We start from the raw sequence: 59,065 nt of genomic DNA on the forward strand, positions 1-59,065 counted from the left end.
AAACGAAAATTTGGCTTTTTATGTGATGGCAAGTCTTTCTCACCAGCAAAGGTGGGGTTTCCAATCCTTTCTTTTCGTCTTTGGAAAACTGAAGGCAGCTCAGGGCCTGGGGGCTTGGTCCCTGCCCCATCCCACTGGAAGGGCACCTCCATCCAGGCCTTCCCCACTCCCCGGACCTGGTAGGCTCCCTCCTTGGCCTCATCCAACCCTTCCTCCGGGTCCCATCCTCCTGGAGTCACCCCTCCCCCCTCCAGGCCCGCTGTCCCCAGCTCAGACCCCGGATCCAGGCCGGAGTTTCCTGTTCTCATCACCACACTTTCCATGACACAAGAGGAAGTCAGCAGGGCCGGGGTTGGGTTTTCCAAGCAGCCCAGCAGCCATGGGGCCAGAGGTGGGGGGCAGGGAGGGGGGTGAGCCACCCCCAGGGCCCGGGCCTCAGTACCTCCTCGGCCTCTGCGAGAAAGGAACCTTCCTGCGCTGCCCTGGGCCCACACCAGGTAACCCCCGGATGTGTGTTCGTCTGTCCACTGGTCAGTCAGCCCCTCTGGGCTCTGTGACTCCCCAGCATCCCCAGAAGTTGCCCTCTTGCCAGCGCTAAGGGGCCACGGGGACAGATGCAGGGGGAAGGGGAGGAGTTGAGCACTGGGAGGCAGGGAGGAGGGGACGGAGGCCCAGAAATGTGACTGGTGCCTAGTAGGTCCTCAGTGTTTGTCGAATGAATGAATGAATCTGGGGGATGGTCTGGTGGCCGGAGGAGAGGCCTCTGCTCTGTGAGTGTTTGTTAAATGACTCAGTGACCTGAATCCTTGAGAACCTTGGAGAGGGGGGCCCCGCTGCGGGGAGCAAGCTTTGCTGAAGCACCCCGCCCCCCTCCATATCAGGAAGTGCATCCTTCCCCCAGCTGGGTTCCCGCTCAATCAGATCATTGGTGGGGGTGGGCTGGGGGGAGGAGGGAGAACGTGGGACAGGAGAGGATCGGATTCTGGTTCTGGATGGACAGCTGAGGGGCACGCAGGCGTGGTGGAGGGGCTCTGGCCCGGGCAGACACCTGCGCGTGGACCCCAGCTCTGCCCCCAGATGGCCAGGTGGATACTCAGGGCCTCAGATGACTTGTCTGCAAAATATAGGGTTGGATGATCCTGAGGCCCGTTCTCTTACTGTAGGAGCCCTCTGGGGTTGCGTCCGTCCGTTCTCTGTTCTGGGACCTGAAGGGTCTGACTCTTTTCTCTTGTGTGAGACGGGGTCAAGTGCTGGGCTTTCTGCAAAGGGCGGAGGGCTGAGGACGGGAGATTGTGCAGATAGGGGTGTGCTGGTTCTGTGAGGTGGCTCGGTGTGTGCATTTCCCCCTGTCCCAGGTAGGTGGGGCTGCCCTCAAGGCCCTGTCCAGCCCGCAGGGACAGGTCAGGGCGCCTTTCCCCCAGTCTTTTTTTTTTTTTTCTTTGAGATTTTATTCGTTTATTTGTCAGAGAGAGAGAGAGAGAGAAAGTGCTGTGGGTGAGCTCACAAAGCAGCAGGGGGGACAGTAGGCAGAGGGGGAAGCAGGCTCCCCACTGAGCAGGGAGTCTGATGTGGGGCTCCATCCCAGGACCCGGGGACTGTGACCTGGGCCAAAGGCAGATGCTCAACCGACCCCACATCTCTCCCAGCCCCTCCTGGGAGCCCGGGTGTGTTCTCTGTGCCCTCACACCCCGGTGGTGAAATCTTGGGGCTATGCCTTAAGCAAGTTCCCGAGACTCCTTGTCTGTAAATCGTGATGTTTTGAAGATGAAGCAGAATAAAACGTGTAAAGAGCAAAATGCACTCCTGACGCCTAAGAAGGCTTCTGGGAACCTTACTTATATTCTGGTGAACATTTGGGCAGGGAGTAGAGGGGTTTGGGGGATCTGGAAGCTGGCTTTCCCCTCTGACTAGGTGACCTTGGGCAGGTTGTTTTCCCTTTTGGAGACTTCCTTTGTAAGATGGAGTAGGGAACGAGCCCCGGTTCCCATGATAATGACAGGGAGGATGTGTAAACCCTGGTGCACGCCCCTGAGTGTGAGGGCCCGTCAGCTGAGGTCTACACCAGCCAGCCCCACAACCTCTTCACACTTCCTCACTGGGGCTGTGTGCATGGAGGCCCAGCAGATGCCCTTGAACGGACTGACCGGGGCTTTTACCCCGGCCCCCGCCCCACACTCCCGGACCTGCAGCAGGCCTCCCCACGGCGGGTGTGTAAGAAACACGTCCCCAGCCCCTGGCCCACGGTGGGTGTGAATCACATATGTCAAGGACTTAGTGTTCACGGTTTCTCTTCCGTTGCTCCTGAAAGTAAGACTGGACTTGTTACACCGTGGGGCATGAGTTCGGAGTGAGAAAATAAGGCCACCTAGCAGAGAGAGTAGGACAAGTGTTAGCCAAGTCCATTTTTCAGATGAAGTAATTGAGGATCAGAGAGGCACGGTGAATTCCCCAAGGCACACCGCCCACTGGCAATGAGGTTTGGCCTGGACCCCCAGGTCTCCTGGGCTGTGGGCCATCCTTCCAGGGCACAGCCTCTCTGGCATCTTGGGCTGGGACCTCCCCTGGCCTTGGAGGGTCCCACTGTGTTACAGTAGATTGTGGGGGACCAACAGGCTAGTTGTGTGTCCTTGGCGCACAGCCTCTGCCCTCAGACACTCCCTTCCGATGGAGCATGGAGGAGGAGATAGGTCCAATCCAGCCTCTGGGAAAGTCAAGGAAGGCTTCCTGGAGGGAGTGACATCCAGAATGAGGCCTGAAGGGCAAGTCGGAGTTTGCCAGTTTGGCAAAGGGATGTTTTCCAGGCTGAGGGCAAAGGCTTCTGGGTCATGTTAGCACAATAACTGTGTAACTACAAATGAGAAGAATTGAGAATTTGGGGGGCCTGGAGGGTCAGTCCTGACTCAGTCCCTCACTGGCTCTGTGTCTGGGGTGGACTGTTTCCCCCAGGCCTCAATTTATTTATGAAATAAAGGGGCTGCACCAGATGGTCCCCAAGACTTCTTAATCTGTGAGTTAAGACTGGAGATCTTATTTCAAGGAATCTAAAAAATTGATACAGCCTTTTTTTTGGGAAAGAGTATGCAAAGCCACAACATTGTAAAAACCCCAAACCCTCATACACAGTGTTACTTTTAGAAAGCTCTCCTTTTCTCTCCCCCTGGGGGGAAGGCAATATACATAAGAGGGTTTAGGTCACTTAGGGATAATGAAAACAGGGGAAAACAGGGCAGAGGGCAAGTACATTTCTTCCAAGTCCACTCTGGAGTAGGATGAAGCCATCAGGGAAGAGGACGTAGATCACAGTGTACCCACTCGGAGAAACCGTCCTTCTGCTTGGGAAAAGGCTCACAATGTGCAAACTGCAATCTTACTTTCATAAAGTAAAAATACAAGTGACCTGAACATCTAGACAAAATGTTTCTGTATGGACAGGAAAATGTTTTGTAGGATATTTATCCGAATTATGGTAACGGGAATTAATGGTCGGGGACGGGATTCGGTAGAGGTGGGGGAAAGGCTGGGCTGGGCTTTCGTTTTTATTTTATGCACTTCTGTATTGTTTAGCTGTTTTCAAAGAATGTATATTACGATTTTATGACAAATTAAAAAAATAATGTAAAAGGGATTTGCAGAAAAGTTTTTAAAGAACCAAGTCCCATGTGTGGTTATGTATCACATATCACATTTTAATATCATTTTCTGTTTTTCTTAAGAATAAAAATGTGTGCTTATTGAGAAAAATCAGCAAGTAAATAGAGTATAAAGAAAAAAATAAAACCACCTGAAATTTTACTGTTCAATACGACCACTGTTAATGTACTAGAGCATAGATTTATATTACTCTGTCTGTTTATAATTATAATAAATATACTTTGCTTTAAGATTAGTGTCACAGGGGCGCCTGGGTGGCTCAGTGGGTTAAGCCGCTGCCTTCGGCTCGGGTCATGATCTCGGGGTCCTGGAATCGAGTCCCGCATCTGGGCTCTCTGCTCAGCGGGGAGCCTGCTTCTCTCTCTCTCTCTCTGTGCCTGCCTCTCTATCTACTTGTGATCTCTCTCTGTCAAATAAATAAATAAAATCTTAAAAAAAAAGATTAGTATCACATATATGATGAAAGTTTATATATAAGATATGTATATAGGTATATTTTAAGATATATATATATAAAATATATATATGTACACAAGCATATTATATATTTGTAACCTGCTTTTTTCTCTTACAGTGTATTTTGAATGTCTTCTCATGTCATATACTTATATACCCTGATTTTTAAAAATGTTCTGTAATAGCCGACGCATAAAAGTCCTGATGCTTGTTTAACGAATCCCTGTGGACTGGACATTTGTGTTGTTTACTTTTTTTCTACTATTAAAAATAAATCCATGATGAATATTTCTGCACAAGCATCTTTATTTTTTTCAAAGATTTTATTAATTTATTTGACAGAGAGAGATCACAAGTAGGCAGAGAGGCAGGCAGGTAGGGGGGAAGCAGGCTCCCCACTGAGCAAAGAACCCGATGTGGGGCTCAATCCCAGGACCCCGGGATCACGACCTGAGCTGAAAGCAGAGGTTTTAACCCACTGAGCCACCCAGGCGCCCCGAACAAGCATCTTTAAAAAATATCCTTCCTTCCTTCCTTTAAGTAGAATTATTTGAATCAAAGATTATAGCCATTTTATTTTATTTATTTAACTTTATTTAAATTCCATTAATTCACATATCGCACTTTATTAGTTTCAAAGCTGGAAGTTAGTGGTTCATCAGTTGCATACAATGCCCAGTGTTCATTACATCACGTGCCCTCCTTAATGCCCATCCCCCACCCGCCTCTCCTCCAGCAACCCTGTGTGTTTCCTAGAGTTAAGAGTCTCTTCCTCTCTGACTTCATCTTGTTTTACTTTTCCCTCCCTTTGATTATGGCCATTTTAAGTACCAAAAGCCTTCATATAAAATTGAGTTAGTGACCCCCTTCACCCCCAGCTTAGTTCTAATAAATGCTCATTGACTGCATTAATTAACAAGAGGCGCACCCAGATAGGTAGACAAGCACTTTCAGGAGTAGGGTTTTCCTGATCTGCATGTGGGTGCTCTGGGTACCTCCTGACGGTCAGTGTAGGAAGGGCCCAGGCACACCCCAGAGGATGAATGTTAAATAATATTGGCACATTTTTGATGATTTACTGAATGTTCAGAGCGCTCCTATGATGAGTCCTGTGTATCTAATGATCTGAGCCCATCCGGTGGGAGGTTGGGAGGGCTGGCCATGTTGTAGGGATGAGGAGAGTGAAGCTCTGAGGGATGAGGGGTCAGGCCCAGGTGCAGTCAGCCTTGGCCTGCAGGAAGAGACAGGCCAACACAGGCCTCTGGAGAGAGACTGGCTCTGGCCTGGCACAGAGGGTGGGAGGGTACAGCCTAGTGTTCTCTGTCCAGTGTGTACCCACATGGAGCCCTTACCTGGATGTCCATCTGAGCAGTCCCAGAACTGTCCTGAGTTCTTTAAGCTCTGCTGAGGTCAGGGCCAAGTTGAGTTGGCCTCATGAGATGGATAGAAGCAAGTATTTACTGATTCTGTGTGTGGTGATAACGATGATGGTGACAGTGATGATGATGATGGTGGTAATGGTGTTGATAACAATGATGACAATGGTGAAGATGATGAAGGTCGTAATGTTGGTGATGCTGGTGATGACGGTGATGGAATTGGTGATGTTGGTGATGATGGTGATAGAGTTGGTGATGCTGGTGATGATGATGGTAATGACGGTGATGAGGTGGGTGATGATGATGGTGATAATGTTGGTAATGTTGGTGATGATGGTGAAGATGTTGGTGATGATGGTGATGATGATGATGATGGGGGTGATGATGATGGTGATGACGATGAAGATGTTGGTGATGATGGCGATGGAGCTGTGATGTTGGTCATGATGGTGAAGATGTTGGTGATGATGATGGTGATGATGATGAAGATGTTGGTGATGATGGGGATGGTGTTGGTGATGTTGGTCATGATGGTGATGATGGTGGGAATGATGGTTACCACCTGCTAAGGGCCCTCACGGTGCTAGGAGCTCTGAGTAACCCATTATCTTGGTTCTTCCCAGTGTGACTATACAGCCATCACTGAACCGGAGGATAATTTGAGGTGGCCCACAGATGACCATTTTTATCTTAATAATTATGTGTTTAACATATGTCACTTGAATATATTAGAAGGTAGATAATTACCATACCAAATGCATGATTTTTGAGAGCAATATAAACTTTCATTTTTACGTTATTTAGCAAACACTGCTGAGTTGAGTTAAAGGGAAAATACTAATACTTGGTGCTGGGATAAGGTCAATATGAAGGTGGAATTTAAGTAGTTGACATTTAGGACCACTAGAGGCAGAGACCACTGTTATCCCCATTTTGCAGAAGTCAGAGTGGAGAGAGTTTCACTGGCTGGAGGTCACACAATATGCAAATACTGGAGCTGGGTCTTGGCCCCTGATGCCAAATTCAGAAAATATTTTATTTAAATAAAGGAGACACACAGAAAAGGGCATGTATAGCTTCCGTGACTTCACAAATCAGACAAAGCCATGTAACCAGCCCCCAGAAGCCCCCCTCCTGGGCATCCTCGCAGCCTCTCACCACCAGCTCACCAGGTAGCCACCAGCCGGACTTCCATCATTGCAGATTGCTTTTGCCCATTCTTGAACTTTGTCTAACTTTGTCTAACACAGTTTGTACTTTTTCTTGCCTCTGGTGTTATTTTAGGCAACACCGTGCCAGAAGATTCATCCGTGTTATGGCATAGGGCGGGGGCTGGGTCTTCTTCCTTGCCATATAATATTCCACGGCCTGCTGCGGTCACAATTTTACCCCTTCTCCCGCGACGGTCACTGGGGTTGTGCAAAGTGTGAAGCTGTCCTGCCCCACCCAGATACCTGCACACCACACAGTATACAGGACTTTCTCCAAGGAGCCAGAGACCAAGCAGGGTGTGAAACACACAAACCCACAATTATAGAACCGGTGCTTTCCGCAGTGCAAGCTGGCCTTGAGGTGGCCAGCGTGGTGAGTGGTTGGGACCATCATACTGCTTGTCTTGTGGCATTGTACTTTATAAAGCGCTTTTCCCAGCAGCGCCGCTCAGCCCTGTCTGGTGGCGGGTGTTTTGTCCCCGGGCTATAAATGAGGAAGGGGAGGCCAAACGAAGTGACTCCACCAGCACGTGGGGAAAAGGAAACAGAGCCCAGACCTGAGCTCAGATCTCCTGCCCCTATATCCTTGGCTATCTGTACCTCCTTCCAGAGGCCTGGTACATCTCAGTAGGGGGGTGCTTACGAGGCCATGGAGACCCCTGTGGCCTGCAGGGGAGAGGGTTCCAACTGCTTTCTGAGAAGGACCTAAAACTAAACCGAGCCCCTGGCTTTTTGGAGTGAGAAGCTACCTTCCTTTGAGCCTGACTTCATTTCATTTGCAAAATGGGGGGGGTGTCCGTGCCCCCTCCCCAGGAGGGCTGTGGTCACCAGGACCGACAACGCCTACCTGCCGCCCTCACTGAGTAGAGCCGTGAACTTTCACATTCGTTGTTGTCGGATCTCATAACCACCCTAGGAGGAAGGCAGCGCACGTCGCATTTGCCCTGTATTTGAGAGGGGTAAAGTGACTGGCCCATAGTCACAGGGTCCCGGAAGGAGCCAACAGGGACTCAGGGCCCAGGGGGATACTCCCTTCTCTGCTATATTGGGCCTTGTCCTCTAGGGGAGCCCTGCTTTTAGGACCTAGCCCACACCAAGGCTTGGGGCCTGAAACACAGTGACGTGGGGCCCCAGCGAGGTTGGGGGGATGCCTCGGGACACAGCATAAGAAGGATCCGGCCAGGTGAGAGCCCAAGGCTCCTGCATCCCACCACCTGCAGGATGGGGCCCGGGTGGAAAGCCTGGGGCATGAGGGTCAACAGAGAACCCCAAGACAGATTGAGTCTAGGGTGGCCTGCCTGATGGGGATAGGGCTTCTAGAGCCCCTTTTTTATTACCTAGAAAGCTCTGCCTGCTGAGTACACTCAGTAAGATGAGAAAAAGAAAAGTATTTTCTGGATTGTCATGAGGATTAAATGAGGCAAGGCCCAGACCGGCTCCTGGCCCTGAGTACTCCCCCACCTGGCCCAGCCCGCTAAGGAGGGCAGCTCAGGGCGGGCATGCGCACGGCTGCCCTCTGTGCCCCCGTGAGGTTGGACTGATCGATGTGAGGGGCGGGCCTAGGCGCCTGACTAGCTAGACAGGCTCTGGGGAGGAAGGGCTGGGCTCAGTGCTGGGGCAGTGCACCCAGGGGTGAGGTCTGGGCGGTGCGTGGGAAGGAGTGTGGGGGGCGGAAGGAAGCTGGAGCTGGTCCTGCCCCCACTTCTCCCCTCTGAAAGTCCCCACTTTCAGCCAGGCCTGGGGCCAAGGCTTCATCCCCCAGGAAGCCCTCCTTGGTTTCCCTTCTGCAGCGAGGCGTGGCCTGCCTCATCCCCCTCTATCTTCTCTTCTCCTCTGGGCTCCCTTCCGACTTCCCCTCTCTGATGAAGGGGTTGGAAAGAAAAGCCAAACGTCTACAATTCTGTGAGCCCGAGAGCTCACCCCTTCCCAGGCTCTGCTAAACGCAGGGTCAGTGTGGCCGCAGGATGGACTGCGGGGTTCTGGGTCAAATCTGGATCCTGGCTGGTAGAGAGAAGGGCAGATTTAAAACACGAATGAGGATTTTTCTCAAGGGGTCCTTTGTCAGCTGCGTGTCCTCCCGTGCCTGGTGCCTGGGTCCCTGAAGAGGGAGACTGTAGGCTGGGGGTGGGAGTTGGGAAGGGGGGTGTCAGGGAGCAGAGGGGCTTCCCCATCATGTCGAGGTCCAGAATAGGGTAGGGCACAGGGCTGCCATCTCTGCAGGTGGGGTCTTTCAGCCCGAGCTTTTGGGGATCGGGTTACCCACTGATTTCTAGATGTAAGTGAATCTAAAGGGGGGTTCTTGGTGGCCAATTGAGGAACCCCCTTTTTCTGCCCCAGGATTTGGGGGTCCTGGGAGGGGGATGAACCAGTCTGGGCAGTCAGGGCTCAGAGCTGGAGATGAAGCTCTCAGCTTTGCACCTCACAGAGAGCTTCCCAGCCTCCAGCCTGGGGGGGGAGGGGTGCGCCCCAGGCTGGGGAGATTGTCTAGGGTGCCCCGAGCCCAGGCTGGGCGGGGGTCCTGACCACGGGGTCCACGTTTGCGCTTCAGGGTTCCACGAGCTGCCCAATGTCATGGGTGTTATTCGTGTGTAGTTTTTTGGTTTTTTTTTCCTGGGGAAAGGACCATCCCTTGAGCCTTTGTGCCCCCCTTGCACCTCATGGGGTCCCAGTGCCTCTGGTGCAGGACCAGGCGCGCACTATGGAAGTGTGGTTTTGTGCTCTGTTGGTTTGCAGGGTTTTGCTGCAGACCATGTGCCTTCTCCCCACTTGGCAAACCACTGCGGGGGGGGCTCAGACTTCGTGCTTTTTGTCTCTATTGCCGGGCTCTGTGGGCATCGATTGTTCTGCCCCAGATTACGGCTCAGCTCGCTTACACTTCCGTCCCCTCCCTGAATCCGGCCCCGAAGAGCCTTTAGCACTGTTTTGGGCCTGGAAGTGAAATGAACCCGGGTGCACAGAGAAGGAAACTGAGGCCCCTACAGTCAGGTGGCCAGCACAGGTGGCCCCCCCCTGTCTGGAATGGTGGCTGGGACTTCCTCTTCTGAGTCCCGGGTCCTTTCGTTCCAACATTTCCCAACCTCTCTGCCTTCCACGTCGCCATGGCAACAAGAGACCTGGGGCCGAGGGAGTTCGTATTTACTAGTACTTTCCACCCATTTGCTGCTCACCACAGCTCTGCAAGCAGCCCGGGATCTTGTCTCTGCTTTGTGGTCCCTGCCCAGTGTGGATGGATCCATAACCAGGCTTCAGTCCTGTTGTCTGGCCCGTGAGCCCCTGAGAGTCCCACAAAACCCAGCTGCTGCCTTGCATTTTTGTGACCTCCTCCTGCACCAGCACGGGCTTCTCACACGCCCAAGGCAGCCCACTTGTTTCAAGTAAAATTCTACCTTCAGTGCCTCAGCAGCGTGCAGACTGAGCAGGTCCGCTGCTGAGCTCAGCGCTCCTGGTCGACAAACAACCTTCCCCTACTTTGTCCGATGCCCTGTGGGATCTGGGGGAGCTCGGGGATCGGGGATCGGGAGCTCGAATCATACAACAGAGCTTTGCCTGGTAGAGATGGGAGTGCCAAACCCCATAGGGGGAGAAGGGGCTCATGACCCTTCCCATTGTGGCCCTTTTGGAAGTTAAAAGGTGGGGAGGGGTTGTTGTTTTTTGGTTTTGTTTTTTTGCTTCTCTGCAACCTGTGGGTTTGGCCAGGCTTGGAATGACTGGGCTGAGCTTTGGAGGGGTCCCGGGGGCCAGGTAGGGACAGTCACTCCCAGGTGCTCAGGGGAACAACGCTAAGGGACAGAAATGGAATCATCTCTTATCGGCTCCATGGACCCTGATACATACAATCCTTTCCTACTCGCTCCCGTGGTAAAAAAAACTCACAGACGTCTCATGGGGAACTGGGAGATAAAAAAGGGACCCTTCCCAGTCCCAGTTAGCGGGCCTCATCTCCTGGGTGTGTTTACAGCTGTGCTGTGTTCCAGGGTCGATGGGAGGACGGGGTCCAGCCCCCGCCTCGGGCCCAGCAACCCCTGTGACCTGTCCTCCTAACACTCAGCGCCACCCCCTCAGCTCCTGTCTGTCTGACTCAGTTTCCTTCCCCAGTTGGTGTCAGGGAGCCTGCTTTTCTTTTTAATTACCTTTGTGTGTGTGTGTGTGTGTGTGTATGTGATAAGAAAAATTAAGACCTATTCAGTAGACACATGGAATGCACGGAAAACAAATTTAAATCACCTCCCTGAACCCCATCACCCAGAGACACAGGCTTAAATCTGACCTCCCCAGCACCGTCAGTTAAACTTAACGTATTTCAGCATCAGCTCTTTGTTTTACAAGCATTTTTATTATTGTAAAGTTTGCACGCTCACTGAGGAAAATTGGGGAAGCATGGAAAACGGAGATTTTCTTGTTTCTTTAGCAAAGAAAGGAAACTCAAAATCCCGCGACCCTGACGTGATCGCTACATTTGGAATTGCTCCTCGTCAGCTTTTCGAACATTTTTTAGAGCGTATGCCAAAATCGCATGTTTCCGCAGTTGCAAGGGTGTTATATAAAGGATTCTGGGTCCTGGTCCGTCCTGCAGTAGTGTGAATAACCATTTCCCATGTTAATAAAAATAGCGACTTGTACGCTCTATTGTGTGCTGATGTTGCCCAGCCCTTTGCAGGCAGCGGCTCGCTTAGTGTTCTCGTGACCTTTTGAGACAGGGGCTGTTGTTCATTTCAGAGGAGGAAACTGAGGTGACCTTGTCTGAGGCTGGAGAGCTAGCTAGCTCTCCTGCCCCGAGGTCCGTGTTCTCAATCACTCCATTATGTCTCCTCCTCTGATTTTTTTTTTTTTTTAAGATTTATTTACTTGACAGAGAGAGAGATCACAAGTAGGCAGAGAGGCAGGCAGAGAGAGAGGGAGGGAAGCAGGCTCCCTGCTGAGCAGAGAGCCCAATGCGATGGGGGGCTCAATCCCAGGACCCTGGGATCATGACCTGAGCTGAAGGCAGAGGCTTTAACCCACTGAGCCACCCAGGCGCCCTGTTCCTCTGAATTTTTAATAAGGTTTCTAGTTCCATAGAAAAGCAGCACATGATCATCATTAACAATTCAGAAATTTCTGAACAACATAAAAATATGCAGGACCCCATTGCACTGTGATGTTTATTTCTGACCTCTGTCAGCGTTTTGTGCGTATATCATCCCCGTACGTTTAGAGTCTATATTATCCTAGCTGACTAGTTTTGAATGTTTTTTTTTAAGATAATAGCATTTATTCTTCCAAATTCAAAACGAAGCTAGTGTCTTTTTAACCTGAAATTCTTTTTTTTAAAATTTTTTATTTATTTCTTATTTGAATGTTTTTTTTAAAAAAATCTTGTATATTAAGTAGTTCCCGAGTCATCAGATCCTCTCAGAAAAAGCTGATTTTTATTGGTGATTGATCAGTTCATTGAGTGGGGGTTCATTCAGTGGGTGTAATCATTTCCCAGGGGCTGGGCTTTTAGGTGGGGTTCTTTTTCTGAATTTTTATAGCGCCCAGAGATAATTAACTTGCTGCATAAAACTGTGCTGTATTTCCTTTTTTTTTTTTTTTTTTTTCTAGGATATATTTCCAGGAACTCAATTACCAGGCCGAGGGGTTTTGTTGCTCTTAGTTTCTATGCCCAATTATTTTACAAATGGTTGGTAACTCTGTTCTTGAATTAGCAGTGTTCACTTTACTCCTGAATAGATGGATATAAACTATGTCTTTTGTTTAATTGGCATTCCTTTTATTCCTAATGAAGTTGAATTTTTAAATGTGCTTTTTAGCCGCTTGTATATTTTCTTTTGTGAATTGTCCAAGCGCTTTGCAATCAAACTTTTTTTTTTTTTTTAAAGATTTTATTTATTTACCTGACAGACAGAGATCACCAGTAGGCAGAGAGGCAGGCAGAGAGAGAGGAAGGGAAGCAGGCTCCCCGCTGGGCAGAGAGCCCCATGCGGGGCCCGATCCCAGGACCCTGGGACCATGACCTGAACTGAAGGCAGAGGCTTTAACCCACTGAGCCACCCAGGCACTCTTGCAATCAAACTTTTAAGGAGGATAGGAATGATCTGTATCTATGGCGTCCAATAGGGTAGCCACTAGCCAAATGTGGTTATTGAGACTTGAGATGTGGCCAGCTTGACTGAGAAACTGAATTTTCAATTTAACTTAGTCTAAACATAGATTTAATTTAGTTTAAGGATTTAATTTAAATCTAAATTTATAACTATAAATTTAAATGACCACTTGTGGCTGTTGGCTCCCATATTGGATAGCACAGGTCTAAACCTTTCCCCAATTATATTCTGCAGTCTCAGTGGGTGTTTTGTATTGGTTTGTATGTGCTCTTTATATAATACAGCCCTTAATCTTACATTACAGCTATTAATCTCTTATTGTATTTGTTGCAGATAATTTCCCCAGGTTGCTACTTGACCTTTACTTTTGTGTTCATGTTGTTTACAGAGTATCAAAATTAGGTAACCAGATCTCGTGATCTTCTCTTTTGTGGTTTCTCCCATCGCTTTAGGCTTAGAAAGTCCTCCCCCTCACAAAGGTTTGATAAATTCTCTCATCAAGTTTATTCGAGTCTTTCTGTGATTTTTTTTCCCCTTTAGTTCTTTAATCCACCCAGAATAATTTTGCTGTGTGTTATGTGGTATGGCATGGCTTAGTCATCTCTGCACCCAGGGTAGAATATATGTTCAATACATTTTATCTCAGATGGGACGCTTTGGTGCCTGTGGGTTAGGTTGGGTGGGGGGTAGTAGGTAAGCCGGGTGAAATTGAATAGTGAATAAAATACCACTACTTAAAACATCGATATGTTTTTAAATTTTGATGTTTGTGAAAGTATTAATGAATAAGAAAATGCCTCTGATACAGTGTTATTTTCCAGGAAAGATAAAAATCATACCTACAATGGACTATCAACTCCGTTTTATTTATTTATTTTTTAAAGATTTTATTTATTTGACAGACAGAGATCACAAGTAGGCAGAGAAGCAGGCGGGGGGCGGGGGAAGCAGGCTCCCTGCTGAGTGGAGAAGCTGATGTGGGGCTTTATCCCAGGACCCTGGGATCATGACCTGAGCTGAAGGCAGAGGCTTTAACCCACTGAGCCACCCAGGTGCCCCATCAACTCAGTTTTAAGAAGGTGGTGAAAATATTGGAAGAAATGCTCCAAAATATTAATAGTAATTACTGGTGGTCGGTATTTTTTTTTCTTCCTGCTTCTTAGCATTTCTATACCAAGTACTGACTCCAGTATATGAACGATCAGAAATGTTAAGTGTTAAATACACCACAGTTACAACGTACTGGTACTGACTCCCACAGCCATGGGGCCACGCTCTGGTCCAGGACCAGAGGGCTGTGGTGGGGAAAGGTCCTTCTTTTGGCTTTTGGTTTGGGCAAGCCGAGACTGAGTTCCTTCTTAACATTCACAGCATGTGAGTGTCTCCCGCAATTGACATAACCCGGGGCTGTTTTCTCATCTCTAAAATAAAACTAATAGTGATTTTGTGTGTGTGGAGCGGAGGGGGGTGGGGGAGGTTTGTGAGTACAGTTTTGCTGTTAATTTCTTTCTCTCTCTATCTCTCTCTCTCTCACACATACACACACACAGTATACATATGTACAAAGTCACAGGTATCACTGAAAAAAAGAGCCTCAACATAAATTTATTCTACAAAATGGGATCATAATCTACTTCTTACTGTAAAATTGTGACTTTTCACGGCAGGACACAGGGATTATGTCATTCTTTGTAACACCTGCCCATCACCCGCGATACAAATGTGCCATGATTTCTCTTATCCTTCTCTTTGTCAACATGTATCTGGTTCCTTGTTACAAGGAGAGCACAGAAAACATGCCTTTAGGCAGGTGCATTTAGTTATCTTTTAGGATGTGTTTCCAGAGGTGGTATTGCTTTGTGACCAGAAGCATTTACAGTTTTGGAAGGCAATGCCAAATGGTTCTTCTAAGACAGCTGAACAGGTGGACAGGATCACTGTCCAGATAGGAACTCTCCATGCCTCCGATGTCCTCAATTCTGGGTGCTGTTGGTAGTTTTAACTTTGATCACTATGATGAGTGTAAAACATCTTATTGTGTTTTAAATTTTAATTTCTTTAATTATCAGGGAAGGTGAACCCTTTCTCATATGCTTTGTGGACATTTATATTTCTTCATTGGTTATTTACTTATTCTTTGCCTGGTTTTCTTCCCCGTTGTCTATCTCATCCTTATTGATTCATAGAAGCTCTTTTCGTGAATGGATGTGAATTCTTTGTCTATTACACATGTTGCAAGTATTCTGTCCCAGCCTGCCCTTTTGTTTCCGACAATTTCTTTTTATGGTGTCTTTCACTATTCATAAGTTTTAAATTTGTATGTGATCAGAATTCTTCTTCTTTCTCTTTATGGTGTCTGGTTTTTATATCAGGCTTAGAAAGAACTTTTTCACACTGAAAATACAGAAATTTTCCTCTATATTTCCTTTTAGTACTTTTGCTGTTTGGTTTTTATTACACAGACACCTTTAACTCCCCTGCCTGGTTTTTGAGTATGAGTGTGAGATGTGGCCCATTTTAATTATTTAAAATTATCTTTAAAGTTTTTACATTTTAATTTTTTTCTCCCAAAAAGGAAGCATTTGCTTCAACACTGCTCTTTGAAAACTGCACGTTTTCCCCCTTCTGATTAGAAACACTACCACACTATTGAATTTCCTTATAAATTTGGGTAAATTTGGGTGGGTTTTTTTTTTTTTTGGATTCTTTCTTATTTCCCGTAAATTAACCTATTCCCCAAAATGATACACACAGTTTCAGTTCCTACAAATCTGTAGACATAACTATTCTCTTGATAGGTGGAAGGACATTATTCTTCTTCTCAAACATTTCTTTATTCTCACTCATTTTCAGATAAATTTGTCAAGTCTCCCACCCTTTAAACCACGAGGTTTAAATCTCAGTGAGTGTACAGATGGATTTGCAGTAGAAATGGTGTGATAACAACGTGGAACTTGCCCAGTGGAGGCTCTGTTGTTAGATTATAAACCGGGCCTCAGTTTCCCCATTTGTAGAGAGAAGACTGGATCAGCTGTGAAGTGTCCTTTAGGTTCCATAATTGAAAGTAACAGTAATACTAGCATTATGGAGCTGAAACACCATGCTGGGTACTAGGGTACAGAGATAGAGGGGACAAAATCCTGACGCTCCAAGGGCTTTTCATGTAAGAAGAGATTCAGCATGTATACGAAATTATGGCCAGATATCCCAATTAATTGTTCTAGATTCATGGACAAAAGTCAATAGAAGAGTAAAAAATAAGTACACGGTTGGAGGGAGCTGTCGTTGTCCACCAGCCAACGACAACATCCTTGGCAATGTTTTGCTCATGGCACAAATGTTCACTATCTTTAGTGAAATTTCAGGTGAAACAATTAGCAATGGTTCCTGTATCTAAATTTCCAGACACCATTTCTGCCCACCATTTTGGGGCATCTCTCTTCTTTTGGTAACCAGCTAGTGGTTGTTTTTCTCTGACTTAGTCAGAATGTGTCCAGGCTTGGCCACTCAGAGCTTTTCAGGGTCGGATAGAAAACTCAGAGCCCCAAATCTTGATCATATTGAACAGGAAAACAAGGTCCAGAGAGGGGAAGGGACCTGCCCAAAGTCCCACAGCGAGTTGGAGCCAGGAGAATCGGGAAGGCTCTGTGGGTGCCTTGTGGTTGATCCTCTTTCCTTCAGGGCCCTGGGGGCTTGAGGGCACAACCCTCCTTCAGTGCAAGGCGGCCACAGCCCTGCCCCCTACCTCCAGGCAGGGGAAGGCAGAGAAGCTGTGAGCCAACGGCTACGGCTACTATGGGAGCAGGGGGGTGTTAGTGGGGGTTGCCCCCCACGGGCCAGCAGATCCCATATGCTCCTGACTCAGGCCTCTTGGGAAGCCCTGACTTTTATCTAGAAAATTCTCCACGGGCTCTGGGGTGCGGGCTGCCGATCCCGGAGGGGATCCTGACCTGGGCACTGGGCACGTCTCTCTCTGGGCAGAAGGGCCGCCGGAGCTGGTGGTTCTGGATTCCCCGCTGGCGTCTGAGCCTCCGCAGCTGGCTTTCTGAGTCCTTCAGCTTCTCTGCCCAGGTTGGTTCCATGGCCCTAGGAATCCATCCAGCTGCTCTGAGTGTGACCACGGCAGGCTGTGTGTGCTGGGAATGATGGTGGGCAGTGAACCAAGCGGGTGCCAGCATGTTGGTGGCAGCATGTTGGTGACAGCCAGGGATGGGGAGGCTCCCTGAGAAGCTATCTGGATGTGCCGAGTGGCCCATCTCCTGCCAGCACCAAGCTCCCGGGATCTGCCTTTTTGATTCCCGGAGCAGGGAAAGACCACCTGGGCTCAGTCCCCGTCCCCTTCCACCCCAGGAAAGGATGCCCAGGAAGCTTGACAGCCCCAACCCCCAAGTCTGGGCTGAAGAGCCCAGAGTCTCCATCGGGTGGGTGGACGCCTACGGAGAATGAGGCTTGGGCCTAGCTATCCTGAACCCGCGTGGACTGGCCTCACCCGCAAAAGGCAGGAAGCTGAGGCCCAGCCGTCATTGTCACTTCCCTCCTGGGGGACTGCCCCAGGTGAGGCCCACTTCTTCCCAGAAGCTGACTCCCCCTCCCCCTCCACAGTGGGATAGGTGAAGTCTCTGTAACCCGGGGCCCCAGGACTCCAGGTCTGGGTTCTTACTTCTCTCTGTCTTTCAAAACAGCTTTTTTTCCCCTCAGGATGTAGATGCGCTTCCAACTCGGAGAAGCTCATGAACGGAGATGTTGATGTTCAAAGCAGTGCTCTGGCTCATCTTTGTGAATGGCTCCCTCCATTCATTTCATTCATACCTTCATTCACACCCTCGCTGATAAGCGCGCACCAAGCCCCTGGCCTGTGCTGGGCACCCCACCTACCGAGATGGGCAGAACACAGTCAAATTCACCAGTTCTGATCCAACCAGGATGAACACCTTTCCCTTCGTGGCAGAAGTCGGGGGGGGGGGTCAGCTCCCCCGAGGCTGCTGGGGCCAAGCCCAGGTGTTCCTTGGAGCTGGACAGGATCCCACCGGAGGCTCTGATGTAGGAGATGCTCCGGAGACCCGTGGGGGATCCCACTGTCTGTGACCTGGTGCTCACTCTTGCTTCGGACCGACCGTACTCCCCACCACAGGGCCAGACTCAGCATTCCCCCGGGGCCCCGAGTGCTGCCTGGCCCACCTAGCCTGTGACCCGGCTGGCCTGTGGCTGGCCCAGGCCCCCGCGAGGGCTGCGCTGCCCCATGAGTCAGGGTGGCCCCCATTTGCTAAGCGAGCCTCTGGTTCTCACTAAGGTGGGCCACCCTCCTCCCCTCAAGCGGCCACCCCCGCCAGCTCCACAGGAAGTGGTTCTTCGCTCTCTGCTTCCCCCTTTCCAGTCCCACACAGGGGCTTGACGCCACGGGGAGGAGAGGCCGGGCCCGTGGGCCGGAGGCTCTGCCTCGATTGCTCTGGAGGGGTGGGCTGCAGGGGCGACGGGGGGCCCTTGGGAAAGCCTTCGGAGTGTTTAGTGTTTTTTCCCTGAAATGGAGGCACGTTTTGTGTCTTATTTACTAAGAATATTGGTAGATGCTAACTGTAAATTATTCATAGAATACAGAAAAGAATTTTTAGGAGAAGTAGGTTTCCTCCTGGGCTCACTAACAAAGGACCACCACTGTGGTCTTTCTAGACACTTTTCTGTGCAGATGTTCCCACCCTTTGAGACAACAAGGATGGGCTCACACAGCACATGGCTTCGAGCTTCGTGTCACGGCCGCCTCCCCGAGTTAGGACATGGCTTCCGGGAAGTCCTGATGTATGGGTCCTGGGCCCCTGCCACCGACACCCGGACGGTCATTGTTTGGTCTTTCCAGCAGTGCTAGAATGGACACCCTGTACACAGCCACCCAGTGACAGCCTTGTGACAAATCTCTAGCTGTGGGGTTATAGGGTCACAAGGATGCACTTTTTTTTTTTAAATATTTCATTTATTTGACAGAGAGAAATCACAGGTAGGCAGAGAGGCAGGCAGAGAGAGAGAGGAGGAAGCAGGCTCCCTGCAGAGCAGAGAGCCCGATGTGGGGCTCGATCCCAGGACCCTGGGATCATGACCTGAGCTGAAGGCAGAGGCTTTAACCCACTGAGCCACCCAGGCGCTCCCAAGGATGCACATTTTAAAAAGGTCGGGGTGCGGGGTGTGGCTTCCTGTGTCTGGATCAGCGTCTGCTTCAGGTTGGGGGGAAACCAGTTCCCCGGTGTCCCCCAGGCCTGCTTGAGCCCCCTCCTTCCTTCTGCATCCCCCTCACAGGTGCTGGTGTCCCCCGTTTCTGGCTGACTTGTTCTTCCCCTGTGGCCAGAGCTGGTTTGCCTATCCTCTGCCCTGCATGGCCTCTGGTCTCCCTGGCTGTTTGCCTTTGCTGTTTTGGAGGAAGCAGGGGGCAGAGACAGGGCGACCCAGTGAGGGCTCAGCTGGGGGTCGGCATGAGGGCTCCTCCTACCTTCTCCGATGTGTGTTGTTGGGCTTTCTTCACCTGGGCCTCCTGGCCTAGTCACAGGGATGCTGGAACCTTGCTCGGGGTTCATGCGTGGGTTCTGCTGACACCCAGAGCTCTTTGTAACTTGCAAAAGGCAGGACAGATGTGAGGGGGACAAGGAGGCAAGGGGCATCTTGGAGGTTGAATGAGGGCAGTGGGGAGAGCCATGGGAAGCAAGGGGACACGGGAACCTGCTGGAGACACACAGCACAGAACCGCCCTGCCCCAAGTGTGGGTAGTGTGGGGCCAGGGGGAAGGGAAGCCCCTACAGCCGAGGCTGTGGCCCCAGAGGGGAGATCGCTGAGCCTAGATTCATTCATTTATCCAACAAGTTTTCCAACAAAAGTGCCTCCTGTGGGCTAGACACTATTGTTGGGGTTGGGGATACAGCCAAGAACAAAATGGAACAAAGGCACCCCTGCCCTCATTCTTCCAACATTCTCATTTGGGGAGAGAGACAACACACAAAATAAATGGAAACGTTATGTGTCAGTTGGTGATTAATACTGCAGAGGGGAATTGGGAGGGCGCCACACCTAAGACGAGAGAGGGAGTCCTGTGGATCCTGGGGGAAAGAGCTTTCCAGGCAGAGGGATCAGGCAGTGCAAAGGCCCTGAGGCAGCAGTTACCTAGGGTTTGATGGCAGGAAGGCAGTGTGGTAGAAACAGTGTGAGCAGGGGTGGAGCAGGCGTGAGATTGGAGACTTAATGGGGCCTTGGTACAGGATCATTTGGGGAGCCACGCGGCAAATGCCCCGAAGGGAGTAAGGGCAGGAAGCGGGGAGCCAGCTAGGAGGTGAGACATGATGGTGGCTCGGACCAGCCCGGTTGCCATAGCAGTGATGGAAGTGGTCAGAGTTTGGCTACTTGTTGAACGTGGAAGAAGCAGGATGTCTGGGTGGCTCGTGTGTGGGAGGTGAGAGAAAGAAGTAGCCAGGAATGACACTGTGGTTTTTGGCCAGGGTTCCTAGAAGAACGGAGGAGCCCTGTCCCGAGACGGGGCCTCTCTGGGGTTTGCTTTCGGTCCTACGATGCTTGAAATGCCACGAAGCATCCAAGTGGGGTGGCCAAATGGGCAGTGGGAAGTGGGGATATGAGTCTGGGGCCTCAAAGAGGTCCGTGGTGGGGACACACTGGTGTCATCGCTGCAGATGTGGGGGGTGGGGGCGGGGAAAGTGGTCATGTGAAGTCGTGGCCCGGCCTTTCTCGGCCCTGCCAACCAGAGAGGCCGGAGTCCCACCTGGAACCTGCCTTCTTGGCCCATCAGCCGCTCCCCATCTACAACTTCTCCTTTCGCAGACACCTGCTGTCTCTGTGTGGGTTGTGGAGGGCTTTGCTATTTCGGGCTCCCTCCACCCCCACTGAATGGAGAAAAGAGGTTTGGAGGACAATCATGCCAGACCCAGCTTGCTCCAGAACTAGGTCAGTTTGGAGCCCGGGGCCTCCACGCCATGTCTGTCATTGATCCAAGACTTGTGGGTCCGGCTCCCAGCAGGTGCCATCTGGACCGCACACGGCTCTGATCACCTCCCTGGAGCTCAGAAAGCAGGTTCCGAGCATCAGCCATGGGAAGTGGCCTTGTATTCACTGCGTCTTTGTGGCCAGATGGCCAGCCTTGCTCCGTCCGGCACAGGAGCAGGAGAGCTGTGCGCGGTGATCGCTGGGACACGCAAATGGGGTTGCAGAGTCCTTGGTGTCATGTTTCACAGGAAGGACCCAGACTCAGCCAAACTGTCTCTGGCTGAGCCTTTTTCTCTTTTGATCAAGCATGTAGCATATATAGGGTTAGCTCTGAAACAGATGGGTGAACAGACACTGTTAACGATTTTAAAGAAAGCTTAGAGTGGGACGTAACACACACATACACAACTCACACGTGCACACGCACACACATCCATGGTCCCACTGCCCCGCTCGGGAGTGTTTCTATCCCTCCTGGGAGGCTGCTCGGTGCCTTTTGCCCACCGTAGCCCCCTCCCACCAAGAGCACAGCCCTGTCCTGATTTCCATCGCTAACGATGAGCCTTGCCTCTGCTGGAGCGTCCTGCCAGTGGAATCAGCGGAGTTCATCCGTGGTTTTGAGTGCAGCGCTGGTTTGTGCTCACGTGTCGCTGTGTTGCTTTCCGTTGGGTGAACACCGATTTTATTTGGTGTCAATGATTTTGCTCTAAGCAATGCAAAGACCTAGATACTGTGTCGCTTTCTACGTCGTATCCACAGAGCCTGGCATGAGCCCGGCGCAAAGTTTGCCCAACAAACGAATGAATCCTCCTTCTTCCGTGGACATTAGCCAGGTCTGGACTCGAGGTGCATGGTCATCCATGGACGGCCTCATAGCCACGCTGGCTCGTCTACCAAGGACCAGGCAGTTGCTCTGGAAAACCTCTGGGGAGGACCCAGCATCCCCAATCCTTGTCCCTCCCCCTCCTCTGTGGAGGGCATGTCCTCTCGTCCTTCAGGGTCATAGCAGATCACCACCTTGTTACAATCCTGGTTCTGGGGTTGCATGAGCCTCTGATGTGACCCCTTGGTCCCCACCTTGGGGACAGGGGTGGGGACATCCCTACATCAAGTAGGCTGAAGCAGTGCATGGTGCAGGGGTGACATGCCCAAGCCAGGGTGAAGAGACTGGTTGCTAGAGCCTTGCTGTGTGACTGTGGTCACACGACTACCCTCTCTGGGCCTTACTTCCCTCATCCGTGCAGGTAGTCTGGCTCTGTCTCGTTCTGTCCGCTGTTGCCACAGTGGGCTGTGGGAGCAACCAAGTGGGACAAGTGGGGACGTTTCAGAGTGTGCCTTCTCTGTAGACTGCTGGGGTCCAAAGCTTCCGTGCCAGAAACCCTCTCCGGATGGAAAGCTGCCGTTCAGCCTGGCATGCTGCCGATAAGACCGCTCCCCTGGCCCTGCCCTGGCCCTCGTCTTTGATGGTGAAATGTGAAATCAGGAAGCGGCTAGCTCTTGAGTGAAGTTGTATCGAAATGAATCCATCAAGGGAAATGGGATCTTGATTTTTTTTCCGTTCCGTGGTTGCCGTTTCCTGAGTGGAAACGTGAAGGATGACGGGGTGCTTTCATTAGAAAACAAAGTGAGGGGGTGATGAATTAGATCCTCGGTGGGCCGTTACAACCAGACTCTCTCTGTGGGGAGGCGGGCTCCTCCAGCAGACCCCGGATCTTCCACCTCTGTGCTCTGAGGCTGGGTCTGCATGAGCCTATGCATCTGGGGAGCCCTGCACGAAGAGGCCAGATATCCTGTCCACACCGGTAGCAAGTGCACAGCACACACGTGACCACTCCGGAAAGGGGGCATCTAGGGTCTTGGGACATCAGAGGTGGGAACTTGGAGAAGGGAGAGGAGGAAAGACGGAGGGCTCGACCCCCCGCCTCATTTCTTTCTATTGGAGCCAGCTGGAGGTTCAAAGACAAGTACCAACGAGGACAACAACACAACGGCGACAAGCCTCTTGTGTCTGTAGATTGCTTTGCAGTTTGCGAGCTGCTCTCCTAGAGAGTGAGAAGGTGCTCCTCCTACCCATAGGTGTCCTCATGTTAAAGGTGAGGAAACAGACGCAGAGAGGTTCAGTGATGTACAGGGGGTCACACAGCTAAGAACGGCCCAGATCGTCCCATGGGACCCCCGTGACCCTCCTGCTGCCAAGTGAAATGTCCTCATCGATCCCTTAGTCATCGACTCCTTTTCCGCTTCTCGCAGAGCACGTCTGCCTGCTGCCCGATGCTGACTGCGTCCCCAGCTGAGCTCATTAATGACGTATATAAAACGGAGATAGATTCTGGATCCTAGCCCTTTATCTGATGAGACTCTTACAAATCTAGCAAATGAACTGAGGGTTGTTGGAGGGGAGCCGGGCACGGGGATGGGGTAACTGGGTGATGGGCAGCTGGAGGGCACCTGTGATGAGGACTGGGTGTTACATGCAACTGATGAGTCACTGACCTCCAACCCTGAACTAATAATACACTGTATGTTAATTAATTGAGTTTAAATTAGGAAAAGAGAAGAAAGAAGGGGGACGCCTGGGTGGCTCAGTTGGTTGGACGACTGCCTTCGGCTCAGGTCATGATCCCAGAGTTCCTGGATCGAGTCCCACATCAGGCTCCGAGCTCCATGGGGAGTCTGCTTCTCCCTCTGACCTTCTCCTCGCTCATGCTCTCTCTCACTGTCTCTCTCAAATAAATAAATAAAATCTTTAAAAAAAAAGAGAGAGAGAAGAAAGAAGGTAAAATGGAGATATAGTCTGTCTGTCTCACCGGTCATTCCGTGGGGCTCAGCCCCATCCCTCTCCTTGTAGGAAATGGCTTTAGGTCGTCCCCTCCGCCCCCCTTCCCCCCAGACTTCCTGACATGGCTCCCTTGCTTACATGATGCTTCACGCTGAAAATGGAGCAGGCAAGAGAGGTTTTGGACTTGACAGTGAAGTTAGTTAGGCATCCCGTATTTACTGCTGTAGGGCCTTCGCTTTAACTCCCCAGAGGGGATCCTCTGTGGATCAGGCTTCCATCTGGGAATGGATTGCTTTCTAAGTGAGATGTACATCCTGAACCCAAGATTTTCTGCAAACCCAATCTCCAGAGAAGTTCAGTAGAGGGGTGGGGCCCCTCTTTATGCCTCTGCCAATCTGGATCCTGCCTGAGGTGCTGGGCTCTGAATCGGCTGCCTCCCTCCCATCATGTGCTCTGTCCAGTCTTCCCCAGAGCCACTGGAGTGCTCTCTGAACGACAGAAATCTAGTCACACCACCTGTGCCCTCCCCCCACGTAAAACGCTTTACTAAGCAATTCGGCCCCTCCCCCAGCACGCAGGTAATGCTAGGCAGGGGAGACACCAGGGAGTGGGGGGCGCTGCAGTGAATTGGGATGAGGAGTGTGGCTGCACCCCTCCTGAGGAGAACCATTCCTACCCTCTTGCCATAGAAGGGTATAGGCTCCATGTTCCCAGGTCCTGACTTTTTAACAAGGAAATCTGGGTTTTTATATGAAAATTTCCCCCCTACTTTTTTTTGAAGTAGGCTCCTTGCCCAATGTGGAGCCCAACACAGGGCTTGAACTCATGACCCTGGGGATCAAGACCTGAGCTGAGATCAAGAGCTGAATGCCTAACCGACTGAGCCACCCAGGCACCCCTGAAATCTAATTTTCAAATGTTGGTTTATACTTTTCACAAGGTGCCACATGGGCCACCCACAAAACATTTCTGTGGGCCAGATACCCACATGCTGTGACCTTGGCCCTGTGTTATAAGTTCTCAAGATGTTGGTGGCTCTCCCCAAATGCCAAGCGATCCCCAAACGTCCTGATCCATTTGCTGTCACGGTAGGTCGACTTGTCTTCTTGTCCTCATGCTGGATGGGTGACTTTGGGCCAGTTCCTTGACGTCTTGGTGCCTCCATTCTCTCCTCCATAAAGTGAAAGTATCATGGAAGTCATCTCAACAGTTGATGACTGTTGAGTCAATGGGGAAGACTGCATGAGTTGATGAACATGAAGTTGTATTGTGAGTACTAAGTGTCAGCCAATGTTGTCACTGTCGTTAACGTATCATCCTTCTCTTGGTTGTCACCTGCCCTGATACATCTTTGTAAGCTCCTTAAGATCAGACATCCCCACCCTGCTGGATCCCCCTTCCCAGCCCCCAACTCTCCGCATTGATTGTCTGTTGGCCTGTCCATCTCCCCAGGCTGTGAGCCCCCTGAGTGGATGAACTATCTTTCCATAACACAACTTCTGGCAATGCTTGGCCCAGCCAGAAAAGGCCTCCAGAGTGCCTCACTGAATGGATGGTTCTGGAATCAGCGGTGGGCTGGACACCTGATGCCGCTTGATCTTTCCAGCCAGGCCAGATGTGCGTGTGTTCTAGCATCCATTCCTACCAGTAGCTCCTCTCGGGGGCAGGAGGAAGCCAGGAGACAGGAAGTGAAATTGACAGACACTGACCAATTCGGTTTCACTTCGGCTGTGAATGAAAGGAACTGAGCCCCCGGGGGTGGGGGTCAGGGTTGGGAGGGGGAGCGGGCCAGGGCATCATGGTGTGTCATTGAGATTTTTTTGGATGCGTCTTTCAGTTTCAAAAGCGTGAACCAGTCTTACCATGGGTTGAGAACTTGGAGCGTCAGATGACTGTGTCCCAAAAAGGACATTGCTATCTGTGTCTGGTAAAGTACCTGGGAGTTTTCACTGCTCCCAGCTGTGGGGCCTTATAGTGATGTTATGATCCCATACAGTAGTGTTCCCGAACCTCTGAGGCCTGACTAATTCTTTTGCCCTTGAACTGGTGTTTAAAAAAGAAAAAAAAAGCCTCTGTGGTCGCAACCAAGATGTGATGATGATAGACTCTGAGCCCCGAGAGTCTCGCCCAGCCCACTCTGGCACGTTTCGGGGACGCTGTGAAACTCAGCCGAGCTGCCTGTCATCGTGAAAGAAGCAAGCGAGTGGGGGTAAGACATTCAGATCAGCACGAGTTCTGTTTCTCGCTACTCATACAAACAGGCCCTTGCCGGAAGCCGCCTCAGTGGGAACGAGGAGGAGCTCTGTGAGGGCGCTGTCAAGTCTTCGCTGGGAATGATGGAGGTTTTTCCGTTTTCTCATTTTCCATTAGTCTAATACAGTTATGACCTGGGACTTTTTGTGTGTGGTGTCCCGGCTGAATGTTTGTGATATTCAGGAGTTCTGGGTTTCTGGGAGAAGTTGGCTGAGGTGCAGAAACTTGCCCCAAGTTGGTGTCCGTTCATCGTTGCCCATCACCCGCATCGTGTGGGAAGCGTGCGCTCAAGAGACGTGTGCTGTGGCTGAAAGACTGGGATGTGGGATGTGGGGTCTGGTTCTTACTGGACCACTTGGATGGACACGTTCCTCTCCCTCTCAGAGACCGAGTCTGTGTCTTTAATAATGCATTTGTGGCATGGGACCAGTGGGAAGAAACTCAGGGCCAATGTGCACACGGGTCCTGGAGCAGAGAGGGTGCCCTTCTGCCCCCTTTCAGCCTCAGGTGGACCAGCCTTGGGACTGCTCGCTTGCCAGGAATCTTCCATGGCCCTTTATCTAACTTTATTTGTGTCCTATTGGATCCTTTTCAAAGAGGACCCCCCCGAGACTATATAAGCTATAGGCTCCACAAAGCCCGGGTCCATCCCTGAATGTATATCATGAATAATGAAGAACCAGGCCTATGGACTAAGAATCTTGGCTTAAGGGGCGCCTGGGTGGCTCAGTTGGTGAGGCATCTGCCTTTGGCTCAGGTCACGACCCCAGGGTCCTAGGATCGAGCCCCACATCGGGCTCCCTGTTCAGCGGGGAGTCTGCTTCTCCTTCGTCCTCTGCCTGCTGCTCTGCCTACTTGTGCTCTCTCTATCTCTGTCAAATAAGTCAATAAATATCTTAAAAAACAAAAAGAATCTTGGCTTCATCTGTTGATAGGATCCAACTGTTGACATATTTGTTCATCTTGTTTGTTGTTGTTATGAAAAGTATTTACTTAATACCCCAAATGAATGAGAATCAGACCCCCGGGACCATTCAGCCTGTGCAGATAATAACTACGGATAGCCCTTGCCGGAAAATGACGGACTGGATGTGATATCCCTTTGAATTAGCTCAGTGGCCGAGAGGGTAGTCAGTGTGAAGGGCTTGGCTCTCCTTCAGGACTTTCTCAATTGACAGTGACTATTAACCCGGACATGGTCCTCTGCAAGATCACACACGTAGGGTTTCAATGGACTGTGAGTGGGGCAGGACAGGGGTCATTGTCTCCTCTTAGCAGGTGCATAGACACAAAGCAGTCAAGGAGCTCAGTCAAGGTCACATGGCCACTGAGAGGCATAGCCTGGATCCAGATCCATTACTGAAACTCCAAATTCAGAGCTTTCAACCACTGCCATGTTGCTTTGGCAAGAAGCTTCACACGAGAAAGACAGGGAGGATTTGCTTTTTATAAAGAGTGGATTTGCTCTTTGTAGAGAGTGACCCCACCTTAACTCTACCTGCTGTGAGTGGGTGAGTGCGGAAGTGACCGGAGGGGCTCGTGGACTGAGTTCTGGGCCCAGTGGAGTCACCAAGGCCTCTCGGTCCTGCCACGTGTGCGTCACTCTCCAGAATTTTGAGGACAGGAGACTGAAGGGAAAAGATTTCCTCTCCCCGATTATCAGGTTCAAGGTTAACCTGAAGCGGTTGGCAGTGGTTCAAGTGGTGGAAAACCAAAACACCCACCTGAGATGTGATGACCCTTTGATTTTGTGACTCTATTTTTCCCAGCAGACAGTTGACTTAACCACTCGGTATGGCGATGAGAGGTGATTATCTTGTATCTGGATTAAGGCTGCCCATGACCTAATAGGTCAAAGCTGGACATTCGCTGCCCCTCACCTGCCTACAGAGCTTCTGTTGGAATAGATATCATGCTAGAGGCCCAGAGTGTCAGGACAAGAAGGGGCTTCTGGAGGTGTCTAGTAGAAGGGTTGCAAGCTCAGATACCCACCGAGGATGGGCAGGTGACCAAGTCATGTGAATTAGGCCAGGGATAAGCCAACGCGGGGAGCGGCCAGACTGTGGCGCTCACATTCAAACGCTTCAACGCTCTGGGCTGAGCCTACAGAGCTGTCCAACCGAGCAAACTTGGCTCACTCGCGGTTTGCCCGCAGCTCCGATGTGGTCAGGCCTCCTCGCTCCACCACCAGGGGAACCGAGGTCCTGAGTGGCAGTGACTTCCCAGCATCCAGTGAGACCATGGAAACTTCCACGAGTCTCTGTGTTGTCACTGGAAATTAACAAAACAAGGCACCTTCCCCGCATGAGGTTTTAGAGTTTATGAAGTGTGGTCGCACAGGTTATTTCTGCAGGTCCTTATAATGTCCGCACTCTAAACATGAGGTGACGGAGGGACAGAGCAGCCACCTTTGGTCCCATATTGCGTGACCGTTATGTCCTGCTGGCCCGAAACAGTCCTGATCTTTATCAACTGTCCCACTTTTGTTACTAATAGCCTCTTTAGTCCCCAAAATGCCCTGACTGGGGGGCTAAATCACACACCAGCTGGAAGGTCCCCAAGGGCTCTGTACATGGCCGCTTTCCCTGACCTTCCGAGGCAGCGCCTCCAGCTGCTGGCTGAGTGGTTCTGAATCTTATCTGGGACTCCCCGCTCTGCTGTCCCCTCGGGGGAGGGACAGCCATGTGGGAGCTGGTATGAACCCTGGGGAGACGTGGGACTGTGTAGCTGGTATGAAGGACATGGGCTCTGGTGTCTGTCTGTCTCGGGTTCAAATCCAGATGCTGCCCCTTAGCTGCCCTAATTTCCGTATCTGTAAAACGCGGCTAAAAATAGCAGCGATGTCGTAGCCTAGGGTTGAGGATCGACTGTCAGGATGCTCGGAGGCCGTGTAGCACACGGCTTGCATCGACATGGGTCATGACCACGGGGCTGTCGATGAGCATTTGAAGCTGTTCACGGCCGATATCGTCACTGCTCAGGGGTGATGAGCAATGGCCTGACCCGCTTTCAGGGCCTGAAGCCCTGAGCTGAGCCACGTGCTCGGGGGGGAGGGTACCACATGCCCCGGCCATGTGGGAGCTGGGTGCTGTGGGGGTGGGAAGGGCCCCGCTGCAGATCCCTGTGACTCTGTGCCGGTCCCACGAGGGAGGTGGGGTCGGGCTTGCGTTGCGAGAGTGGGAGGTGGCGAGTTGACTGGGACGTGCTCTGGGAGCCGGCTATAATGTGTTTTCCCAAGAATTGCTGCGGCTGTCAGGGTACAGACGGGACGGGGGGCAAGGAAGGCTTGAAGCAGGTGAGCTTGCCGGGGTCACAGAACCCGTGGGACATGTGGGTTTGAGGGTGAACTCCAAAGAGTCCGGGGAAAAACACCCGGAGTGGGGCTAAGCCGCAAAGGAGCGAGAAATCCAGCCTGGCTTCCTTTAGGGCTCCCTTTATTATCTCCTAGGGAGCTTAAAAAATTCCTCTGTCCAGGCTGCACCCCAGACCGGCTGAGTCAGGATGCCTGGGGTGACCACAGACATCAGGGTTCAGGGTGCTCTGAGCTCAGCTCCCATTCCACAAATTAGGGCCAAACCCATTTGTCACTGTGACCATGAATTCTTACTGGGAGCAAACGGGGATGATGTTGGAAAAACACTGCTTAAGCCATCAGGGGCGTGCAGACATAAGGCCAACCCGCCATGCGGGCACGGGGACGTGGGGCAGCATTCAGCTGACAGATGAGTCCCAGCCGTGCCTGACTTCTGTATCTACTCTTCAGAGAGCTTGTGCCCCGTGTCTGGTCACACGTGGGGGTCACGAACATTGATGAGATGAGGAAAAGCACTTTTGGGGTCTTCATGGTGCTGGGGTCTGGGGTTTGGGGCTTGCACTGTCGAACTTGCAGCCAGTGGGGTGATGGCTGGTTTCGTGTGGTCCACAGCTCTGGGCTGGTGGGCCAGGTCTGTCAGCCGCCAGCCACGTAACTTCCCCACTCCGGGCCTCAGTTTCCTCCTCTGCGCTTGGGGACCCGTGTGCCTGCCAGCAGAGTGTTGCAAGCTTTCTGCTCCGTGATGCACTTTGCAGCCTCTGAGCTGCACGCATTTGAAGCCTTCGTGTCAGGCTGGGGCTTCTCAATTTTTATCACCTTTGACACAGAGAGCTCACCATGATCTGCTGACATCTGGATCTTTTTCTATTTGCATTTCTATTTGCATTTCTGTTCCCTTGTAGTATTTGGTGCTGCTGGTTCTCAAACTTCTGCAGAATTACCTGGGTACATGTTTGAACATGCGGGTTCCCCGTTTCAGCCAGTTGGGGGTGGGGAGGGCCCAGGAACCTGCATGTTCACAAGTGTTCTCAGTGATTTCTATCTCTCAGCATAGATGGGGGAGGTGAGCAGAGCCTCCTGCCTTCCGTCCCTTCCTCTCCTAGTTATCCGGACCCCCTTCACTTAGTCATCGCTTGGGGGCACCTGTACTTGGCCTTTGCTGAAGATCGAGCAGGTTTGACTCCTGCTCAGCTGTGTACTAGCGTGAGATATAGGACAAGGCATCCTGTCCCTCTGAACCTCGGTTCTCTTGACTGTGAAACAGGGGGACCACTCTGGCATAGTCCCCACTAGCCGATGTTAATTTCTCTGTGCCTTCCTGGGCTCTGGGCCGCTCAACCTGAGTCTACTCCCTGGTCCCAGACTGGCCCCGGCCCCCCGACCCCCTCCCGGGGACCCCTCCCTGCCCCCCACCAGGGGCTTTGAGGCTGAACCCACATGGCCAATGCTTGGGGAACGGGAAGCAACCCTGTGACGGGCAGAGCCTGGCTCTGGGCTGCTGTGTGGCTGTGAGGAAGCTCGGGGTGAAAGACGGAGTCTAATCCGAAGCCCAAGGGACTGGACAGACGGCCATGAGCTGCAGAAGGGACACTGTGGGGATGTAGACTTGTCCCCAGCCCTGTTCTCGGGGGGCTCCTCTGAGCTGCTGGTATAGTGATAACTAGGATAAGGTCGTGATGAGATGCTGGTGACTGAGCACACGGCCATATTTGCGAGGCACGTGCTAGGCGACTTTCATCTTCACCTCATTTCATCTCTGCATCAGCCCCGTGAAACTGTCACCGTCCCGGTTCTAGAGGTGAAGGAGGGAGGCCCAGCCTGTGAGCACTGGCACTCGGCCCCCGTGTGCTGTGTGGTTGCACACCCTCCGCTGTGGTCTTATTAATCATAGGACTGACATCTCCGGAGCACAGTACAGTTTTCAAAACACTTTCGTTCACGGTCTCTGACTTGAATTCTTACCGTCTAACGCTATTCTTCGGGTGCTTTTCAAAAAACAGCTTTATTGCCGTATTACTCACGTAGCATAAAATGCGCTCATGTTAATTGCACAACTCAATGATCTTCAGTGAATTTACAAAGCTGTGGGGCCATCGCCACAATCCACTTTCCTGATGTTACCATCACCCCCCGCCCAAAGACCCCTTGTGTCCACCAGTCGCCTCCATTCTTACCCCAGCTCCGGGACCCCAGTCCGATCTCACCACCAGGTTGTCGGGCTGTTACCGTGACATTTTATGGCAGAAGACCCCGAGTGCCAAGAGTTGTGACTGTCCCAATCCCACAGCTGAAATCTTGTTGGCTAAACGACTAGAAATGTCAGAGCTGGTCTTGAACCCCGCCAGCCCAATTCCAGGGTTCCCTAAAGCCCCTCTCTTCAGCAGCAAGCCTGGATAGCTCTTATCCCATCTGAGTTTCAAAATCTCCCCTCCGCTCCCCTCCTCCCCCTCCCCCGCCCTCTTCCCGGTCTCTTCTTCTCCTCCAGCTTTGCGGGCAAGGGACAGACACGGCCAGGTTAGCCATTTCCTGCGGTTGCTGAGGCCTGGAAATCAGATTCCACTGACTGACGGCTCCCTCCCTCCGGAGAGCCAGGGCTCATTTCCTGCAGCAGGAAGGGGGACAGTGATGTGTGGCTGGGGCCTGACCTAGCTTCCCTGGGTAGGCGAGCCAGCAGAGCACAGAACACTGCGTCTCTTGGGTGTTCATCTGTGAAGCTCTCAGGTGCCAAGGAATTAACCCAGAAGCCAGCCGCTCTGGGGCATGTAGATGGCTTTTTCTGGTCTCGTTTCCCCTTCCATGGTGTTGGGAGATGGTGCTGGCCATGCCACGGACTGACTGGCTGTTCACTCTAGCACCACGCCTGGGACATCTACCTACCTGGGTCTCCGGCCCTCAGAGCAGGAACCCTTCGGGCTCCAGGGATCAGGCAGTGGCTGGGGAGATGGGGGCAAGGAAGAGGTCCCCATCTGTGGATCTACCACTCAGCTCAGATCCCTATGGTCATGGGTGGGGGGGGTGGGAAACTAGGCTCACCTTATCTCCCCAGGTTTGGAATATCTGTTCCGGGGGGCAGAGATGGGTGGCAACAAGGGCAATATAGGGTCACTCCAGGATGACCTATGGTACAATGTGGGGTTCAGGCTGTTGTATGTGGGTACTGTTGTATGTGGGTTTTCCGGCCTTGGGTGGGAGGGCTCTGGTAGGATCGGAGGGATGGGTGTGCTGAGGGTTCCCAACCCCTGACCTCCAGGCGCTGGCTGCCCTGAGCTCCTGTCTCAAAGCTGCCCTCTTGGGAGGACACTTATCTCATCATGCGGTAGGGAGGGCCCTGGACAGGGACTTTGCCAGAACTGGTGGGATCCTGGCTCTGTCATTGTCTGTGTGACCCTAGTCCGAGCATTTATCCTTTCCCAACCTCAGTGTCCACATCTGTAAAATGGGCACCAATACCTGCCAGGCTTCCTGCTGAGCGTGTTTCAAACACCGTGCAGCCTGAGCCTGAGCGGTCCCGTGGCTGCTGTGTGGCCCTGCTCAGGCCTCTTGTTTTGGGGGGAGCTCCTTCTCAGGCCCCAGGAAATGGTAACGGTGGGTGCCCGCAGGGCCCGGAGCAGGAGGAGGGTAGTTCTGTCTAAGCACTTGGAGTTAAAATGTTCACTCTTTCTCTAGGGATGATTAGTTCCTTTTAACTGGTGATTTTATTTATTTATTTATTAATATTTTATTTATTTGACAGAGAGAAATCACAACTAGGCAGAGAGGCAGGCAGAGAGAGAGAGGAGGAAGCAGGCTCCCTGCAGAGCAGAGAGCCCGATGCGGGGCTCCATCCCAGGATCCTGGGATCATGACCTGAGCTGAAGGCAGAGGCTTTAACCCACTGAGCCACCCAGGCGCCCTTAACTGGTGATTTTAAATCAAAGGCCCAAATATGCAGAAGGCCACTGTTGTAAAGGTTTTTTTTTTTTTTTTAAAGATTTTTAAAATTTATTTACAGAGATCACAAGTAGGCAGAGAGGTAGGCAGAGAGAGAGAGGGGGAAGCAGGTTCCCCGCTGAGAAGAGAGCCTGATATGGGGCTCGATCCCAGGACCCCGAGGCCATGACCTGAGCCAAGGCAGAGGCTTTAACCCACTGAGCCATCAAAGTGCCCCTGTTGTAAACGTTTTAATGAGGCCAAAGGAAGCCTGGGTGGGAAGTGGCCTTTTTAGGGGCTGGAACAAGGGATCTCAGTGATTCTCCTACCTTGGCTGTATCTTTATGGCATTAAGATGAGCAGCTAATTCTGTTAAAAATAAAAGATCCCGGGGAGAGAGAATTATGGCGCCATTAAAAACCATGCGACAGCCCAAAGCGATGGGACCCGCTGTTGACACGGAGCCATGTGACACTCTCAGGCTCGGCCTGTGGATTTACACTGTGATCACGGCATCATATGTTTTAAGTTGTAATTTATGACTGTACTTTGAATTTATAAAATGCTAAGTGTATAACACGCATAGAATTTAAATTTTTAAAATGTCAGCTGCTAATCATTCACTAAAGAGGATGTTTATACTTAAATAGCTCCCAGCTAGTGGGCCCTCACTGTGTGCCAGGTGCTCTAAACAGCCTGTTGTGTCTTATCTTATAGAATCCTCACAGTCTTGTGAGGCAAATCCTCTTCTTTCCATTGCACAGACGAGGTAAGTGAGGTTTTAAGAAGGTTGAACGATATGCCCAAGGTCGCATGGCTAGGACTTGAAGGAGCCAGAGCAGTGGTACCGAGTCTCTGTGACTCTAGCTGCTCTAATCTTCATGTTGTCCTGTAGACACACACATCATATGTATTGATGCAGAAGGGGGATGGGAAGGCTAGAAAGAGGATGCCTAAGTGGGAGCACTGATGGGATCAGGGGTGGAGAGGTTCCTTATGGGCAATTAAATTCTTTTTTAGATATTTGTGCATTTTCTAAAATATCAACATATCACTATGTAGGGGAGGTAAAACAACAACAACAAACTACCCTCTTAGGTTCAGTGCCGGAGGCATGTGAATCAAATTGATAAAAGAAAGGCTAATAGGAGAAAAAGTTTATTTTCATGAATATGAGGGCTTCACAGAAAGAAGTAAAAACCCAAAGAAGTTAAACTCAGGAGTTTATATGCCGTTTTGACAAAAGGTGATCAATTGTGGAGAAGTAACTAGACAAAGGAAGAGGGGTTGGTCTCTTGTGGGAAGGTAAGTATGCGAGGGAAACGAATGGAAATGAAATGTTATTTAGTAAGGTCTATAGCGCAAGGTCAAGTTGGTGCCTTTGCCATTGGTAAGAGTCATCTCCAGTGATTAAGAGGTGTCCTCTTTCCTATGTGAGGGATGGAGACACCTTTACCGGTGAGAATTTATGGTACATTTACAACAGGAAATGTATGCCCTGCTTTCCGATGGAAAAGTGGGGGGCAGAGAGAGTTGCTTTCAGTTCAAAACAATCCTTACGCCAAATAGCCTACTTCGGGGTGGCGTGCTCCGATCTCCCTTAACTATGTGTGTGTATGTATATATATGTGTGTGTGTGTGTATACACACACATATATATTTATATTTATATATTCAAACCTTTATTTAATTCTAGTTGGTTAACATACCATGCAGTGTTGGCTTTAGGAGTAGAATTCCTTTAACTATATATTACATTTAAATCAGGATACGTGTGGTTACATTTCTTGTTTTAAATGTGCTAATTTTAAGGCAACAATCTAAGGGAGAGAGATCTGTGTGTTGAAACGTTCACTGTGGACTTGACCCCTAGATAGGATAGGAAGCTGATGGGCCACCTCACACGTGACTAAGGGAAGACCCAAAAAGCCACTCAGATGGAGCAGCCATCAGAAACGACTGGCTGGGGACACCTGGGTGGCTCAGTCCGTGAAGCATCTGACTCTTGATTTCAACTCAGGTCATGATCTCAGGGTCATGAGCTCGAGCCCCACGTCGGGCTCCACCCTCAGCCAGGAGTCTGCTTGTCCCTCTCCCTCTGCCCCTCCCCTCACTTGTGCATGCTCTCTCTCTCAAATAAATAAATAAAAACTTAAAACAAAAACAAACAGCAGGCTGGGAGGCTGTAGAGCAGCCTGGGGGAGGTTCTGGGATGTGAGAGGAGGTACCATAAGGCAGAACTAAGTGAGGCCATGTGGGGAAACCGAGTCAGAGAGAGCAGGACCAGAGGGCCAGGCTCAGGGCCCAGTGGCCTGGTGGGGGACACAGAGCAGGCTCCAGGAGGCCTCTTTCTGCTCTGGACCCCTGCCTGTCATCCCTGTCTCCCACACAATGGTAGAACCTGGAAGAGCCCCAGTCAGTTCATTTTGAAAAGGACAACAGAGAAAATCCAATCGAATGAATGATTTTCCATCACAAAGCCTTGTTTCCTGACCAAATGAGAAAGAGTAGAAAGCAAATCATCCTCTTCCCCCAGAGGTGAGGCTGGTGTGGCAAACAGCAACGGGTGCCTGTGAAAAACAGGTGTCAAGGGCTTTGAAAACGTCGAAGTAGTCCTAAGCCCAGAGCACGGACAGCAAGGGTTTACTGAGCACTTACTATCTGCCGGGCGCTGAGCTGCGAGCCCTCCCAGAGATGGCCGCTGGTCACACACATTTTGATGGTGACGAGGATCACAACGATGTCATCCTTGGGAGCGGGTGTGGGCTGTTCGAAGCGCCTCTCCCTCTCCCGCTTTGGCTCGCGTCAAATCACCGCCCCCAGGGAGAGGAGGAAGCCAGCAGCGAAGGGAAGTCAACAGCCAGTGAGTCATGTGAGGGGGGCGCCAGGATTACCTGCGGTCCAGGCTAAGAAGTCAGGCCCAGTGATAGTTTAAGGTCAAAGGTGCGGCCGCAGTGACTCAGTGGGATGAGCGAATGAGTGTGCCGCTGGGTACACGGGGTACATTTAGGAGCATTTCTTTTTCTTTTCTTTCTTTTTTATTTTTAAAGATTTTATTTATTTATTTGACACAGACAGAGATCACAAGTAGGCAGAGAGGCAGGCAGAGAGAGAGGAGGAAGCAGGCTCCCTGCCGAGCAGAGAGCCCCACGTGGGGCTCGACTCCAGGACCCCGGACCACGACCCAAGCCGAAGGCAGAGGCCCAACCCACTGAGCCACCCAGGTGCCCCTAGGAGCATTTCTTTAGAAGCCTTGTTTGGTGATGCTTGGCTGGGTGCTGGGGTTTAACTTCATTTGGACCCCCCTGTAGACCCTGTAGTGTAGAGAACTTGCCTTCTCTCTGCCCAGGCCAGGCCTTCAGGACAGCTTTGAAATTCAGTTACAAAGGAAAGGTTGCAACCAGCCAAGCAGGTAGCTTTCTGTGATGTCACTTCAAACCCTGCTGGCATTTTAAGATCCGGAAGCGGCTTGGGTTCCAAATAAGGCGCCCCCCCGCCAACCTCCCCTGCCCAGCCTGGAGGTGGGGTGGGGAGCGGAGGGGCACCTGCCGTGAATTTCTGGCTGAGTCTCTGCAACAGCATGGGAGTCCTAGAGTGAAAGGCTTTGTGGCTTTGGCTTTGTGTTTTTAACCAAGACTTCTTCTCAGTCACCTTAGAGCCAGGTAGGCGGCTAATGCAGAGCTCTGGATTCCTGGGACGAGTCGGGGGGGGGGATGCGGCAGGGCGCTTTCAAGGGCAATTTTAATTTCACGACTTTGTTGCCTTACCTGGCGGGCAAGGAAAACAGGTCTGTTTTGATGGTTGAAGATGTGGAAAGAGGCCGGTGGTGTGCTTTGTTGTGAAGTTAGGGACTAGAGGTGACTCAGATCTGCTTGTGACGGAGCAAGGTGACTCCTCCTCTTCCTCAGGTGACCCAGTCATGGAACGTGGGGAAGGGGCTGGGAGTCCGGGGACCAGTCCTCAGCCCCATCTCTGACTTCCAGCGTTTAGTCACTTCCCTTCTCATTCTGCCAAGGATATGAAGCGGCAGTGGATAAGAGGGAACAGGATTAAAACTTAGAAAAATCTGCAGGTTAGGAAATTAAGGACAGAACATAAGATGATTTTGGGGGCGAGGTTGTCCACGTGATACACTGTGCCGAAGGATCTGTCCGTTTCATAGGTAGTGAAACCCCGATTTGTTTCTGAGTTACCCGGTGGCCAAAGCAAAGAGGAAAATCCAGGGGCCTGAGGACACTCTCTCCTATCTGAAGAGACATTCTCGTCATCAGTGTGAGCAATCAACAGCAAGTTTCATGGGGCCTTTTCTTATGAAAGTCCCTCAATGCCTAAAAGTCTGTCCCAAAGTACAATTCAGTGAAAGCAATTCTTTAGGGACCAAACCAAATTAATTCCTATGGAAGAGGCCTTAATTATGGTCCCAGGAAAGATTCACATGTTAGATAGAGGACTGGGTCTTTCCAAGCCTGGTTTCTAGCATCAGAGACACTGTGTTAAGCTGGGGTTCTTTTTTTAATTTAAAGACTTATTTATTTGAGAGGGTGGGGAAAGGGCAGAGGAAGAGGGAGAGACAGAGGATCTCAAGCAGTTTCCCTGCTGAGCGTGGAGCCCAGTGCAGGATTCAATCTCATGACCCTGAGATCATGACCTGAGCCAAAATCAAGAGTTGGACACCCAACTGACCGAGCCATCCCGGCGCTCCTGAAACTGGGATTCTGGGTGAGGGTTTTCCCTAAGCACCCCAGGAACTGCCCAAGCCTCAGAAAGAAAGTGATGCCTGAGCTGTGCTTAGAACAGTGTCTAGCACATAGTAGGTGCTCAGTTAGGTTCTATTGTGGTCGCTGTGGGGTCAGTTCCATCGCACCCAGCGGAAGGCTACTCTCATGCTTGCTACACAACATCCGAAGCTCTTTGCAAAGGAGAGGCCCGTCTCGGGCGTCTCTGCAGCGACTGTCATGTTGCTAGTAGGGGGATCACTAGAAGACTTGCTGCAGAGCAAACACAGAACTCAAGGCATCCTAGGGCGTGTGTGTTTCAGGCTCAAGGAAAGATGCGGGGAAGGAGGGCAGGACCGAGGGCTGTGTGTCGGTGACTGGGTGGGCAGCAGGGGACCGAATCACCTCCGCACCACTCCCGGGGATGCCGGCCTGGTTGCAGACAGAGCTGTCTTCCCAAGTGTTTATGGCCCAAGACGGCCTGGGAAATCACTTTCCAGCCACCCTCCAGATCAGGAAGCAAGCGTGTCAGAGAGCTGGGCCTTTCGCAGTGTCATTTGTCAGACGAGCACTATTTTTAGTGGCGCCATTTACTCTGAATTGCACCAAGCACTTGAAAAATCAGCCGCCACCTCAAGAACTCAGGGATTGCTGCGGCTGGAGGCATCTCGGAGCTCACGTGACGTCCTCCGCGTCCTCATCTCGTAAAGGAGGAGACTGAGGACATGATGGGAATAGCGAATTAACAGTAGATATGACAGCTAGCTGGGAGGCTGACTTCCCGGCGGCTCACTTACTGATAACGTTAATTACCGCGTGAAATATTGCAAACAATTTGTGTGCCTCAGTAGGGGATTAGTTAAATAAATAATGGTCCGTCCACCCCCAAGATGTGTGGGTGGAAATATTGTAATGCCGACCATTAAAAAATAATGAGGTCGGTTGACTTTTATTGATATGGAAGGATGTCCATGACATATTAATGAATGAAAGGAACAATTTGCAAAACAGTATTTGTGTGTGTGTGTGTCTAATATCTATTATTGTACAACCAAATGTTAGAGGTGAGTCTCTCCAGGTGGCAGGATTTTAGATTGTTTAAATTTTCTTCTATATGTTTTAAGCAGCATGTAGCCTTTTCTCTTTCAATGAGTAAGGATTTGTTATAACAAAAGTGTATTAATTTTGAAAACCATTAATGGCTCATTTAAAACAGGTTTTAAGGGGTGCCTGGGTGGCTCCATGGGTTAAGCCTCTGCCTTCGGCTCAGGTCATGATCTCAGGGTCCTGAGATTGAGCCCCGCATCGGGCTCTCTGCTCAGCAGGGAGCCTGCTTCCTCCTCTCTCTCTGCCTGCCTCTATGCCTACTTATGATCTCTCTCTGTCAAGTAAATAGATAAAATCTTTAAATAAATAAATAAATAAAACAGGTTTTTAAAAGCCATCAAAAAATCATATTCATAGTGGAAAACTATTTTTTTAATAGAAAGAAAAAAGAATCCCATCCAGCCGCCACCATTGTTCGTTTACTGGAATTTATAGAAACGGTCACTTCTGAAAACCCCCTAAAATTCTATCTGATCCACATTCCAGAATGGACTGAAGGGTTTTCCTGGATGCCGGGCACCTATTTCTAGTTTTCCTTTGCTCCAGATGCTGAAGGACATGCTTGTGCGTACATGTTCATTCACATTGTGTTCTTAGCAGTTCCTAAACTTGGGTCTCCTGATCAGAGGCACGGGCATTGCTGGCCTCAGCAAATATTCCCCAATTGCTTTAAAAAGCAGTCTATCAATCTATATTCCAGGGTGGCTACTGTCTTTTCAAAACATTTGCTAAATGAACCCGTCACCTTAAAGCTGTCGGAGGTATGCAGGCAGAAAACTGGGAGGCTGGTGCAGAGTTCTGGGGTGCCTTGGGTGTTACCTACCATTGGCTTCATGACCTCTTATATCCCATCTGGTTCAAGCCAACAGGCATCCAAAGGCATGACCTCTCACATCCCTTCCGGTTCAAGCCAACAGACTTCCAAAGGGTGTGAAGGGAGGGTTAGTACAAAGGCATCCTGACATATTGGATGGAAAGATCAAATATCATACCTTAGAGTTAAAGACAATTCTCCCTAAACCCATATGGTATTGATGTGTGTGTGGTGGGCGGGAGGGTGGATTTAAGTAATTTTCAGGTTCACCCAAAGGATAGACAAATGAGAATTACCAGGACATTTAAAAAAAAATGGGAATGATAAAAGAAAGCTTGCCTTTCCAGCTATTAAAATTCTAGCATTTTATGAAAAGAAAAGTAGAGGCTAATACAGGCTTATGTTTTTCTGATGGAAGGATGAAGAAAAGACGTTTTCTTTTTTGTTAGCATTGCACATCACTTTCTTTCATTTCATGTTTCATTGCACTCCATTTCTTTCAATAATGGGAAAAAAACACACAAAAGGAAACCGGAAGTAGATTTTAAAGTTCTGTGAGTAAATAAGCATCGTGAGCAAAAATGTCAGCTATTCCATACCTAAGCACATACCTGCATCATAGAACGGGGATGCGAACTGGTGCAGCCATGGTGGAGAACACTACGGAGTCCTTCAGAGAATTAACAATGGAAGTACCCCGTGAGCCAGCAATCCCACTTTCGGGCATATATCCTGAGAAAATGAAAACGTCATACACTGTAGGACACGTACACCTCCGTGTTCACTGCAGGATTATTTGCAGTAGCCAAGATGTGGAAACAATCTGTGTCATCAGTGGGTGAGCAGATAAAGAAATCACACACACACACCCACACACACACACGGACATATTATTTTGCCATCGAAGAGAATGAAATCTGGCCATTTGTGACTACACGGATGGACCGCCTACATGGAGGGTAGAGGTGGGGTGGTACGGGCAAAGGGAATCAAAAAAAGAAAAATGGTAGGTGGAGACATTCTTTCTTTAAAATTTTTATTTTTTTATTAACATATAACGTATTATTAGCCCCAGGGGTACAGGTCTGTGACTCGCCAGGTTTACACACTTCATACGTCCATAACCCAACCACCCTCTCCCTACCCCCTCCCCGCCAGCAACCTTTAGTTTGTTTTGTGAGATTAAGAGTCTCTTATGTCTCCTCCTGATCCTATCTTGTTTCATTTATTCCCTTTCTGCCTCCCAACCCCCCCATGTTGCCTCTCAACTTCCTCATATCAGGGAGATCATATGATAATTGTCTTTCTCTGATTGACTTATTTCACTCAGCATAACACCCTCTAGTTCCGTCCACATCATTGCAAATGGCAAGATTTCATTTCTTTTGATGGCTGCATAGTATTCCATTGTGTGTATATATATATATATGTATATATATATATATATATATATATATATACCACATCTTCTTTATCCATTCATCTGTTGATGGACATCTAGGTTCTTTCCATAGTTTGGCTATTGTAGACATTGCTGCTATAAACATTCGGGTGCACGTGCCCCTTCGGATCACTACGTCTGTATCTTTAGGGTAAATATCTAGTAGTGCGATTGCTGGGTCATAGGGTAGCTCTATTTTCAACATATTGAGGAACCTCCATGCTGTTTTCCAGAGTGGCTGCTCCAGCTTGCAAGGTGGAGACATTCTGTACAAGTCTTATACTCTCATAGACGATGAAATTTTGATTAAAATAAGATTGCTCCCTATAGTCTCATCCGGCCCATATTTAAAAATATTGCTATAGAGCTAATTATGTGTCAGATATTGTATTAGAAAGTGGTGTGCAATGCTAACAAAAATCGTTTCTTCAGTACACTGTATTAGAGTTAATCATAGGGCACCTGGGTGGCTCAGTTGCTTAAATGTCAGACTCTTGGTTTTGGCTTGGGTCCTGATCTCAGGGGTGGGGGATCAAACCTCCGTCAGGCTCCACACTCAGCGGGGAATCTGCCTGAGATTCTCTGCTTCTCCCTCTGCCCCTCTTCCTGCTATCTCCCTCTCAAAATAAGTAAATAAATCTTTTTTTTAATTAAAAACTTTTTTTAAATTTTTTAGAAGACTTTATTTATTTATTTGACAGACAGAGATCACAAGTAGGCATAGAGGCAGGCAGAGAGAGAGGGGGAAGCAGGCCTCCTGCTGAGCAGAGAGCCCGATGTGGGTCTCGATCTCTGGAACCTGGGATCATGACCTGAACTGAAGGCAGAGGCTTTGACCCACTGAGCCACCCAGGCACCCCAATAAATCTTTTTATTTTTTTTTATTTTTTTTTATTTATTTATTTTTTTTTTTTAAAGATTTTTTATTTATTTATTTGACAGAGAGAGAGATCACAAGTAGGCAGAGAGGCAGGCAGAGAGAGAGGAGGAAGCAGGCTCCCTGCCGAGCAGAGAGCCCGATGCGGGGCTCGATCCCAGGACCCTGAGATCATGACCTGAGCCGAAGGCAGCGGCTTAATCCACTGAGCCACCCAGGCGCCCCTTCCAATAAATCTTTTTAAAAAGTAACATCGCATCCATGTTTTCCTACTGTTTACACTGTATACTGGTGATCCAAGAGGCCATTCATGGGGAAAGCCTTATGAAGGGCCCACAGGAACTCAATTCTGACAGTTAACTGTCAATCTATTTCAAAATAAAAAAAGGTAATGTAAACAAAGTATACAAAAAGCATCATGAACAAAAATTTAAGCCATTTTTAAAAAAAGCACTTCTCTAGTAATCATGAACATGCAAGTTACGTCAACAATGAGGGGATGGACAGGTGGCTTAGTCGTTAAGCATCTCCCTTCTGCTCAGGGCATGATCCCAGGGTCTTGGGATCGAGCCCTGTGTGGGGCTCTCTGATCAACTGGGAGCTTGCTTCTCCCTTGCTTCTCCCTCTCCCTTTGCCTGTCCCCCCAGCTTGTCCTCTCTCTCTTGTTCACTCTCTCAAATAAATTAAAAAATATATATTCACAAAAAAAAAAGGAAGAAAGGAAGGAAGGAAGAAAGGGTCTTGTCCAAAGTGCTCAACATTTGCATAGTAGTTTAATAAATTAAGATGCATTTGTACATGAACTACTAAGTAGACATTACAAACCTTATTTTCTAAGGAATTTTAATGACATATTACTAAGTGAAAAAAAGGATGTAAAATCCTATGAATTTTTAAATTATATGTGTTTAAAAGTACAGTGTTCCTATATGTGTAAGGCTGGAAATTGCTGAACGGAAATGGCAAATGTTGACAAAATGCACAGCAGCTTGTTGACTTTGAGGAAGACCTCTTACTTCTCTTTTAAAACCAATATTTTGGGGTGCCTTGGTGGCTCAGTGGGTTGGGCCTCTGCCTTCGGCTCAGGTCATGATCTCAGGGTCCTGGGATGGAGCCCCGCATCGGGCTCTCTGCTCAGCAGGGAGACTGCTTCCTCCTCTCTCTCTCCGCCTGCCTCTCTGCCTACTTGTGATCTCTGTCTGTCAAATAAATAATAAAATCTTTTAAAAAATGCAAAAAAATAAATAAAACCAATATTTTATTTTTGAATTTCTGCTAGGAGGAAGTAATGCTTTTTTTTTTTTTTAAAGACTTTATTTATTTACTTGACAGACAGAGATCACAAGTAGGCAGAGAGGCAGGCAGAGAGACAGGAGGAAGCAGGCTCCCCGCAGAGCAGAGAGCCCAATGTGGGGCTTAATCCCAGGACCCTGAGATCATGACCTGAGCCGAAGGCAGCGGCTTAATCCACTGAGCCACCCAGGCGCCCTGGAAGTAATGCTTTTGTAAATGAGGATCTACTTAGGAAGTTAACAAAGTACAATTAGCATCATGAAACCCACACAGCCGTCTAGCAAAATACACAAGAAGGAATTCTAGCATGTTGATGATTAGGATTTTGAGACTATCCTTTCATTCTCTGGTATGTTTTCTGAATTTTCTACAAAATAAGTGCAGCTCTCATGGCCAGGAAGTAAACCACAGCCTAAAATATCCAGGTGAGCCCCCAAGTTATTTTTGCATGCTCGGGGTGTTGGAAATCTCAGGATACAGTCTAAGCTTATTTTAGACCAATGTTAGTTACATTTCCAGTCTGTTTTCTTCAGCCTCTAGATGCTTTTTCATGTGAAAGGCCCCTACATCTGAAGCAACGTGTCCAATTGCTAATCTGAAAAAAAAAAATAAAACCAAACACTATTTCACGTGCATTTCTAGACTTTCTGGACACTGTTGCCCTGGAGGATAAAGAAAAACATCGAGCACGGCATTTGTAAATTTAACGTGCTGTTTAAAAATGAGTTTAGCGGGCAGAAATATAAATGTGGTACAACCACTTTGGAAAATGGTTTGACCGTGTCTGGTACAGTTAAACATGCATCTACCATAAAACACGATCATTCCACTTCTAAGTATTTACCTGAGAGAAACGAAAGTGTATGTCCAGACGCAGCTTATACACAAATTTTTCGCAGCAGCAACGCTCATAATAGCTTCAAACTGGAAACTTCCCAGACGCCCATCCATAAGTAGAGGGGCAAACTGTGATATATTCATGTATCATCACAAAACAATAAAAAAAGAACAAACAATGATAACACAGCGACACAATGAACCTCGGAACAGGGCACCATGGGAAGAAGGCAGAAGCAGGAGTGTGTACTGCACAGTCTTGGAGAGGTCTGGAAAGCACAAGGTCAGCTATAGTGCCAGAAAGCCCGTCCGGGGTTGCCTGGGGCTGGGATGCAGGGAGCATGTCTGGGTGGAGCAGGAGAGAACTTTCTGGGGTGATGGAGATGTTCTCTGTCTTGATTGTGGTGGTGGTGACATGGAGACATGTTTGTGAAAATTTCTTCAACTCTCTATTTAAGATGGATGCACTTTGTTGTATGTAAATTATACCTCTGCAAAAATGATTCTTTTTTCTTTTTTTTAAAGGATTTATTTATTTATTTGACAGAGAGAGAGAGATCCCAAGTAGGCAGAGACAGGCAGAGAGAGAAAGGAAGGGAAGCAGGCTCCCTGCTGAGCAGAGAGCCTGATGCGGGGCCCGATCCCAGGACCCTGGGATCATGACCTGAGCTGAAGGCAGAGGTTTTAATCCACTGAGCCACCCAGGCACCCCCAAAATGATTCTTTTTTAAAAGATTTTATTTATTTATTTGAGAGAGAGGAGGGAGGGGCAGAAGGGGAGGGAGAAAGAATGCAGAGCAGACTCCACACTGAGCTCAGAGCCCGATGCAGAGCTCGATCCCACAACCACGAGATCGTGACCCAACCAGAAACCAAGAGTCGGACACTTAACCGACTGAGACACCAAGGCACCCCAGTTGATATTTTTAAAGTGAGTTTATTTTATGCGCAGCCACTACGGAATGAAGAGTTATGAATCTGGTATCAGAACATTAAACCACGCACAGAGACTTTCTGAGTGCAGGGCCCAGCACAGGTCCTACACCCATGATGAGGACCCTAGTTCTGTTCCCCGACTTTTCAGATACTCTTGTGTGTGTGTGTGTGTGATACTATTTTACACAAATGGGATTGCACTACAAATGTTGTTTTCAAATTTATTTTTTTCCTCAAAAATATGCTGAGGTCTTCTCTCTGAACCAGTAAATCTGGCTGGACGTGGTTCTCCAGAGAGCCCTCGCGGTGGGCTGCGAGCTGTAAATGAGTAAGCAGTCTCCTTTTGGTAGCATTTAGGATGTTTTCTGTTTTTCGTGGTACCAGCACCCACCCCCACTGTATGGGGCTCTGTGCACAGAAATTTCTCGGCCCTTTCCCAGCAGCCTGGGCCCCTCCCTGCCAAGGCAGCCTCTCTGATGTGCCTCAAGATTGTTTGCCTTTCACATTTCCCTCCCCGCTTTCTTTTTCTCTTGAGCTTTAAATAGAGGGGGTAGGTCTCTGTAATCAACTTTACCTCATAGGATTCTGATACTGCAAGGTGAGGAGCACAAGGCTCGACATTGTGCAAGGGGTCCCCTCAGGGTCAAGCAGCCCGCGGCCCTGTGAGTAGGGGCCCTAGGAAGTGTACCGAGCCTCAGGATTTCCAGAATCTACCATGAGAGAATAGCCTTGTACCCCCCAGGGAAGGGACCCTGCCACATTTCAAAAGAAGGGAGGTGTCGACTCACGTTTTTACCGTACACAGCTTGATGCTGGTTTTCCACGCCCAGAACAGTCTCTCGGGCCTCCGGCTGCTGGCGTCAGAGTGGGCCAACCTCACGGCTGTGCGCGGTGTGAGGGACTCGGAGCCGCTCTCTGTCAGTCAAGCAAACATTTAGTTGGGTGAGGCCCTGCAGCACCGTTTACAACCATCGGGGTGGTTTGAAATGGAAGAACCTGGTGACCTCTGACTAGCTCTGTGGCCTTGGGAATGTCACCTGGTCCCCTCAGCTTCCACTTTCACTATACAACAGGACCCAGGCACTAGATGGTCTTTCATGGTCTTTAGGGTTTCTTCCAGGCCCCAGATATGAGGGTCCTGTCTCTCCTACTCCCAGACAGGAGTGGCTTTTCTAGGCTTAGAAGGACTGCACTGTGTTGTCTCTGAAGGAGTCTTCCCTGGGCTCCCCCAGAGGACCAGCAAGTCACTCCTGGGCTAACAGAGGAGAGGCCGGGGAGGAGGCGGGCCTCCAGGGAGCCAGGACGGGGAGGAGAGTCCGGTGTCGGCCGAGCTGCCCTGCCGTTCGCACAGGCCACCGGCTCATCTCAAGAGGGGATGGGGTATTGGGAGCGGCCGCTAGGGGTGGGGGGCTGGAGCAGAGTCAGGAAGTGAAAAATGACAAAAAGCAGGTGAGAAGGGTTGGCCAATGTCAAAGCGATCAGGTCACCCGGTGTCTGCTAAGTGGCATTCATCAAAGTTCGGATTCTACCTTGAGACGGGGAGGCAGAAGCCTGGTCCTTCCTGACAATGGCATTCAAAGGAACGGCTCTCACTCAGGTCCCTGAGAGACACAACCCTGGGTGGAAGGAGATGCGTGTACAGCTCAGAGGGACAGAGAAAAGATTTAGAATTTTAAGTTTGTTTTTTTTTTTTTTTTTTTTTCCAATAAATGCTCCAGGGAAAGCGACCTAGCCTTGGGTATTTTCTGGAACACATGGTAAATTCTTTTGGCCACCTGGAGCTTTTGCAGACAGGAGCTTGGGGGGCTGGGTCACCCCAAGGACGTGGCCATAGGCTGCTGGGAGCCATGAGTGCTTGGTCAGTCCCCTCGTGCAGGGGCTTGGACTGGAAAGTTCATGCTGAGCATTTCTGCAGCTCTGAGCTCTCCTGCCTTTCTTCATCTTTACACCAGGCTGTTGGTCTTCAGATGGGAAGGGGCCCCAGGATTCTTTAGGGACTCTATTTCCAGCAACCTCTGTCCTCCTTCCAGACCACGCCCTTTCATGCTTTCTCATAGTTTTCCCTCTTCCCCTTACTGAAACCGTGCAGACCTAACCCACCCCCCCAAAACTACTGGGACACCCACAAAGGGATGAATTGAAGTGTCGGCCCTGGTGACAAGGCATTAAATGACTCCAAGAGAAGAAATCGTTTTGCAGGTGGGATGGGTTCTGGTTTTTATCTTCAACAGAATCTTGAAAATCAAGAAGTAATTTGATGCTAGACTACTCTGTGGGGTTTGGCCTCTAAATTGGACACAGTTGGAAAAAATCAAGCAGCATCACTATTAAAAAATCCCTTCCTGGGTTGCCTGGGTGGCTCAGTGGGTTAAAGCCTCTGCCTTCAGCTCGGGTCATGATCCTGGGGTCCTGGGATCAAGACTCACATCGGGTTCTCTGCTCGGCGGGGAGCTTGCTTCCCTTCCTCTCTCTGCCTGCCTCTCTGCCTACTTGTGATCTCTTTCTCTCTGTGAAATAAATTTAAAATCTTAAAAAAAAAAAATTAAAAAAAAATCCTTTCCAGTGTCACTGGCCAGCCTGCGGGTCTATAAAAATGAAAAACAGGATGCTAATGCCTGTCTTGTTTTAGCAACAAATAATACCCTTCCACGGATACAGTAACTAAATGAGGGGGAAAAGATCTTGACACCTGATTCAGAGAGAGATACATTTCCAATAAAATGTAGCCTTTGTAGCTAATAATCATTTATCAAAATTATAACACCTCTGTTATTTTTATTTGTGTGCAAAGGATAATTGTAATGACAATTGTGGTAAAGGAGGGGAAATTTTACCTGAGCCTTCTGACCACTGGGAATGGTAAAGTTCTAATATTTTAATTTGTATATATTTTTGTTTCAAAACACAATAGGATGATTATTACAGATGTAAAAGCGTGAGAATATATGAGGATAACATTCTATGGAAGGAGCAGAATAAGTGTTCGAGGAGGAAAAGGAATGATGAGGAAACACTAACTGGTAAAGAAGAGCTTGCTCACGTACAATCGATTCTTACCCAACACGGGTGCGGACTGAATGAATCCACTTACACTGGGATTTTTTTCCCATGAATATACGAACAGCACTGTAAATGTATTTTCTCTTTCTTATGATTTTCTTAGTAATATTTTCTTTTTTCTAGTTTACTTTGTTGCAAGAATACAGTATATAATAAATACAACATAGAAAATACGTGTTGATCGGCTGTCTATGTTATTGACAAATCTTGGGGTCAACAGGAAGCTACTGGTAGTTAAATCTTGGGGGGAGTCCAAAGTCAAAAGCAGATTTCCCACCGTGAGGGAGCAGGGAGGGGGTTTGCCACCCCTTCCCCCGTGTTATTCAAGGGTCAAGTGTATTTTTAAAACAGATGAGAGGTGCCTGGGTGGCTCAGTGGGTTAAAGCCTCTGCCTCCACCTCAGGTTGTCATCCCAGGGTCCTGGGATAGAGCCCCACATCGGGCTCTCTGCTCAGCAGGGAGCCTGTTTCCTCCTTTTTCTCTCTGCCTGCCTCTCTGCCTACTTGTGATCTCTGTCAAATAAATAAATAAAATCTTCTTTTAAAAAAAAATGATTGTTGTACACTGTCCCAGAGGCAAATTTTTTTTTAAAGATTTTATTTTTAAGCGATCTCTATACCCAACGTGGGGCTTGAACCTGCAACCCCCAGATCAAGAGTGGGCCAGCCAGATGCCCCAGGGAAGGCTTATTTTTACCTCTACTCTCTTGGGTTTCTGGGTAGGTCTGACAAACGGATATAAAACGGATTAGTTAGCAGGAGAAAAGCACCACATTCCCCAAAGTGTTACATACCCGGAAATCCTTGTGAAGCCCCAAAGATGTCATGAAACCTGCTTGCTTCCATAGCAGGTTGAAGAAAGGGGGCAGTTGTGGGGGAGAATCGAAACCATAGGAGAGGCTAAAGGAAGATAAGAATTATTTCAACAAAGTCTATTCATACAGAATTTTCTCCATCTCAGCTTCTGGTCCTTGATGATAAGAATGCTACTTCGCTTCTGGTCTGTTAAGGAAGACATCTTCTCATATGGGGATTTCATCTCCTGCTTTTAAGAAAAAGAAAGAAGGTCAGAGCATTTTTCTCGTATTTGCTGTTTTCCACCTGTTTTCACTCAACATAATCCTTATGCCAGACTGGTTTTTGTTTTGTTTTTTTTTTTTTACCCCTCCAACACCCCTGTTCCTGGCAGCACTAGTCATCACAGCGAAATGTAGAAGCCACCCTTTGACAGCCGTGAATGGGTAAGTGAGATGTGGTCTATACCTCATCATGCGATTCAGCCTCAAAGGCTCAGGACAAAGGAAGGGATTTCCGACACCTGCTACGTGGATGGACCTGGAGGACGTTATGGGAAGTGAAATGAGCCAGTTGCAAGAAATTAAAAACTGCAAATTCCACCCATGTGAGGTACTTAGAGGGGTCGAAATCCCTGAGACAGAGAGTCCGATGGGGACTACCGGGGACTGGGCAGTGGGAGGAGAGTGCATGTTTAGTGGGGACGGAGTTTCAATTCTCTAAGAAGAAACAGGCTATGTGGCTGGACGGTGGGATTAGCTACACGTTATGAATGTATTTAATATACCTACCTGTGCCCATAGACATGGTTTAGATGGTAAATTTTGTGTCGTATAAATCTTACCACCAGGTAAATAAATAAATTAAATTAATAAATAGATAAAAACATTTGGAAGGAGCATAGGAGGACAGTGGATATCAAAGTTCTCTTCCATTAGGTTCATTTAAAAGGATGATGGTGACAACGTTCTTTTAAAATGTGGGTATTTAAAATAGGACACTGAGTAAGAAATGCGAATCACATCCTGCTTCATCAGACTCTTGGTGCAACATTTTAGAAAACAAGCAAAGAAGATACGGGGGCGACAGGGGCATCTGATGTAGCTTTCCTGAAACTCTTACCTGGGAGGGGGGGCTGTGGGGGGGGCAAGCCAACTCTTGCCCTTGGGCTGTCAGGCCTGGGGTTTGGTTGCTGATGGCCTGCAAGTTAAGACTGGTTTTAACATTTTTAAATAAAATAAGCACAAGGAAGGGTATTTCATGACACACGAAAATTGTATGAAATTCAAATTTCCATTCCCATAAATAGAGTTTGACTGGAACAATGCCAATCTCATTCATTTCTGTCTCGTCTCTGGCTGCTTTCCCAGAACTCTGGAAGAATTGAGTGGTTGTGACAAGGACCATATGGCCAGCAAAGCCTGGAGTAATCGCTATCCGGCCCTTCGCAGAAGCTGTGTGCCTACCCCAGACTAAGGAAAACCGCCTCGTGGTTCTGGCTCTACTCCTCTCCATGGACAAACCATCCCACCTCGCTGGGACTCAGGCTTCCCATCTGAAAAAGATGTGCTGCTTGGATACAGTGGTGTTTGAATTCTCTGCCATCTCTAAAAATCTGGCAAGTCTGGGAAAGCAGTTCGTACTCGGGTCCTAATGGTCAATACTTCCCAGGAGTACTCGCTTTTAAAGATGACCCCTGTGGGGGCGCCCAGATGGCTCAGTTGGTTGAGTGCCCGACTCTTGGTTTTTTCTCAGGTCATGATCTCGGGGTCCTGGGATGGAGCCTGTGTCGGGCTCCACGCTCAGCGCAGAGACCGCTTGTCCCTCTACCCTTGCTCCTCCCCATTCCCCACGCTCTCTCTTTCAGACAAATAAAATCTTAAACATAAATAAATAAATAAATAAATAAATAAATAAATAAAAGTAAAAATGACCCATGGAGAGGTGACGTTTTCACCCAAAGGGGTGGAGGGCTGACGGCAGGGTTCCAGGCACCGGCCGTGGCTTGGTGCCCACAGTTTTGGTGAGGGGACTCTTTCCAGCGTCAGTCTCAGTGTTTGTGGTGAGCAAGGGTTTGAACAAACTGTCCGGTGACAGATATCCAGCCGCATCCCTGGAGGCCATCGCGGTTCACTCCCAGCCCACGGACTTCCCGTGGCTACCTCAGGGAAGCCCAGGCGTGAACGGACCTGAAACAGGTGCTGAGCTCGAGCAGGACAGGGCAGGTGCTTCTCACCCCCACCGTCTCTGTCTATGGAGAGCTTGCTTTCATGTTGGGCTCGCAGGGAGTTACAGGTGGACCAGGGACAGGCCCTGCCGGCTCAGGTCCCCTGGAAGGCTGCAATGTCCCACCCACTATGGAGGGGGTGAGGGGGGTGGTGCCCTGGGGTCTCAGAGGGAAGCACAAGAAACAGAAGGAAGGGAGAGCTGGGCGGTCAGGGTCTCCCTTGAACTTGCCCCAGCTTCCCCAGCCAGGGTGTCAGCATGCTCTGCTTCCCCATGGGTCCAGTGTGGCCCACCCGGCTTTCCTGGAGGGACAGGCCTTGGGCAGTGGGGCAGGGGTGACCAACCCAGTGCCAACAGGGTCCTAGCCCGGGCGGCAAGCAGCCCTGTCCTATCTCAAAAGGTCTCCTCTCTGGCCACTGAGCTAGCTTCAATAAGCCCATCCATAGGTCAAGTTTGGGCTCCAGGCTGCAGGATGGAGGCATGTGAGAAGACAAAGCCTGAAGTCTGGACTCCCGAGCCAGGATGGGCCTCGGCTCCGGTGCTGCGTGTGGCCAGCAGGTCTGTCACTTGAGGTCCCCAGAGCATCAATGTCCTCCTTTCCCATGTGGGACCTTCTCCCCCCCCCCACCCCCCCCACCCCCCCGCAGGCATCCTCACGAATGCCCCTCCTTTTTGTGACTTGGAAACTGGCAGTGTTGAAGTTGGGGCTGGTTATCTGGTGGGTGGGAGGCACGGCCCACCGCTCCATTTCTGGATGCTTCTGGAAGGGCGAGCGGGACTTACCCCGGTAACTGCTTCATTTTGCCCTTTTAGGCACTGCCTTGTGGGCCCTCCACCCACCCGAGGAAGCCTCTCAGACCGGAGATGCTTAGATCCCACTGATCGAGACCCTGGGGAGGGGGCGGCGGCTCAGATGGTTCTGATAACATTGTTGTCTCCCGCCACTGTTTTCCGGTTTTCACGTGGGCGTTCTCCCCTTACAGGAAGATTAGAGATGGGTCCACCGTGACTTCCCCGCTGCGGGCTGTGACCGTGGCCGTGATTGTGACTGGCATGAGACCATCCTCACAGGTACAGCCGGTCAGGGAGGTGGCAGCCGGTCAGCCCTCCGCCCCATGGATCTGGGTTTGAAACCCGCTCTCTGCCAGGCCTGCGTTGTTCCATCCGCACGAAGGAGAGACAGGAGCGGGGGCTGCGGGGGCTGTCAGGATCCCTCAGGCCCCTCGGGTGCCCGGGGCAGAACAGCCCTCTGAAGAAGAGCCCGTTGCAACCGCAATGAAAGCAAACGGAACCAGCGAGAGAGGACATTGGTTCTAAACCCCAGCTATGAGAGAATTATTTCTCTCCGCTTTTGGAGCTCGTTCTGATCTTCACCGCCACTCCCCAAAGGCTTGTTCTCTAATTCTGTTTTATCTTTTCGTCTTGCTTAATTAAGAAGTAATACACCCAGGGACTTTGGTGTTCAGAGGCCGTGCTCACTCTCTGCATGGGGGGGTGTCTTCTAGCCACCCCCCCCCCAGGTGGGGCCTGGGCTCTTACAGCTTGGGGTTCAGTGACAGCGAAGAACGACCCTGGGGGGGTCTGGGACCTTCAGGAAACCGGCATGAGGGGGGGTGGGGGGACCAGGGGAGCAGGAGAGGAGCAAGGCTGAGCCCTTTCATTGTTGTAGTTTTTTTTTTTTTAATTTTCCATTCATTGTTTTAAATTGGGGCAGAAATGAGGGATGACAGTGACAACCATTGATACCTTAAAAAAACCCTTTTGGGGACACAGATGTTCAGGTTGTAGCACTATCTATTTATAGAAACACACCTCAAAGGAACAAGCCTGCTTCTCAATGTAGAGACGATTAAGCAGATGCTGTGTGAAAGCTACAGAATGTGTTTCTCCGGGGCTCATGTGCCTGTTTCACCTGACTCAGTCCAGTCAGGGCCTCTTCGTCCCATCCCTTCTCGGCGACAGGGAGAAATCGTGACATGGGCTGGCAAAGGGGACCTCAGGGCCATTTGCAAGGGTTTTCCCTAGAGCTTCTCAGAGCTGGGGGTGGGGGTGGGGGGCAGATGGTTTCTATTTTGCCTTCACTGTACCAGATGACCCACCTGGTCGCTTCTTCTCTCTGCAACTGACCCCTTTCCATTCTCCATTCATTTGCTAGAATGATGCTTACAATGTATCAAAATAAGGGCACAGGCAAACCCCTGGAGGTGGATGGAGGAAGTAGGAGTTCTAATTCTCACTCATCCACTGACATGAGTGGTTCCAGTGCAGCACCAAGGAGATGTCTAGACGAGGCTGTGTGTGAGGAGGGAGGTGTAAGTGTCTGAAAGGCAGTGGGACAGGAGTTGAGGACTGCTCCTCCTCTTCCTCCTTCCATCATTCCCTCCCTCCTATTCTCCTTCCCCCCTTCTCTCCCTCGCTCTCTCCCTCCTTCCCTTCCTCAAATACTTACTGAGCATCTACTATACGCCAGACTGTGCTCTGGGTGCTACGGATACAGCAGTAAACACAGTAGGCAAAAATCCCTGCCGGCATGAGCTGAAGCTCCGTCCATCTTTTTCTTCCGTGGTCCTCTGCTTGTGATCTGGAAGTCTTGTGGTGCTGGGCAGGAGCCAAGATCTTCCGTTGGATGTTCAAAGAGTATTTACTGGCAACGGGAGCAGCTGGAGAGTCAACACCATATCCTAGTCATCTCTGCATTCCCAGAGATGAGCGAAGAAAATGGCTCATAGCAGACACTCATAAACATGTTCGTTACATTGTTTCTGCTTGAGGACATGCAGCTAGACATTGGTGTGTAGGGAGGGTGAGGGCAGAAAACAAACAAACAAAATGCTCAGAATTTGCCTTTGAGAAACATAGTCTTAATGGTGAAAATATGAAAAATCTAAGAAGGGAAAATAACATATAGAATCAAACAAATAAGGAAATGGGTAGCAGATGGGGGAACCATCTTCCCGCTGCTGGAGGGAGGAGAAGGTTTGAATGACCCCGTGGGACTCGACTAGAGTTGGGGGCATTTGCATGAGCCCATGTTTACCTTCCCATGAGGACAGGCGACTGTATTGGAAGTGTTCACGGATTTTTGACACACACTGGTGAGCCCAGATATATGTATTTCTTGCTCTGTCAGCCGGGAGGACATAGAAAAAGACTTGCCCTATTTCCGAGGTGGAGGTTGTACACAGAGACTCCCTTCCAGAGAGTGCGGTGTAGAAAGAGGGAAAGAAGGACTGCTGGGTGGGGAGACGTGACAGGGACTGCCGCGGCCATCTCCACATTGTCAGGGGTAAGTCGTGTTCATAGACGTACCACTGATGGCTTCGGGTGAGAAGGGCATGTCACCGCTGGTCTTCCTCCCACAGACCCGTAACCCCAGTCTAAGGTCAAGACGAACATCAGACAGATCGTAAATGAGGGTCATTTTACAACATACCTAAACAGTACTTATCCCAACTGTCATTGTCATCAAAAACAAAGTCTGAGGGGTGCCTGGGTGGCTCAGGGGGTTAAAGCCTCTGCCTTCGGCTCAGGTCATGATCTCAGGGTCCTGGGATCGAGCCCCGCATCGGGCTCTCTGCTCCGCAGGGAGCCTGATTCCTCCTCTCTCTCTGCCTGCCTCTCTGCCTGCTTGTGATTTCTCTCTGTCAAATAAATAAAATATTAAAAAAAAAAAACAAAAAAACAAAGTCTGAGAAACTGTGATAACCAAGAGGGATCTAAGGAGACTCATAATGTAATGTGGCATCCTGGGTGGGACGCTGGACAGAAAAGGATGTTAGGGAGATTAAAGAAATCCAAAGAGCATATAAGCGTTCCTTCCTAGTAATGTATCAACATGGGCTCATTAATTGTGATCAATACGCCATTCTAACAGAAGGCGTTAGTAGTGGGGGAAATGGGATGGGGTGTGGAACTCTACTGTGATGCAATGTTTTCTGTAAATCTAAACTACCTTATAAAGATTTATTTATTTATTTATTTGAGAGAGAGACAGTGAGAGAGAGCATGAGAGGGGAGAAGGTCAGAGGGAGAAGCAGACTCCCCAGGGAGCTGGGAGCCTGATGTGGGACTCAATCCCTGGACTCCAGGATCATGACCTGAGCCTAGGGCGGTTGCTTAACACACTGAGCCACCCAGGTGCCCAAATCTAAACTACCTTTTTTTAAAAAAAATTTTATTTATTTATTTGACAGAGATCACATGTAGGCAGAGAGGCAGACAGAGAGAGAGAGAGGAGGAAGCAGGCTCCCCACTGAGCAGAGAGCCTGATGCGGGGCTCAATCCCAGGACCCTGGGATCATGACCTGAGCCGAAGGCAGAGGCTTTAACCATGGAGCCACCCAGGCGCCCCTCCAAACTACTTTAAAACAAGAAAGTTACTTTTTAGAAATGAGATATGTCATCAGAAAAGTGGGGGGAAGCCTCCCTTGCCATCTGAGCAGGGAGCAGCACGAGTGTGGGGTAACAGGGGGAGTCAAACAAGACATTAAAGACTGAGTCGACTCAGCTTGCTCTGTCTTCCTGGGTGTGATGGGCTGTGGGGGTGGATCCCGCCACCTTGTTTCTCACACGTTGGTGATCTCTTTTCTTCCCCAGCTCCCAGTGGGCGCTGCTGTGTGCCCGCTGCTGTGTGCCTGCTCCCTGGTCACCTGCTGGCTTCCCAGGGTCGCCGTCTTTGGATTCTGGGGACTTCGGGGACACCGGATTCGAAGAAGTGAGCTCTACTGGGATCCCTTTCCATCCTAGTACTGCTCCTCTCTCCGCCCAGCTGGGAGCTCCCCGAGGGCAGGGACCCTGTCCTCTCTCTGTGCCAGAGCTGGAACCGAGGGTGCCCATTAAACAAACTGTCATGAAGTGAATGTCCCTGAGCTCACAGCCATAGGACAGGACTCTATCATCAGATCACTTAGAAAGGATCACCCTTGTCAGCCCTTGCCGGCCTTTCTCTGACAGCAAGGAGGACCAGAGAGAGGACGTCTTGGGCCAGAGAGAGGATGTCTGAGCACCCTCCCGCCCTTGCCCATCCCCACGTGGAACCAAGAAAGGGCAGGTCTAGGCTCACACTCAGCCACTAACGGATCTGTAGCAAGAGCAGCCTCGGCGCTTTGAAAGGACTTACCTTCAATTTGTAGCAAGTGATACCGGTTTTCCCCTTAGAACAACAACATCACGTTTCCTTTAAATGTGTGCCTGCTCCTTGGGCTCCCTTTACATGTGTTTTAAATTTTAAAACAATCTCAGACTTAGAGAAAAGTTGCAAGAATGAAATAAAGAATCCCCGGATACCTGTCATTACTGGCTGTCCCCCAGGGTTGCTATTTTATTGCTTTATCTCCCCCTCCCCCGACACAGCCCCCTCCCCCCATGCAAAGATGACTTTTTTTCTGAACCAATTAAATGGAGGTTGTCTCTTTACTCCTAAAGCTGTCAATACTTTCGTGTGCATTTCCTAAGAGCCAGAATATTTTCATGCATAACTACAGCTCACATACAAAATCAGGGAGTTAACCCTGATACAACCCTATCTGATCAGCAGACCTCATTCGCATCTCACCGTCTGCCCCAGTGATGTCCTTTACAGGAAAAGGAAACCCCAGATCACACCTCGTTTTCAGTTGCCAGATCTCCTTAGCTCCTTTGGTCTGAAATAATTCCTGGATCTTTGTAGTTTGGGATATTAGCATTTTTGAAAAGCACATACCAGGTATTTTGTAAGATGGCTAAATATTTCTTCTACAATACACTTAAGTTAAAAAAAAATATGAATCCATCTATAGAAAAACTACAGGCACACCTAGGATATATGGTAGGTTAATTCCGGACCACTGCCGTAAGGTGAATCTTGAAATAAAGAGAGTGCAATGAGCTTTTCGGTTTCCTAGTATATGTAAAAGTTATGTTTATGCTACACGTGGTCAGTTAAGTGTGCCTCAGAATGATGTCTAAAAAAAAGCTGGGGTGCCTCTGGCAAGTTCTGAAAATGCGATAACAATAAAGTTTGCTGCATGGATCGACCCTTCATCACTAGAACACTTCTGGTTCACCGTGAGCTTGTTTATTGCCAAATTTGAATATTGTCTCGTCTCAGGGACCAGGGGGGAGGGAGGAACGGGAGAGAGATGGGAAGTGGCTGGTCGGTGGAACAATCAGGACACACACAACACGTATGGATAAGTTCACTATCTTACGTGGGCACGGCTCATGGGAGCCCCAGAGCAATTCTCACGGTCACATCGAAGGTCACTGATCATAGGTCCCCGGAGCAATGATCCCAATAATGAAATACTGTGAGCACTACCAACACGCGACACAGAGATACAAAGGAAGAAAATGCTGTTAGCCAAGGGGGGCTGAGGGGCTTGCTCGATGGAAGGTCGCCACAGGGCTTCGATTTGCAGGAAACGCGGTATCTGCAAAGCGTGATAAAGCAAAGCGCGATACAAGGAGATATGCCCGGATTCAGTAACCAAGGAGCTAATGGTCTGCTGATAAAGCGAAACCATGAAGACACATGGAAAACTGAGGTTTGAGAAAAGTTGGTTTCCATCAACTTCATCCACCCCCTGGCTCCTTCCTCATCCCACTGGGTTCGACTGTGGATCAAGTGATGAGACAGAAGTTACTCTGCTGGACAGGAATCTGCCTCGGGGGGTGGGGTGCAGGGCATGGGGGGGTGGGCACTGGGCTCCCTTCTGGGGGCTGGTCAGCGGCTGGGAAGAGGGCAGGAGCCCGGAGGTGGGCGGATCTCAGCGGCAGGGGGCACTGGACACACAGCCCATAACACTGAGAACGGAGAAGGAAGCCCGATGAGGCAGCTGGACAACTTGAACGTGGCCGGGAGAGATGAGTTTTCTGGAACCAGGGGGAATGTAGCTCAGGATTTTCACTGGGCAGCTTCAGAGTCAATGCTGCTGCCTCACCCCACACTCTGGAGTGTTCCCCAGCAGCCAGGGGAGCAGGACAGCCTGGCTACCACGGTCTCGCACTAGTTGCCGGGGACGGTGCCCTGGGGACAGAAGGTCAGATGGCCTTGCATGATCTGAGACCCTACAGGGGCTGTTCTTGCCCCAGGGGGAGTGTGGGCGTGAGGGGGGGGGGGCTCCTGTGGGTTCCCAGGAAGGGGGAGGCTTGAAGGGGCCCGCAGGAAATAGAGCCAGCTGCGGGAAGTCGGGGCGCTGGTGCAGAAGGGGCTGCAGGTTTGGGGGAGAAGAGGGAGGCTGTCCTGGACAGTATCGCTGTGTCTCAGTCACGCAGGAGGATTGGGGGGGTGAGGACTCCAGCTACCTTAGTGTCTCTTCCTCAGATGACAGCAGCCCCCACCAGCCTCCACGCCAGGCCTGGGGGTCTGGGTGAGGCCCACAGGAGGGGTGGCCGTGCCTCAAAGGGGAGGCTCTGGAGGGAAGTAGGACCCCTGCCCCTGTCTTTCAGAGGGGCAGTGGAGTGTGGCTCACAGACCTATGGCGGAATGTGTTTGTGAGCACAGACGTGGGTTGTTTTTCTCTCGCTGCTGTGAGGGACTGGAGGGGATGAGGACCAGGGGGATGGAGGGTGCAGGAGACCCCACAGGCAGAGGGGGTTGCTCAGAAGGCAGTGAAGTTCCCGGAGGACGACTCCTCCCCTGCCCGGGTGGGCAGGAGGAGCCGGAAAGAGCACCTGCCTTCAGCCAGGACAGGACTGGGGTCCCGTCGGTGGGGGGGATGGGACAAACCCTCTCTAAGAGAAGTTGCTTAACAATTGTTCCTGCGCCTCTAGCCCGTCCCTGTCATTCTCCAGCCTTCTACTTGTCCATCTTCCTCCCTTTTCTCCTTCCTGCCTACGTGCGGGAGCCCCTACTGACGGGCCTTCCTCCGGGTCCTAGCTGGGTGGCGTGAACAAGCTCCGTGACTTCTCTGGGCTTCACTTTTCTTCCCTGGAAGGAGAGGGACTATCTTGTTGCTCTGAGAGCCCTTGAGATCGA

The 59,065-nt window shown here is 49.9% G+C and overlaps 1 long non-coding RNA gene across 1 annotated transcript; it reads left to right on the forward strand.

Annotated features, from left to right (window-relative positions):
- The first annotated feature begins 352 nt into the window (after positions 1-352).
- On the forward strand, positions 353-50,741 carry LOC123949748. The gene is made up of 4 exons (XR_006820074.1): positions 353-497; positions 49,049-49,153; positions 49,277-49,494; positions 50,253-50,741. It is a non-coding gene; the product is annotated as an uncharacterized LOC123949748 (long non-coding RNA).
- Positions 50,742-59,065: the final 8,324 nt, after the last annotated feature.

Source organism: Meles meles, chromosome 8 (genome assembly GCF_922984935.1).
Source record: "Meles meles chromosome 8, mMelMel3.1 paternal haplotype, whole genome shotgun sequence".
NCBI classification, from domain to species: Eukaryota; Metazoa; Chordata; class Mammalia; order Carnivora; family Mustelidae; genus Meles; species Meles meles.